Here is a 72,089-nt window from a genome sequence, read left to right as displayed (position 1 = left end):
AGCATGGATTTTATTAGGATTTTATAAAGGACTATCATAACCTTGGATTGCACACTAACTTATCAAGACATGTAAGATATTTTTAATGATCTATTTTCTGTAATAAAAGAAAAGGAAATCAAATTAAAAACCAAATTTTCATTGTTATTTGTTGCAGGTAAGTCTACTGGTCAGTGGAGATGTTACGGGGAGGGGGTGGAATATAGAAGAGACAATAGAAGAAGAACAGAATAGAGTAATACGAAAAGAGTCAGAAAAGGAAAACAGAAGAGGGAAGATGAACATAAAAGATATTTATACCATATAATGAAATGAGAATAATAACGTCACCTTTAGGTCGTTTTTGCAGCACCCCTTGCCCCTCTCCGAAATATCCCGCCACCAACCCCTTGATGGTGTGAATGGGGGGGGGGGGTGGAGGAGGCTTTATTCTGCCCCATTTGTCCCAAATTTTTGGACAATTAGTACGTTTTAACCTGCAATGCCCCCTCGTCATGCTCTATTTGAAAGTCGAGATGCAGTATGACGTTTAAGCGGAGGCTTTCTCCCCCTTCCTTCTCGATTGTTTGAGAGGGAATTTGGCCATTATTTTGGCGAGGGGTGATCAAGTTTGGATTGAAGTTTAAAAAAGTGGACACGGTTTACTCTTTCATCTTAAAAGCGGCATTAGGACCAATTCATAATTACGTATTGACAAGAAAGCAAACTTCAGTACCTTGCCAATTGGTACATAATGGTAAAGGGACACACACACATACACAGAACTGCACCTGGGGTGTTTCATGAATAGTAAAGTGCGGCTTACAAACATGCGTAGATGCCGACGTACATGGAAATGTATCGTGCAATCTTATTCAGTAATACCGCAGTAGCACGGGCCATCGTACTATATATGATTTGACCAATGCGGTGATGTCTTTTGTACCGCATGCAACAGGGAATTTGAGTGTGATTCAAACTCACACTTAAATAGTTGTGAACACCCCCCCCCCCCGGTCTGAATGGAACGGATTGCATTGAAAAGTAAATGAAATGAAAAAAAAGATGAACATTGTAATAAACAAATAACTCACAATGTCGAGGACCTCATCGGAGAGCTCGGCAGCAAAACCGTGAAGAACGTTTCGGAAAAGGTTACCTACTTTTCCACCAGAGAGACGAACGGTAGAAGCAATTTCATCGATGTTGAAATCGTCCTGTAACGAAGTAGTACGTTAAAAGTTCGAATGGATTCTTGTGTTAACTGTACATGTAATCCACTGCCCAAGGAAGCAGAGGCGCTGAAGCACTCCAAAATTCTCTTTGCACCCCCCCCCCACCTCCAGAAGGAGATTAGGTCGATATGCTATAATGTAGAATTTTCACACAAAGCAACATCATTTGGGAGCGAAAACCATTTCTTAAAATCAAAACTCCTCTTTTTGCTAGTCAAGTTAGTTTGGCTAAAACTGTCTTAATCTAAAAGTGAAAACTTTTCTATTTTGCCTGTCAAATTATCTAACAAACCAGAAACCAGAACCATGTTAAGAAAAAAAAGGAGAACTACTTTTTATCCTCAGGAGCAGAACAGTTGTAGGAGACAGTTGCGTTTAAAAGCAACAGAAGAATTCAAATCCAAACCAAATATTTTTCGATTACAATGCTCAATTGGCCTCTGATTATTACTTATTATAACTGGCTACGGAAAACGTTATACTTACACGGAGCTTGATGATGTACTTTCCTGGGATGGGCTCAGAGTTCTTGAGCAGAGGAGCAAGCTCGGCCGTGGCAGCAGCCACAAACATGAGGGCTAGGAAGACATGCATTGTGTCTGAAACAAACACAAATTTTTCTTTAGTGAACTGAGAATAGAGACAAATTTGATATGATATGACGCAAAATGGTAGTACAGATGCCTATTATCTAATTGATTAGATTCCATCATGTGACCAGCCCAAGCGTGCTAACAATGAAAATAACTTTCTAGCTATGCGCATGAATGGCATAGAGTAGTCAGAGAGCTTAAGTATAGCTATTGTACTGGTAAATAGGGCGATTTCGCCCCAGGAAGCACGACGGATTTAAGAACGTGGAAAAATGTATCGTCGGGTGCCCCTCATGACAAGGCACAACCATGAAGTCTTTGTCGAAAATTGGTGAATCAAAACAGAAGTTTCGTCCAATTAAAAAAAAATATTTGCCATTTTTTTGTAAGCTCCGACAGTCTTAGGACAAAATTGTTGTCCAGGTTCCCCAATTTTCGACAAAAGCCTCTCAGCTTGTTTCTAATTGGACGGTAATTTTTAATACATTTACTGTGTTGTTAAGTCTATCTCGGTTGCAGATGCAAAAAAAACCTCCCTAGTGCATCTTTTTCTAGAAATACATTTTTTAAATATTTTTGCTTGATGTCAAACGAGTTTCAATCAAGCAAAAGCACTTTATTAGATTTTCCCAGACAAAATGATAAGCATGATTTATTTCGAAGCACATGTAGCTTCGATAAGGTATGACGTGTTCTGGATTGAAAACATCTTCACACGTTAGACGAAGTGTGCAAGAAATGGCCTTTGTTTGAAAGTTGCAATTTATGTTTATTCTTTCTGCGCATTCTAGTAGTTTAAACGAAGCAAGGAGTTGGTGACCTTATCTAATGGGCCTTCTTATAAAACCAGAAGTATATATATGTATACATATATATAGAGAGAGAGTATATAACCGCAGTCGTGCATCAGTAAATCATACGCACTAACCCAAAGTTACCGTTGGACACATAATTATACCGACGCAACATTGAGAAATATCTTTAAAGCTCAATGCAAACAATATTCTTGATTTTTAGATTAGTGTTGAAAATAATACTAAGTTTGTTTTTTTTTAATTCAAACTGACAAAAACAGTTTCATTCGTGTCTGGACATCTACCCCGTCAAATTAAGTACATTGCAATCAAAGCGCTCAATTCTTGGTTTAAATACCTAAACCACGTTAACAGTGTTCCAGAAGGTCTTGACCTTTCCCAAGTCATCCATTACAGTTTGACGCAGACCATCAAACAGAAGAGATGCAATTGGGACTGACAATTGACGTCTCTAGACTAATGACAAGAATCCTTTCTGACTAAAAAATATACCTAAATGAAAATACTGTCCTTCTGAATGATCAGAAGCCTTCAACTCACCAGGTTCTGGACGTCAAAGCAATGTTGATCTGGAAGAGAGCTTTTGGAGGTCTTCAGAGTGATGATCTAGTTGAGCACTGATCAGATCTGATGATGAGCTAGGCTGGATGAGCTGTATTTAAGTTTTCCTGGAGCAACAGATGCAACTTTCTCAAGAAGCGCGTGATGCGTCAACGAGGGCAAAGGACGAAGAAACCTTGTGATAAAACAACTACGCACGTAAGCAAGATCTTTTATTTCTATTGTCATTCTTTTTGAGTTTTATCAAAATCTAAACTGCACCACAGGCAAGATCTTTTATTTTCAATAAACATTAACTCAACCTGATAAGCTCCTAAACTGCAGCACAAGCAAGATCTTTTAATTTTATCAAATATGAGTTTATATTTCATAACTTCCCAAATGCAAACAAAAGTAACGAGTTTCGAGTCGATGACCCGTAAGTGACTAAACTCCAGTACAAGAAAGATCTTTAATTCTTATTTCTAATTTTATATTTCATAACAATATAAGCAATAACTTTTGGGGTGTTACTCTGGCAGCTCCTGTTCTCCAGTACAGTCGAAATGTTTTATTTCTTTAGACTGTCTATGTCCTATTTGATCAGGACAATAACTGCATCAAAGCTATATATTTTGACTTTGTAATATATAAATGATAATAATAATAATAATATGTAAATATTTGAGTGACATATTATGTTATACTATAATTACAGATTCAAGTTCTAACCTATATGGCCCGTATTTTGTTAATAATCTGGTTACAGCTGTGGATTCACTACATTTATGGATGACCAATTACAATTATGGCAGGCGGTATCTCACTGAGAGAAAGGTGTAAATTCGTCAGTACATTTGGTGAATAATTCATTCTGAACTGTCTTGGAATAATATGCCAAACAGTTTCCTTCCCCTTTAAGCCCTTTAGAACAGAATACAGTAAAAAAATATGCAATGTAAACTAGGCTTTGGCGTTTGGGTTTCCCATAATTTCATCACAGATTTAGATCATAGTTGAAGCTAACTTCAGAAACCGGGCTTCTTTCTATAGTCTGCTTTACTTACTGCTAAAGTGCATATATACAGTAGAAAGCAAAATATGCAGGCTCTTGTAATATATTAGTACTTCTTGATAGAAGACCTGAATTAAACATGATTTGGCTTGAGATCGGCGGAAAAACAAAAACATTGATATTGTATATTTGTGCCATTTGAGACGTTGGTGTGAGGGCGCTCCATTATTGCTACGTGGTGGGAGAGAACAGACCAAAAAGTTCGGTGGCCCTACAACCTGTTAGGCGTCTACGGAACAAAAACGGATTTTTTTTCCTATCATGATTGTTGAGCAAGCGCACGGTGTCCTAGAAGTAAACAATATATATATATATAGGCGAGTGAGGAAAATTTTTATTAAAAAAATGAAATTTTGTGATAGATTTATACATAATATTCAGAAAATAATACCATACGTCAGCCCCCTCTCTTTCCTTTTTTTTCTTGGTCGTGGTTTAAATTGTTATTGTAATTATTTTATTATTATTATTATTATCATATATGTATATATAATTTTTTTGAGGGAAAGTGGATCTCCCATCTGTACGCTACGGCATCTGATTGTTGCTTTGCCCTACACGCACACACACATGAAGTTTGAAATGTAACCGTTTTGCGGCACCTAAAGATGATCACACTGCAAAAACTCCGGTGTCGATTTAACACCAGCCCGGAATCTATGTCCACACCAGAGAAGTATTGAATCAACACCAGTTTGGAATCAAACCAATGATGCTTTAATACTAATTGGTGTTGTATAAACGCATATCTGGTGTCAGACTAAAACAAAACTGGTGTTGTTTAACACTTCTCTGGTGTTGACATATATAGAGTCCGGGCTGGTGTTATATCAACACTAGAGTTTTTACAGTGCACCTAGTGTTAGATGGTTGTCAAAAAAGCTATTTTAGGTGGTTGTGTTTTGCTTTTAGTGGACCCCCCCCCCCCATTTCCATTTATATTCCATTTTATTCTTTTTTTTTTTATTTAAGAAGTACGAATGCATGTCTTGATTAATGTTACTTTGTATTATGTTTTGAATCGAAATGAGATGAATAATTGAATTGAATTGAATGCCTGGCATGTATTGGGAAATTAGATGTATTACCAGTAATCGAATCTATTGAAAATATGAAATTTCATATTGATTTAAACTCAAATAATAACCCTTGGCTAAATTTGAAAGCAAAGCGGAGTATGAAAGCGATGCAAATGATTAATTTGAATCGTGGGCTAATTCAAACAAGAAACCTGATAACGATGAATGGTGATAAACCGCTCGAACTTTTTGAGATGTCTGAAACGTGGCGGGCGTAATTGAACTATACTGCAACAGAGGCATGTTCCCCCCCCCCCCTGCATATCTTAACATGATAATTGTACAAGTCAAGCAAGCAGGATCCCGAAAATTTATTATAATGTCATATCTCCTACACTCTAAAATATGGTTTACCCAATGTAAGTGGGAGCATGCATATTGGTTGGGTACACTGCAAAAAACTCCGGTGTTGATTCAACACCAGCCCGGAATCTATATATATACGTCCACACCAGAGAAGTATTAAAACAACACCAGTTTGGAATCAAACCGATGCTGTTTTAATACTAATTAGTGTTGTATAAACACGTATCCGGTGTTAGACCAAAACGAAAGTGGTTTTCTTTAATACTTCTCTGGTGTGGACATATATGGAGTGATTAAAAAATACCCAGAAAACATGCATGTTCACTTTCTAACCAATATTGGGTAAAAGTTTTAGAGTGTAAATGAAAACACAACTTTTCGTTGTATTCTCCCCTAGTGTTAATATGCAGCATAGGCAAGAGTGTATTTTACAGGAATATGTTTTTAATTGCAGTGCAGACAATAGACTTTATTAGTCCTATAATATCGTTTGAATTGTTAAGATTTAGTACAAGAACCTTTTTAATTGAATATGAAAAAAAAATCGAAGAACGTAATTATGTGGACCAAAATAGCGATGGAAAATAATATTCAGAGTGAGAGAGTGCCTTTGAAACCCGTAGTTTTCTTGACAGTTGAGAAATCGAAACTTGTGAAAGCGGGGAAATTGCAATGGAGTCTATGTACAAGAGTGTGCTTGACTGTTTGTCCATTAATTCGTTCATGAACAAGAATTAGCTGATGAAGCTCAAACTATCCATGCGCCTGCGCACTTCAGGTTTTTAGATCAACTTATGAATAATTCATGTACCATAGCGTTTCCATGTACTGAAAATATATTCGATCCCGGTCGACGGTCGGCATGATAGCATGTGTGCTTTGTATGTCGCTATAAATGAATATTAATGAATGTGTATTAGATTTTATGTTCCGTTGGAATAATTTTATAATAATTTTATTTTTTTCTCTCTTTCTGTCTTGCACAGTATCGATTTAAGACCCATCGATATTTTACAGCCAGAGTGAAGGCTTAGCTTTTATTTTGTTTGTAGTTGAGCTAAGAGATATTCTTTTGAAAGTTTAAATGCAACATATGTATGTGTTTTTATACATACTAAAAGTACAAAATGAGTTTAACTGTTCTGGTTGGAAATAAAGGAAGACTGGGCTCCCCCGACCTTGCATAATGTCCTTGCCACCCCCCCATCTAAATCTCTGTTTAACATGTCTAATGGTCATTTTCTCTCTCCTTTTGTGCACCCCCCCCCCTTCTCTCGGCTACTTTATTTCCTTTCTCTTTAGTCTCTTAAGTTAAAACAAATTGGCATAGTTGTATTGTCTGTTAGAGAGCTAGAATCATTTTGGAGCGCCCCCCCCCCCCACTGAAATATATGTACATCCAGTCGAGTGTATATACGACCAATCTCTCGTCCAATGATAAGTGGTTGTACATCCACCCGACTGGGGGTCTCCAAAACGATTCTAGCTCTCTGATTGGATGAAGCTGTATAAAATCTCTCACTTTCCCAAGAGTTCCAAGGTAAATTTTTGCTTACCTTATAGCCGACAGAGTGTACTCTGCGGCATCTCTGATTGAAGTGGAGACATTGGCAGAGCGGGGATTCGAACTCACAACGTTTGACCACATAATATACATAATTATTTAAGATTAAATGTCATTTCCATTAAGAAGTTTAATCACCCCTTCATACCGTGAACAAAACGAACTTTGCGAATAGACCCATCTCAACCAGAGGAAATCGAAGCTACTTTTGAGCAAGCGACTATTCCCCGACATCTGTCGTTTCTCAAGATATGTCTGGGGTAACATTTATTTTTGAAAAGATAAATGTTACTCTACCCCTGATAAAAATAAGATATGTTAAACGCACAATGAAAAATAGATTGAGATATTAGGTTATGATGATAACATCGTTGAATAATATTTGCTGTTTTGAGATAGACCTGCATCAGCAGACGTAGTGATTACGTAAATGCTCAAAACCAATCGTCTATTTTCAAAAAATGGTTCGATTCTCTTTGCATCTCTGATTCGCTAATGGAATAGGTGGGTGTGGTTTATTACACTAGTCGGGAGCATGCGAAAAGTTCGATCGAAAAGTGATTATTCGGGGTAGGCAAGAGTGAAGAAATGTAACCACCCATGCGAATTTACAAATTTGTCCAAAGCTTATTAAATATCATCTCTTTCATTATTACTTAGGGCATGGACATTTGTAATCTATTATGATGATTATTATATACTTTGCCTTTTGATTTATCTGAATACAATCTACATAGACACATTTTACACTCTTCCTCACACACACACACTTTTGTCAGTATGTTTTTATTTAGGATTTCATTCAAATGGATTACATAGACTGAAGATAAATACAAAAAAAATCACAAATGTTCATTTTATATCAAAAAGTATACTTTAAAAAAAATTCACCCAAAACTAAAGCAAATAAGGATGGAATAAAATTCCTTTAAGAATACTTTCACATCTAAAAAAAAATACTAAACTGAGTTCCCAACCCTCTACATGTTTAATAATAATCAATATTGAATGACTGAATTGAGTGATTGAATGATTTGCAGGAAAACAGAAATCAACATACATGTATTATCATTGCATCCCATTTTACATCAAGCTTCAACATGACTTTACATAATTATAGACACATACAGTTATGAATGTTTTTGTTTATCTTATCATTGTATATATTTTAAAACAAAATATTCATGCCATATGAATTAAGTTTGTTAATAAATTCAGATTCACACATACACACACACAATATTTTATTTTCTTCCTCTTTCAAAACAATAAGTTGACAATCACAATTCATATAAATAAAGATTCTTTGCATGTATACAATTAATAAACAATCAAACAAATATATCAATATCAAGGAGATTACAAATATTTCTAAAATGATTACAAATGAAATTAAACTGCCAAATTTCTCTTCTATAGCAATGTGACACATTTTTTTTGTGAAAGAAAAAAAAATCTCAATATTCAGATGTTAATATCAAACTTATGTCTATTCAAATAAACTCCTTTTTTATGAAACTCTACAAACCTTTAAGAGGAAGAATACATATATATAATCTTTCACTCACCCACGCACCCCACACTCCCTCCCACACAATCATACCACCCCCAAAACACACACACCCTCACTCACACCCCCCTCCCAGGCAGCAAACACTCACATTCACACGCGAACACACACACTCACAGCACCAGCAGACGCTTCACACCTGTTTGCATTCACTGCCTGATTCACCTTCAGTTCTTCCCATTTCTTAACATGCAAACTCAATTTGCCCAATTTTATAGCTAAGAATTTTTTTCCTCCCTACGTTCCGCAATATATTTTTGTATTTTAAGGCAGGAAGGGACCTGACTTTTGGTTCTAGATTGGAAAATGGCATATTTGATGAAAAAGATAATACTGTTTACGCAATTATTTCTATTCGTACTTCCAGATAGTCCCAAATGTGTATCTCTCCATTCTAAATCTTTTAATTCAGACATACAGAAATATTTAATAAAAAAATTCCCTTAAAGGTTTAACCTTAGAACAATTTAGAAAAATATGCATGTATAATTCGGTTTCCCTGCCACAAAAATAGCATAAACTGTCTTTAACATACCCGAATCTCAATAAATGTTCTTTGGTATAAATCGCCCCGTGTAGAAGTAAGAACTGGAATTCTCTTTGTTTCCTAATCAACGTATAATGCTCCTGGTTTGGGCAAACCTATTACACATTTCAACATCTGTAAAATTCAAATTGATGTTTTATCTTTCATTGTTAAATTATACGTTTCCCGTGAACTTTCAACAAAATATATTTTTGATTTTATCACCTCAAAAGTAGTTTCCAGCTTACTGATATTCAAATTAACATTGAAGTTCTCATCGTCCATCTTTATAGAATTAATAGAGCTATAGGCATTTTTCCAAGTAGTAGGAAAAGCATGTACTATATCAATAATGTGGAGCAGTTCATCTGCAGTTACCCCAAGATTTTGAAAATAAGCCACAGGTCTCACAACCCCGTTATCAAAAATATGATCTACAGTGTAAATTCCCCTATTATAAAGATCAATGTCAAAAATCATTTTACCTCTTACACATATATTCTTATTATTAAATATAATCGGATTTACTTCCTCTTTTGTATATCTATATTTTCTCATATCTTGCCAAACCTTCAGCATTTCAGAATAAAATTGTGGCATTGTCTGTGTTAATTTGCAAAAATCAAAATCGCATAAAAATAACAATCTCCCACCAAGTGATCTAAAACAGAAATCAAAATACAATTTCCAACCAGCATTGCGTTCCCCGTATAATAGACGTTTCAGCCACATTAGACGTTGGGCCTTTATGAACAACTTAAAATTTATCATTCTTAACCCACCGTGTGAGTAATCTTGATACATAATTATTTATTTTGTTTGTAGTTGAGCTAAGAGATATTCTTTTGAAAGTTTAAATGCAACATATGTATAAATCATTTGTTTTTATACATACTAAAAGTACAAAATGAGTTTAACTGTTCTGGTTGGAAATAAAGGAAGACTGGGCTCCCCCGACCTTGCATAATGTCCTTGCCACCCCCCCATCTAAATCTCTGTTTAACATGTCTAATGGTCATTTTCTCTCTCCTTTTGTGCACCCCCCCCCCCTTCTCTCGGCTACTTTATTTCCTTTCTCTTTAGTCTCTTAAGTTAAAACAAATTGGCATAGTTGTATTGTCTGTTAGAGAGCTAGAATCATTTTGGAGCGCCCCCCCCCCACTGAAATATATGTACATCCAGTCGAGTGTATATACGACCAATCTCTCGTCCAATGATAAGTGGTTGTACATCCACCCGACTGGGGGTCTCCAAAACGATTCTAGCTCTCTGATTGGATGAAGCTGTATAAAATCTCTCACTTTCCCAAGAGTTCCAAGGTAAATTTTTGCTTACCTTATAGCCGACAGAGTGTACTCTGCGGCATCTCTGATTGAAGTGGAGACATTGGCAGAGCGGGGATTCGAACTCACAACGTTTGACCACATAATATACATAATTATTTAAGATTAAATGTCATTTCCATTAAGAAGTTTAATCACCCCTTCATACCGTGAACAAAACGAACTTTGCGAATAGACCCATCTCAACCAGAGGAAATCGAAGCTACTTTTGAGCAAGCGACTATTCCCCGACATCTGTCGTTTCTCAAGATATGTCTGGGGTAACATTTATTTTTGAAAAGATAAATGTTACTCTACCCCTGATAAAAATAAGATATGTTAAACGCACAATGAAAAATAGATTGAGATATTAGGTTATGATGATAACATCGTTGAATAATATTTGCTGTTTTGAGATAGACCTGCATCAGCAGACGTAGTGATTACGTAAATGCTCAAAACCAATCGTCTATTTTCAAAAAATGGTTCGATTCTCTTTGCATCTCTGATTCGCTAATGGAATAGGTGGGTGTGGCTTATTACACTAGTCGGGAGCATGCGAAAAGTTCGATCGAAAAGTGATTATTCGGGGTAGGCAAGAGTGAAGAAATGTAACCACCCATGCGAATTTACAAATTTGTCCAAAGCTTATTAAATATCATCTCTTTCATTATTACTTAGGGCATGGACATTTGTAATCTATTATGATGATTATTATATACTTTGCCTTTTGATTTATCTGAATACAATCTACATAGACACATTTTACACTCTTCCTCACACACACACACTTTTGTCAGTATGTTTTTATTTAGGATTTCATTCAAATGGATTACATAGACTGAAGATAAATACAAAAAAAATCACAAATGTTCATTTTATATCAAAAAGTATACTTTAAAAAAAATTCACCCAAAACTAAAGCAAATAAGGATGGAATAAAATTCCTTTAAGAATACTTTCACATCTAAAAAAAAATACTAAACTGAGTTCCCAACCCTCTACATGTTTAATAATAATCAATATTGAATGACTGAATTGAGTGATTGAATGATTTGCAGGAAAACAGAAATCAACATACATGTATTATCATTGCATCCCATTTTACATCAAGCTTCAACATGACTTTACATAATTATAGACACATACAGTTATGAATGTTTTTGTTTATCTTATCATTGTATATATTTTAAAACAAAATATTCATGCCATATGAATTAAGTTTGTTAATAAATTCAGATTCACACATACACACACACAATATTTTATTTTCTTCCTCTTTCAAAACAATAAGTTGACAATCACAATTCATATAAATAAAGATTCTTTGCATGTATACAATTAATAAACAATCAAACAAATATATCAATATCAAGGAGATTACAAATATTTCTAAAATGATTACAAATGAAATTAAACTGCCAAATTTCTCTTCTATAGCAATGTGACACATTTTTTTTGTGAAAGAAAAAAAAATCTCAATATTCAGATGTTAATATCAAACTTATGTCTATTCAAATAAACTCCTTTTTTATGAAACTCTACAAACCTTTAAGAGGAAGATTACATATATATAATCTTTCACTCACCCACGCACCCCACACTCCCTCCCACACAATCATACCACCCCCAAAACACACACACCCTCACTCACACCCCCCTCCCAGGCAGCAAACACTCACATTCACACGCGAACACACACACTCACAGCACCAGCAGACGCTTCACACCTGTTTGCATTCACTGCCTGATTCACCTTCAGTTCTTCCCATTTCTTAACATGCAAACTCAATTTGCCCAATTTTATAGCTAAGAATTTTTTTCCTCCCTACGTTCCGCAATATATTTTTGTATTTTAAGGCAGGAAGGGACCTGACTTTTGGTTCTAGATTGGAAAATGGCATATTTGATGAAAAAGATAATACTGTTTACGCAATTATTTCTATTCGTACTTCCAGATAGTCCCAAATGTGTATCTCTCCATTCTAAATCTTTTAATTCAGACATACAGAAATATTTAATAAAAAAATTCCCTTAAAGGTTTAACCTTAGAACAATTTAGAAAAATATGCATGTATAATTCGGTTTCCCTGCCACAAAAATAGCATAAACTGTCTTTAACATACCCGAATCTCAATAAATGTTCTTTGGTATAAATCGCCCCGTGTAGAAGTAAGAACTGGAATTCTCTTTGTTTCCTAATCAACGTATAATGCTCCTGGTTTGGGCAAACCTATTACACATTTCAACATCTGTAAAATTCAAATTGATGTTTTATCTTTCATTGTTAAATTATACGTTTCCCGTGAACTTTCAACAAAATATATTTTTGATTTTATCACCTCAAAAGTAGTTTCCAGCTTACTGATATTCAAATTAACATTGAAGTTCTCATCGTCCATCTTTATAGAATTAATAGAGCTATAGGCATTTTTCCAAGTAGTAGGAAAAGCATGTACTATATCAATAATGTGGAGCAGTTCATCTGCAGTTACCCCAAGATTTTGAAAATAAGCCACAGGTCTCACAACCCCGTTATCAAAAATATGATCTACAGTGTAAATTCCCCTATTATAAAGATCAATGTCAAAAATCATTTTACCTCTTACACATATATTCTTATTATTAAATATAATCGGATTTACTTCCTCTTTTGTATATCTATATTTTCTCATATCTTGCCAAACCTTCAGCATTTCAGAATAAAATTGTGGCATTGTCTGTGTTAATTTGCAAAAATCAAAATCGCATAAAAATAACAATCTCCCACCAAGTGATCTAAAACAGAAATCAAAATACAATTTCCACCCAGCATTGCGTTCCCCGTATAATAGACGTTTCAGCCACATTAGACGTTGGGCCTTTATGAACAACTTAAAATTTATCATTCTTAACCCACCGTGTGAGTAATCTTGATACATAATGTTTCTCTTTATACGGTGTTTACCCGACCATAAAAACTCAAAAGTGATCCGTTCCACCTCAACGAACAACCAGTTAGGAACAACTAAAAGTGACGAGACGTAATTTAATTTTGATAATGCATAACTTTTCAACAGATGTATTTTACCCATTAGGGTTAGATCCCTTTGTTTCCACCATCCCAAAAGTCTTTTTATTTTGCTTTGTATCTCTTTGAAGTTTAGATCTTCTTTTATTATTACATTGAGAGAGAAATAAACGCCTGAGATTTTAATTTGCTGAACCAAATTTCCAAAATAGCGGAGTTTGAGGTCTGTCTTGATCTTTTCCCATCCAAAAAAAGTTTTTTTTCCCTTTGTTTATCTTCAAACCGCTCACTTTTTCGAATTCTTCCAAAAGATATTTAAGCCGTTTAACAGAGTTGCTATTTTTAACAAAGAGAGTGATATCACCGGCATACAATATTTGCTTAATTTCATGAGATCCAAACTGAATTCCTTCAACTAGAGCGTCTCTTCTTATTGCCAAAGCTAATGTTTCTATGCACAGCAAAAACAGATGAGGGGAAAAGGGGTCCCCCTGTCTTACCCCTCGTTTTATATCAAAATAAACAGTGGAATAACCTCCATTCATAACACAACTATTTATATCTGTATATAAAACACGAACCCAAGAACAGAAAGACTGGCCGAGTCCAAATAATTTAAGAGTCTGAAAAAGAAAATCATGGGAAATAGAATCAAAAGCCTTTTCAAAGTCCACCGTGATCAAATATCCAATATTTCTAAAAGAGGACTGAAATAAAATACCATCGATTAATCTCACACCATCTCCAATGTTCCTATTTTCAACATAGCCTATTTGATCAATATGAATTATTTCATTCGGAACCCTTTTCAATCTTTTTGCTAATACCTTTTGTGATAAGATCTTGTAATCAACATTTAAAAGCGTGATCGGTCTATAGTTTTGAATGTATAAAGGGTTTTTGCCTTCCTTTTCTAATAGTGTAATCATGCCCTGCCTTTGTAAAGTTGCTAATAATCCCTATTATACACTTCATTAAACACTTCCACCAAAAGTCCACCAAATAAATTCCAAAAGGTATAGTAAAATTCAACAGTAAAACCGTCGTGTCCAGGGGTTTTATTATATTTCATTTCTTTCAAAACACTTAAACAATCCTGAATAGTAATTTTACCTTCACAAATATCTCGACTTTCTTTTGATAATTTAGGAATATCCTTAAAGAAAAGGAGTTTTGATTTACAATCACTTCATTCAATGAATATAATTTTTCGTAAAATGACTTTAGCTTCTTTAATATTTCACTCCCATCTTTTATAGTCTGTTCACCTTGATCATATATTTCTTTTATTACACTTTTCCGTTTATTTGACTTTAATAACTGTTCAAAATATTGTCTTTTTGTTGTCCGTCCTCAAACCAAAAAGCTCTTGATCGGATTTTTACACCTTGTCGGCCATAATCAAACAATTTGTTTAATTCAGACTTTTTCTCCTCTATTTCATTAAGTATTTTCATCGAAGGCTGAGTCGAAAGGTTGATTTCCAAACTTTTATCTTCCTCTAATTTTTCAATTACATGTTTCCTAAGCTTTGCTTTTTCTTTGTGTACTTATTAATAATCTCCTTCATTTTCATTTTTAAAAAATCCCACAACAATAATTTATCTTCTATTTTCGGGAGCCATTCTTTTTTTAATTCAACTACTTTATCTTTGAATAAATTCACGAATTCCTTATCTGCGCACAGACTATTGTTGAACTTTCAATATGAATTGCTACACTGCTTGTCAACATGGTCAACTGAAGCAGAACGCCCGAATGATCTGGCGTAATTGACGCTACAATTGGGACCTTTCGCAATCATCACGGACGCTAGTATTAGGGTCCCCTAACACAAAAGTTAACGCTTAATCATACACTTGATTTTTAAGATTGATTGTGCATTACAGTCAATAGAATCAAACGTAGAAAACTGCTCTACGATCAATGCTAAGCTTTGTGTAACAGGGGGATTACAGGCCCTACAAATCTGCTTTTCGTGTGCAAAATCCCTTTCCGCGACACCCGTACCGCATACATGAATGTATATTACGACTGATGGCTGGGGATATTCAAAATGCAGGACCTAAAATAGATTTATGACATGGAGAAGAAAGTGGTTTTTCAAACAAATCGAGAACATATTGAGTGAGGAAAAACTTACTGAATGAAGGCTTAAATATAGATCATTACAGTCCATCGAATCGATATTACATTTAATGTGGATTATTGGTGGATCACTGGCAATTGATTTCATGGATAAGATCAACCTCTCCAGCCGAACATTTCGCATGCGTTGATATGTACACATCATATGCGATACCTTTGAACTCGTTTCCTTTTGTTTCTTTTGTTTACTCCTTATACACAAACGATATGCCTCTCGCACACGATGTGAGGGGCATTATGTTTTACATTCCCCAGAAATGGGGATTAGATTCAAATTCCGGGGGGACCACTTCCATTGATGAGTGGGTACCAGGCACGACCATGGGTTTCGAAAAGTACCCTAAACATGCTAAACAAGGGAAGCAATTCTTTTCCAGATTATGAAAAGGCATCTCTTAACAAGTATTTGGCTTGTGAAACCCTACAAGTATTGAATATATATCCCTTATTTCAGCATTTTAAACATCGTTTTGACACCCTTATAACGTTACATAGGCCTATATACGTAACGTACCTGCCCACTCTGTCCCCCTTTACGGGTGGTCGCTACTGGTATCCATAAATCAATGGAAGTGGGCCCCCCGGGCGGCCTCTCGAGCTCTAGGAGGAGTCAAATGTGGCTTTGGAAAGTCGTCCTCAATCGGATAAATCGCTGTTACCATAGTAGCAACCAGAATTTTGCACACGAAACGCATATTGAATGTTTCCGTCGCAGATGCGAAACGAAAAAAAAATCTCATGTCACACAATTTGCATTGCAGGACTGAGTTTTACGACCATGATGACGGGCCCAAAAAGTCCCTTCCAAAGTCAACTACCGTTGTAAATAAGCGTCCGCGTCCTCAAACGAAAGGTCGGGAATATCACAACCATTAACTAAAGGTTGAAATAATCCAATCGACTTTGCATAATAGGACATTTTTGCCTGAATGTAAATTGTTTCTTTTCAGGATTTATCCTCCTCCATATATCTTCTAATCCGAATCTATCTAAACATCCATCTAATTTCTCGTTAAATCTGTTCTTATGTAAGATTCTTGGACCTTAATAATCAAAATCTCCATTCATTGTTGTATTAAAATCTCCCCAAATAATAATCATTTCTTCAGAGTTGTAAAGCTTTGAAATACATTTATCCAGTTCTTCAAAAATTCAATTTGCATCTTCTCCTTATCTCTTAATTGTGGGGAAGTAACAATTAACTAAAATTATTTTAGATTGTTGAAATTTTCATCAAAAACAACATTAACCATTTTTAGATTTAAATTTGGAGAAATGAGAACTGAAACACCTCTACTATGGTTCGTTCCATGACTAAACAATATAGGCCCATTCCACTCTAATTTCCACTTCTCTTCAACCTTTTCTGTACTGTAGGTTTCCTGTAGAAACACAATATTACTCCCTTTATTTTTGCAAAATTCAAAAATACTTTTTCATTTAGCCTTGTCTCTGAGACCCCTGACATTTAAAGTGAGTAAAGTAAAGTACAACCTATCCATACACATTTACCAAATCCGAAAAATACAAGATAACTTGAATGAATGAAAGACATGAAAGACTATTCATAAAATGCAAACAGGCAACACTAAACTCCATACAACCACGCCCTCTCATAGTATCACACTCCAAACACCCCCATTCATTCAACATCCAACACATCCAACACAATGATTCGCCAGTCACCCAATCACACTTCCCCATGCCATTAACGTGGTGATCGTGCATAATTATCTAATATGCCAACACAACCCAAACATATTATATCCAAAGAACTCCAGTCTATTTCCAACATTAAATTCTAGAGGAATTAATTCAAGGAATTAATTGTTTAACACTGCACCTGTCTGGTTTACCGTGGAAAAGAAAATACCTTTTAAATTACTTTCTAAATTACCCCCCCCCCCACACACACACATTAAACCCACTGCAATGAAACTTTTCCGATGTGCCTAAATTTGTTTGAGAATGAATATTCTCACCTTTACGTCATGTACCATAACAAGCATAAAAAAGTAGGGGTTTGGATTAAAAAAAAAAGAAATCTCATCTAGGTTTTACTCAGATGCAAACATGACATAAAAGAGAACGATCTACTAAATTATTCATCTTCATACTAAAAAAAAGAGGCTATACAGCGCTATCCGTCAAACTGCAACTAGCTAGAACATATCTTACATCATTGATGTAAGGATAATCAAACGATGTACAACTCCATATCTATATTTTTAAAGTGAGTGTATTATAGTAATACCAATTCATAAATCATCTATTTCAAAAATCACTGCGGTGACAAATATGATTGAAAACAAAACATCCCCCATTCCATTATCAACATTCCATGCTCCGACAGTAAAGAGTAAGCGAGTTTTAAAGCTGAAACCTCGTATTATTTAGTTTCATTAAGACGCATAACTAATCAAATCGCATTCTTTTTTTCCACAAAAAATTTCCAAAGACTGATAGCATTACCTTGCCAGGGTTATGCATCAGAGCCCTAATTAGAGCAGAGAGAGACAAAAAGCTAGAAAGACCTACGCTTTGCACGTACAAAGCAATTACATTCCATATACAATTAAAGGAAATGAATAAATAATGAAGGAATTATTTCTTGTTCCTGCTCTGAGCATAAACATGTTTTCAATAATATCAACATTCCAGTCCTTTTTTTTCCATTGATAATGAGGACTAAAGCCTTTTTTCACTCTAATCAAATTCATTCAACATCCAAACATATCCAACGCAACAATTCGCCATACACCCAACCACACTTTCCCATGCCATCAACGTGGTGGCCATGCATATCTAATATGCCAACCCCAAGTTAATAACCCAAACATATTACATCCAACTCATTAAGGCGCATTACTAATCAAATCGCATTCCTTTTTTTTCACAAGTATTTTCCAAAGACTGATAGCCCTGCCTTGCCGGAGTTATGCATCAGAGCCCTAATTAGAGCAGAGAGAGATGAAAAGCTAGAAAGACCTACACACGTGAATGCACTTTGCGCTTTGCACGTACAAAGCAATTACATTTCATACACAAGACAGGAAATGAATAAATTATTAATTAAGTCTTGTTCCTGCTCTGCGCACATACCCGTTTTCAATAATATCAATATTCCAGTCCCTTTTTTCTTGCTAATGAGGACTAAAGACCTATTTACTCTAATCAAATCTGAATGACAATGCCTCCCATTTACCTCGTATTTGCTAGCAATGAAAAATCACCCCTTATACATTTTTGTAACAATACATAAACTGTCTAGTGTACAATAATAGGTATATTATTTGGATCACATTCTTCTCCCTCTTTTGTATATGCAATTTACATGATCTAAGCTCACCACATCAATTCCATTCACGAAAAGAAAGAGAAAAAAAAGGTTTTGCTGTTACCTAGTATTGATTGGTGTATTGCCTACAATAGGCACCAAAATAAGCAAATCTGACCTATAACCCGTTCAAGATTGCATGAATCAAAGTAGAGCTAAACTACTGGAGACACAGACAAAAAAATGTGGCCCCACGACCCAACTATTACTACCGAAATGTGATCGGAATGCCATTATTATTCATCCCTATCTTCACACTTGTTCGGAGGCAACTGAAATTTGTATCATATAGGTGCACTTGAAACCTCCAAGTTAGACAATAATTGAAGGATTACAATCACAATCCCAATCCATTTTCGAGTTTTGGTATTTTTTTTATTCACACCTTGACCGACCCCCCCCCCCTCCCCCCCCCCCATGCCGTAGTCTGACTTTTTCTCACAAAATGAGAAATATATACAAACAAAGTAAATCTTTACCTAAAGTTGAGGGAACTACTCAAAAGCGATTAAATGATTTTTTAAAAATCAAAATAGTGAAGGACAAACATGAAAACAGCAACTGCACTTACTAAACTCATTGATGATTATCTGTCTCATCTCAGTTTCTTCAGGAGGAATTCGTGACCACAGGAGAAAGAGGAAAAAATGGGTTAATGTTCTTATTTAATGGTCTTGTCTTTACCATCAAAAGTTTTAAAAATTCCATTTCACTTTCTTTGGTGAATTCTTCTTCATTTATCTGTTTGTTTTGAAGGTTTTGTTTCCTTCTTTTTGAAAACACAAACCAGACAGTGTTTTTCAACTCTGAAAACAAAGCCCTGTACCTTTTACTACAGGTTTTTTTTCCTTCCCCTATAATGATCAAACATAATAAAAAAAAACAGTTTACGCATTCCTCCATAATGTAAAAGGATCAGAAGTCGTATATTCTCCTATACCTTCAAACATCATATCTGTTTAAACTTTCGAACACACACCCACCCACACACACACACAGTTCAAACCTTCCCAAAACCGTCCTTACCCTCGCAAAATATAGTGCATTAACTTGTGTACATAATACCTCTCTTAACCCAGCACCCAAACACTTATTCTGAGAGAGCGGTTGGGTGGAGGTGGTCCAGACTGAGCGAGTGACACACTAATTTGCACCCCAATCCGTCAAATACGAACAGTCCTCAAAACTACCTTAACACTTTCTTGCCAACCCCCACTGGCGTACCTAGGATTTTCGTAGGATATTTTGTCCGCGAAAGAAATCTGACAAGCAAAAAAAAAATGTCTTCAATAATAACTCAAGGTTTTCTTACCAGAAAAAAATTGACAAGCAAAAAAACCCCACAAAAACAAAAAAACGTCTTCAGGTTCTAAAGAGGGGGCACATTTCTATTTTCATTGCATTTCTTTAATGTTGCTTCTCAAGGGGGGGGGGGGGGGCGTCCCCTAGATCTGGGGTTAGTAGCAGAAAGAGTTGCGTTTAAACGCAAGTCAAAAAATCAATCGCAAGTCCCAATAGCGCCCTGTTGATTGGTTGAAAATCAAGTTGCGCATGATTTTTTGGAGTTCTGCAATGAGGGAGAGATATGTTCCCTGCACGAGTTGTGGCTCCCCCCTTAGGTACGCCAATTACTACCCCCCCCCCCACACACACACACACATACACCTCACATACACTGTACAAATACCCATGGACAAACATTCACACACACAAAAAAAACACATTGGCATACACACACACACACACACGTATATATTTATATATGCAGAGTTTTTGTCAACTGATTTTAGGATTTCATTCAAATGGTATACATAAACTCAAGATAAATACAAAAATCATACAAATCTTCATTTTATATCTACAAGGATATGCAAAAAAAATATTTACCAAAAACTGAAGCAAATAGGTATGGAATAAAATGCCTTAAAAAATACTTTTATATCTAAAAAAAAACAATCATACAAACTAACTAACTAAACTGAGCCCCCAACCCTCTAATCTCGGTTTCGTTTTTTTCTGGTACGCACTGTATAGAGGGAGCTCATTTTATTAAAAAAAAATTGTAAACGATTGAGTCTGTCCGAGAATGTTAGGCGTAGTAAGAGTGTTGGACTGGACAAAACAATATTATATCAACGGCATAATGTAAACCGTTTCGATGTCATGGTGGTTTGTGATACACACAAAACCGTATATTTGTTAATATGTTGCTTCAGCCAAGAAAGCGACACAGCGAGAGAGACAGAAAAAGACACAGATATGCTTTTCAGATTGTTTTGCCCGACATTTTGCCGGGCGCCCCGTTCATAGCATGGAACCTTCCTTTACCAGAATAAGTGGGGATCTTACCCCCACCAATTAGCACGGTAAATACTACGGTACTATCTTGCCTTGCCTGCAAAAAAGCAGGGTTGGCGGTGCTACTTGCGGTAATCGAAACCGAACTAAGGAAAAGTTGGGCTAAGCATTAGCCAATCAATTGCACGTTGATCACGCTCTGTGTGGCAAAATTATTAATATCCATGAGCAAATAGTATGGGGTTAAGAAAGACGGTGTGAAACCTAAAAAAGGTAGTATGGGCAAGGATAGTCCGGGGTTAAGGATAGTATGGGATTAAGGAAATGCAGTGTGAAAAGCATAAGAGAGGGAGGGAGAGAGAGAGAGAGAGAGGGAGAGAGACAGACAGACAGAGAGAGAAGGAGAAATGGGGGGGGGGGGGTCGCCTGTATTTTTAATTGAATAATGACTTGTGTAAACACAGTTCATTCTACACTCACGAAGCTTTCTTAAGATTGTTAGGCCTAATGTTTGCTTGAGTCTACTCTAAGAAAACACTATTCTTCTTGATTATACAAATAAGTTCGACATGTGATTCGTAGTATCGATCAAGGCGCACTTCCAGTTAATTAAAATCTGAGTTTATCCAAATGTTTCAGTTAGACCTTGTATTTTTAAAGTTTCGTGTACAATCGCGAATAAAAAGTAGTCTCGAAAGTCCAAGATTTGGGCCATGAACAATTTATGTGATTGTGTGGGTGCGCGCGCGCATTTGTGTGTGTGTGTGTCAGTGTGTCGGAGGGATGTCATGTGTGGGAGAGAATGGGTGGTTTGTGCATGTGTCTATGTGATGGGTAGGTGTGTCTGAGTGTGTGCTTGAGTACGGTGTATTATGTACATTAAGAGTGTGCAACTCGGTAATTACAGAAGAGAATGTGGCCAATTAAAAAAAACTATTATGCTTTACCTATATGAACTCATCAATCTTACGACTATTAACTGGCTCACAGTGAATCTATAAATTTTCTTTACATATATAGTTGAAAATATATATTGAGCAGCTGTTAATAAATAACTCTAACTGAACTGTGTTGACCATTATTTAGCGCTTCACATGGTATTATCTTTAGCAAAGTCTAAAGACCACATGCATATTGATACTCCAAGCCGAACGAGTTAAATCGTAAGCGAATTTATTTTCATAGTAGACATGGTAGATGAATTTACTTGGACAAGACTAACATGATAGCAGGTACAAGTGAATGACATTACAGGAAATATGAATGCCAAACTTGGTGTCAACTTATTGTCCAGTCGATTGTCGTCATGGTGACGAGACGCTGTCTCTGTTGTGAGGTGTGGGCGGAATTGAATGCATGCTCCTAGATACCCTAATGGGTGTGCCATGCGCGCCAATATTCATGAGCTAAAACGTTATTCAACTCTTCCTCAATCATCACAATTAACTGATCGGAGTAAGTCCACTACCAACGTATAAACTCAGCTTTGCTCTTTGCATGGACACACTGCAGAATGGTACGTAAATTGGAGTTCGAAATGCATATTAAATCGGTGAATTAAATTTGTTTTGATATGTCAGTAATTATGAGTTCATGATTATGATTTCATTATTGGGCTAACTTTGTATGTGCTAAATACTAAAATTGTGTGCATGGGAACGCTCACATCTGAGCCTCATAGAGATTTATTCATTCTAAAGCATGTTATTACAACGGTAAAAATGTCGCAGTGACGCACAGTGTCAAATTAACGCATAATGTAACAAAGTGTGATATTACGCGCTGACAGTCCTACGCATAATTTAATAGCACACGTGACAGTACGTCAATGGGTCCGTTAGTAGCTCCATGGGTACATCTTAGAAATTTATTTGACATTATGCATCAAGCCATGTTAAGTTATGTGCAAGAAAAATTGTGAAAAGTATGCGTTGGCTGCCACAATATCCGAAGGATGGCCAACGCATAATGTCACATTCTGCGACATTATGCGTTGGTGTCGCTGAGACCTTTGTACATTAATTCTACCCCATTGTACATGTAAAGGTACACTTTAGGAAGCTAGATATTTGTACATCTTTAAGATTCAATTGTGCAACATTCCTGTGAAACCGAGTGTAATACGGTGCAGGGTTGCATCTTACTTGCATTTAGTCTGGCTTAAAAAAAAACTAATTCAATATTTCAAGACGCAGAATAGAGTATGCTGAGTCGGGATGGCTATTGGATCAAGTCCACAGTCAAGTGGTTCAAAGGGCTTATCTGGTGGGTCCATGATCTTATTGATCCTTACTAAAAAAAAATAGGTCGATTGAATCATAATAATTCGGAGGGTTTCCAGAAATCTTTATACAAATATGGGTCTTAATAGGCAAACGTCAAACATTGAGAGGGCGCTGATCGACGGTTCCCATCCCCCATTCCACATTGACCACGATGTATACACAGTGAATATCCTTTTTTTTCATGGGGGTTCATGATTTTTGCTTTTCTATACTCCCTCTACATCCCCTCTTATTTTAGATTCTTCCCTGTGCGTAAAAAAAGTAAAATGAATACACAAGTTTTACCGGAGCCGAGATTTCTCTCGAATATTGATTTAACCCACTGACTTCTGAATTCTGTTCGGCATAGGTTTTGTAAAGGAATACCTCGGATTCCAGGAAGCAACGGGGCAAGAAGTGATGAAGATAAAGTTCTGTTACACAGAGATCTTGTTTTCAATTTCCTCTGAACAACGACGACACTTGCAATTATTCATGAGTGAATGTGAAAGTGAATGTTATCCCCTGAAGTCTGCTCTGCTGATATCAAAACCTCAATATTGCTTTTCACCCATCTTTAATTTTCTTTTACAGACAAGCTGGCTATGATGTCTACTTCCCTCGCGTCCCGGTCCTTCAAACGCTCATTCAACCCCCACAGGAACCATGGGACTACCGTCAGTAAGCTTCGACTTCTCATCGATGTCGACCCCACTTATGGCTTCAGGAGGCTTAAACTAGGAGGCAGAGAACTAGATGATCTTCCACGGGAACTTTTCGAACTAACCGACCTGGAATATCTAACGCTTAGTCCAGACCGGAAGTCTTGCTTATTCTTTCAGCTGTCGTCTGTCCCAAAAGATATTGGCCGACTTGTAAATCTGCGAGTACTGTGTCTTGATACAAATGAACTGACGGATCTCCATCCAGCGTTATGCCAACTAGGACAACTAGAGCGGTTGGTACTCAGCAACAATCTCCTAACGAAACTTCCTCAAGAGTTCGAAGGCCTCAAGCAACTGAAGAGCTTGCACATCGCCAATAACTACTTTGAAGAGGTGCCAGAACCTTTATTCGCTTTAAAACAGCTGACATTCCTGGATATGAGTGACAATAGGATCATGATACTTTCGTCTCGGATCGGCGAACTGAGAAATCTCGAAACGTTGTTACTTTTCTACAATCTGTTGGAGATGTTGCCCGAGTCCATTGGTCGTTGCACAAGACTCTCTAATCTTTGGTTAGGAATGAACAAACTGACAACATTACCACATAGTGTTGGAAGACTGTCTAGATTGGACTGGGGTGAGCACGACCATTCTTCAAACTTGGAAGGCAATCCTTTGATCTATCCACCCATTCAAGTGTGTCGCAGAGGGCCAGTCAGCATCTACGAGTATTTCAAGGAACGCGGCACTTCAAATAAGGTCAGACCTCATTAGGAATCACTACCGATTTTCATGTATTTGACTGTCTTGATCTGAGCATTCAATGATCAAATCCTTTTTTTTTCTTCATTCCTCTTTTTTTTAGTCCTTCATGATATTTTTGAGGAGGAATATCCGTACCTGAAATTTAGGGGGGCACGTCCCTCTGCCCCCCGCTTCCGCCGCCTATGGCCTCTGGTGATGCTAAAAACTTGTTTACACCCTTAACACGATATGAATTTCATTTTACAAGTGTGGAATATATTTAAAATCTCGTTAATTCTGATTTATTCAAAATTTATATATTTATTTATTCGTTCATTCGTTTATTAATACGTTATTGATTTGCTCGTTATTTTTTTTACTTTACCTACAGGTACATGAAGCAGTAGACTCTTTAAAAAACATGTGCTTTAACAATTTTTATGTTACTGTGAAATCAAAATAAATAGAAAAGAACTTGTTACAATACGGCTTACGTGACAGGGGCCGCGGAACGGTTTTGAAAGCGTGTGTGTGGGGGGGGGGAGCTGAGCATGCAAAAAAAAATCACGATGAAATTGCCATTTTATGATTATTATGATTATTATGAACATGATTATGCGTATACAAATTTACCAATAGTTATTTAGATCGCAAATGGGTATCGTAAACATAGTTATTACCAGTGATTACGTTTTTTATTCACGCTCGTTAAGATTGTGGAACGTAAAATCTTTTAACTTTTCATAAAAGATATAATTATACAGAAATTAGACTTAAAAATGCAAACGTGCTAAACGCATATTTGGAAAGAAACTCTAAGCTCATAAAGTATGTTTGTAATGCAATTTAGATGATAAAAATGAATAAATATGTGATAAAAAGTTCTTATGAAATAATTTATTGGGGGAATTGCCAATGATTATCTAACACTTTACATTCAAATTGGAAGGAGCCAAAGGAAAGCATAGTTTGTTGTTCCAAGGCCTTTGATAAATACTGGAAGAAAACCACAGATCTCGGAAAAATAGAACAGAAATGCAAATGAATGCTAAGGATGTAAATAAATTTTATTATAAAGACGGGGGAAACACAGGTTATCAAACAAGACAAAACATCAAAGAGACAGGTCCTTATTTGTTGTTCATGTCTTAACCGATGTTTCAAGTTGGAGTTGCACCCCCCCCCCCCAAGAAAAAAATAAATAGATAAGAGTTAAGAGTCTTAAAACTTTTATCCAGGAAGTTGTTTCATAAGCTGGTCGTAAAGCTACATGTATAATACATATGGCAGTTACAATAAGGATATCATTTAGCGTAGGAAAATGGTCACCAGTCTTAATTAAAAGTATGGTCCGGGCTGGAGATATTTATATCACATGTATCTCACTAAAAAAAGGGAAAATTCACAGAGCAAAAGGTGCTAAAAATCTAATCAAAATCGGATAACAAATAACGAAGTTATTGAACTTTAAAGATTTGCATTATTCCGGTGAAACAGTTCTAGGCATGTCTTCATGAATATTCATTAGGTGGGCTGATGATGTCATATCCCCACTTGTTCTTTTGTATTTTATTATATGAAATTAGGTTTATTCAAAAAATTTCTTCCAAGAACTAAAATTTGACAATTTGATTGAGTTGCTAAGTGCATTACTTAATAATCCAGCAACTTATTTCATCACAATGGAGACACATCATCTACACATGTATGAAAAAATGAAACAATTATTATTTCATGTAATAGCATAAGAAAAAGTAAAGTGGGGATGTGACATCATCAGCCCTACTTATGAATATTCATGACGATGTGCACAAAATTGTTTTACAAAATATGGATAAACTTTGAAATTCAATAACTTCGTTATTTGTTATCCGATTCTGATGTAATTTTCAGCATTTTGCTTTGTGAATTTTACTCTATTTTATAGATATAAATATTTTCAGCCTGTTCCATCCCTTTAATTCGCAAAGTCGGTCGTAACTTACCATCACCTATAATGAAACACACACCTGATAAATTCATATCTTTTTTTATTCTCTGTCTCACTTTTCGATGTTTAGTATGGAGCCGACATCGATGACGACGATGAGAACGATGATGATATTATGTCGGACGATTCGGGTAGCACTCTCGGTGACACGGCAGACTACAGAAATAAAATTACGTCACAATCATCACCATAAGCTAGGTAGATACTCTTCCTCATAAACCTTCAACATTTATTGAATTCAGTAATGAAGCAATCACTCTCAAAATTATTATAAGTAAGACAGTTTTTTTTTCTTTCAATCCGACCCAACGAGAAAGTGTGTGTAGTTCAATTAAAAAATATCCAACAAGCATAATGCTGAAAATTTCATTCAAATCGAATGTAAAAATGATCAAGTTATAAAACTTAATGGCTTCGCTTATTTTTTGAACCCTCCCAGATAATGTGCAGAGAATAGTGATATGCAAATGAGACAGTAGATGACGTCACCCAATAACCATTTCTTCTGCATTCTAGATGGCACATATGACAATGATGCGCTCATCACAGTTGGTAGCAACAATGGCAATCTTTCATATTCAAGGAGGATTCACCCAACAAAAATACATTTGTTTGATTCGACCCTTATTTCACATTATGGAATATGATAATATATTTCATTTATCATGTAATAAAATACAGTATAAACAGTAGGTGGATGATGTCATCGGTACCCTCATTTGCACACTAGGGGTGTGCATATAACCGTTTAAGCGAGCATATCAAACGTGGTGACAATCCTCCCTTTCACACGGTAAAAAAATCGTAATTTGACTGATGATTCTAGTAAAAAATGAAAAAACGAATTCTCCGGACGAAATTTTAGCACGTATGAAACCAAACTAGAATTCGCGAACGCTAATCACAATCACAAATTCAAATTCTACTCCGCAGGTGAATTCCAGTTAAGTTGCACTCATGTGAAAGGTCCGATGATTCTAAAGACGAATTGCAATCATCATTGTTCAAGATTCACGTGTGAAAAGGCCCTTCGTTATTATATATACAACCGATTTTGATGATTTTTTTTCTCTTTCTCCTGTCATTCACATAATTGATTTGCTCGTGTGGAAATGCCCTTGAAAGGTGTGTCTGCAGAAAGTACTGTTTATGGACAGGGGCCCGTTTCATAATACTTTTTATACTAACAAATTTGTAATGACAGTTAAAAGCTACTGAAATCCTTTAGTCTGATTGGTTGATCGTAATCTTGTTATATACATTTTATTGTAATGTGTCTTTATGAAACGGGATCCAGATTCATCTTACAAAATTTAGCTGTGTAATTTAGTCGTGCAGAGAAATGTATCTCCACATATACCCCTAGCATGTTAGCCAGTCGTCATCGGTTTTATATATCCACTGCCGTACAGATAGGGGGGGGCTTGGCGGCTCTTGCCCCCACTCCCCCCCCCAAAAAAAAGAAAAACAGCAAAGCAAAACCCAACCAAGAAAAATAAATGAGAAGCGGAAAGAAAGGGAAATGGAAAAGGGTGATTTTTTATATTATATCTTGATTATTAATATGTCAAAATCTCTGACAAACTTGGATTTTTGTAATAAACATGTTGTCGACCCCCCCCCAAAAAAAAATGAATGAACAGATTTGGCTCGATACGCCAATGTTTATCATAATTAAACGGCACCACCTTCCAATTGCCATTAGGAGTCAGTTTCCAATTTATTCACAATCATGATTATTGATTTAATCATGGAGCTAATGATACAACCATCAGGATAGTGAGTACACATGGTCATTCCATGGCCCGTCTCCACGTCATTGATTGATACGTTTACATTGATCTTTAATTAAAATGATTTTTTGCAAAGCCTTTCTTTTTCTATCGTTACTCTTTTCCTAGCTGATGTCTTTTTCTCATCTCTTTTAATCCATAATTATATGTCAACGCCTGTTTCATGATCGAGCTATTGTTAAGACGTATATGCAGTGTCTTAATTAATGATCTAAAAAAAAAACTTTCTGCAGTAATAGAAGAGACATCGACCTGTCTTAAAGGCTCAGCACGAGTGTTTCGTAGTGAAAAAAATAATTTAGCCAAAATCAGTTATTGTATCAAGATTAACTGTAAAATTTCAGCTGGTTTCATTGGGATTGCTCTTTTTTATTGATTTAGTTCACGCAATCACTATATATATCGGGAGCCAATGCAGAATTTTCGTGAGTGTGTGTCACTCATGAGACAAACAATGATCAGCGATGCGTTGGGATGGGAGGGTCATGAATGCATTAAAAAAAAAACAAATGCACACCTAGTTACCAATAATGTATATAGCATTCCATTTATTTGAAAGCAGGATAAAAGAGCATTGTAGAATGAATGCATGATGCATGAAAATGGTTGAACAAGAGCATCGCCCTCTACGACGTAAATCGAAGTTGTGATTGTGATGTTTCATTTCCACTGATGAGTTCACTAGTTAGATCAGTATTATTTTGGTTCAAAATCACATGTGACTAATTTCATATCAATATTTTATTCCACCCTATTCTTATGGCTGTCCCTGCACTCTGAGTATTTCTCTTGGATGTAGGCCTACTCCTGATTACCCAATGCACCAAACAGCTATTCATTTTCGGTGAGAATGACAACTGGATCATAATAGTGGTCACGGGGATTTGATATTCCATTATTTCACATTCAACATAACATTTTGATATGCAAGAAATTGGCAGGTGGCCTATACGCACATGCAGTACAATAAATAGAGTTACTATTCATTTTTCCGTTTTCCAGTAGTTTTATCAATGATGCATGACTGGTGGAATTAACGTGAAGTTGCAAGTACGCCTACATTAATTTTTTGTCCTTTAATTCCAAAAGAAGATGAATGAAAATGTCAAAGGGAGGTTAAATATAACCATTATTTTGCATTTAAGAACTGCGGTTCTAAATACAACAATCTTTAAAGCCTGTGTATAGCTTTGGTAAAGGGTCAATAATGTGATTGATAATCGAATATCATCTAACATGATAGTCTTACTGAAGCGTAAAGACCGTTAAATACTTTTCCAACTGCACTTCTCTGAGAAAATATTCAAATATTCAAATCTTGGATATATAGCGCCCTCTCTCGGCGATGCTTGTTTTAAATTAAAAAAATGGGCATTCAAGCACTTATCTTATAAATTTAGTGATTAGATATCCAAAAGTTACAGACAAAGAACATATCTTGAAAGTTTCAGCCCATTCCATGATTTGGAATAGAATTTAATTGAAAGACAAAAACACACAGACATTTTAATTTGATCGGGTGACCCGATCAAGTTAAAATTTCATGTAAAATCGCAAAATTTATCCTGTAAAACACATTTTCATTTCATATCCTCCACATCATACCTGTTATAGGGCATATCCATTCATATTAGCTAGCAATGAATTGGAATAGTGATAGGTGCATTTTGGTGGATTTACCAAAACTATACACAAGCTTTAAAAGTGTATATATAGATTTGAGATCGGGTGACCCGATCAAGTTAAAATTTCATGTAAAATCGCAAAATTTATCCTGTAAAACACATTTTCATTTCATATCCTCCACATCATACCTGTTATAGGGCATATCCATTCATATTAGCTAGCAATGAATTGGAATAGTGATAGGTGCATTTTGGTGGATTTACCAAAACTATACACAAGCTTTAAAAGTGTATATATAGATTTGAGATTTCATAACACAATAGATGCATGGTTTATGACTTCATCGTCTCTTTGGTTCACACAAAACCCACATTTTTCATGTAATTATGACATTTGCATGATTTATTAAAAACTTTAGAGTAAATGGATTCTTTATATATAACAAAATTATACAACCTGTATAAAATTTTATACAACCGCTGTTTACTATATGAACCTTACAACTGTTGTTTGAAAATTATACAACCCTCGGTTGTTCAAAATTTAAACAGCAGGTTGTATAAAATTTTTATACAAATTATGTTTAAAACTTGGTTTTATACAGCGGGTTGTAAAAAGATTTTTATGCAATACTGATTAAATTTTGTGCAACTGTATAAACTATGGTTGTATAAACTATGGTTGTATAAAAAAAAACTGTTCAAAAATGGTTGTATAAAAGAAGGAGGCAAAGAAGAAGGCAAAGGAGAAACTTTTATGGTTTCAGTTTCATTCAAGATATTTATTCTTGCATTTCACACCTGCACAGTAAAGTATGCATGTTTTACATTACATACATAGGAGGCAATACTCCCAAAACTTTTTTTTACAAGGTATCACTTAAAAACACTATGTAACACTGTGGAAGACTCTGACATACTATATCGGAACACGGACGAGTAGATTCAATCCTGCACGGGGAAAGGTAGAAAATTTTGAAATGTGTACAAAATATGAAGAAATGTCCATAACTTATCATTGACGTATTTGCTGCCCTCTTGTTATCAATATATATTTTTAAAAAGCAGAAATTTTCTTATTACTTGTTTCAGTAACAGTAATTTATTTTATTCCCCCCCCCCCGCTTTTTTTTACAAGAAAATCAGACACCTGTGTGCTTTCACAAATGCGAAAGATTAACATTATACTAAAAAGATGGGGATCCTTGTAGTGATCTTAAGTATGCAGAAAATCTCAATCCAGGCATTATATCTAAGAAGTACTCTGATAACTAACTTGCAACAGTGAAGAATTCACATTTTTTCATATTTCAAATAGCTATTTGATACATAAATAAATGAAAATAACATTGAATATTGGCATGATAACTTTAGACAAAAATGTCATTACAATTTCATGAAACATTGCAAATAACAAGACTCATAAATATTAAATCTATTTCAACCTATTTCGATGCCTAAGACTGGGGGGGGGGGGCTGATAGTCTGATACAGCCCCTCTTATGATCTCGATCGCAACAAAACTTGGCACGAGTGTTACCCGTCGCATAATCTACAAAACTACAAGATCATTTTCTGCGAACAAGCTCATTGCTAATTAATTATGCTAATTTATGCGTAGAATCAAAATTTTGCTTTAACTAACTAAATAATGCCCCTAAAATGCAAATTTGGGGTACACAGACACTTTATATGAATCTGATCAAATGTACAAAAAAAAATTCAAAATCACATTTAATTTTTTTATGTATTTTATTGTTTTCTAAATTTCTTATGTATTTCTCAATTTTTTATTGTTTTTCAATGGAAATTGTCGGGGACTTATTTGGACCATAAATAAGATGGAATTAATAAATTTCAATCAGTAAAAGGAAAAATAATGATAAATTTGCCTAAAAACTCTATTTGCATTGGATTTGTACACAAATTCACATTTTTGTTAAATTTTGGGTCTGCATGCACTTACGAAATGCGTTATTTCGGAACCGCGTATCCGGGGGTCGGAAATTTGGTCTCAAAAGTTGCGCGAGACTTGAATGTAAAGAGTCAGTGAGCGACGCGGTCAAAAAACTTTACACGGCGGCTTTATTACGAAAAAAATGTCGAGGGGGGGACCAATTCAGCTCCCCTCAAAATTTTTTGACCATGTCGCTCACTAACTTTTTACTTTCAAGTCTGGCGCAACTCTTGAGACCAAAATTGTGACCCCCGGGTACGCCGTTCCGAAATTACGCAACATTTCGTAAGTGCATGCAGACCCAAAATTAATCAAAAACGTGAATTTGTGTACAAATCCAATGCAAATAGTGTTTTTAGCCAAAATTCATAAATGTATCAATATTTTTCCTTTTACTGCTTAAAACCTATTAATTTTATCTTTTTTATGGTCAAAAGTCTCCAACAATTTCCATTGAAAAAAAGTAGATAAACAAAGAAAAACAAAAGAAATTTAGAAAACAATAGAACACATAAGAAAATAAATGTGATGTTGAAATTTTAAAAAAAATAAATTTGATCAGATGCCTATCTAGAGTATGTGGAACAAAAATTAGCAATTCAGGGGCATTATTTTATTAATTAGAGCAATCTATGATTTTACGCATAAATTAGCATAATTAATGAGACATGCAATTCTTTGCAGAATTTGACATTATAGTTTTGTGATAATGCCATGGGTAACACGTGTGCCAATTTTCGTCTCGATCGCGCCATCCACGGCGGAGATCGTAGGGGGGGGGGGCTGAATTAGCCCCCCCCCCCCGTCTTCTTAGGCGTCGAAATAGCCCAGTCTATTTAGGGTGTAGCCACTGAATACTATGTGAGCAAAGCAAATATGAAATATATGTCCTATTACAGACCCAAGCTCAGCATTACTGCAGGCCAAAGTGAAATAAGTGTGCAATGGATGAAAAATTAGAGGGTGGTATCCAATTATGGTACAAAAGATCCTTCGGTTTTAATGCATTGAGCAAATGTTCAGTTGCTGAATATTTAAAGGACAAGTCCACCCCAACAAAAACTTGATTTGAATAAAAAGAGAAAAATTCAAAAAGCATAACACTGAAAATTTCAACAAAATCTGATGTAAAATAAGAAAGTTATGGCATTTTAAAGTTTCAACAAAATAGTTATATGAACGAGCTAGTTGCATCCAAATGAGAGTTGATGACATCACTCACTCACTATTTCTTTTGTATTTTATCATATGAAATATTTCATTTTCTCATCATTGTCATGTGAAATGAAGTTTCATTCCTCCCTGAACACGTGGAATTCCATTATTTTAACATTTTGTGCTTCAGGCAAGGAGGTCCTAATAGCCAAATTCGTAAAAATTGACATATTGTATAATTCAAACAATAAAAACAAAAGAAAAAGTGAGTGACATCATCGACTCTCTCATTTGGATTTTACTGGCTCGTTCATATAACTATTTTGTTGAAAATAAGCGAAACTTTGAAGTGTCATAATTTTCCTATTTTACATCTGATTTTGATGAAATTTTCAGCATTGTGCTTGTCTGATTTTTCTTTATTGATTCAAATCAACATTTTTCTGAGGTGGACTTGACCTTTAAATAAATTCAACGATGGAACATTCATAATTAGCATTGAGAAAGTATCGAAATGAGTCAAATTTATCCTGGCACAACAAGTTGGAATAAAGATTGTCATCTAAATGTTTCAGACATGCCTTAGAAGATTCTTTCTTGTATCTGCATGAAATCTGGAAAGATGATGTGTACTGGACTTAAAGTTCTTACAACAAAGATAACAAGAACTGTTCTTCTGCACCAAAAGGTGAAATTATTCAAACAACTCTTTAAATTAGCCAACCGTCATAAAAAATGCCATTTGACCTAAAAATATTTACATGTGATCAATAGAATAAGAAACGAGCACTCCTCTTAACCCCAACTAGACCAGGCTTTTTTGGCTGCTCTGTGGGGGGGGGGTGCCCCGGGAGCCACTTACATTGACGAGAGGATACCATGCGCGACCTAAAAAACAGGTAAAAAGGATGTCTTTTTAATGACATGGCACGTTGCGTATGTAGCGTTATAATGGTGTAAAAAATACAAATATAATGAAAAAAGGGTATCTATTTCGCTAGGAAAATCACGTGTTCAGGGTCAAATTTGCGGGGACGATAAAACAAAATAAAAATGTTTCATACAAGATGTCCTTTTTGCCCTAACACTTCGTGTTTAGAGTCTGATTTGCACGTAGAGTAGAAGATGGGGTCGTACCAAACCAACTAAGGTAAAGCAGACAACCGAAGGACCCGTAACAATAAAACATTCCTGTACTTGTTTAGGGGTTCATTTCAGGGAATATTTGCCAAGAGTATTGTTTTGTTTCCAATAGTTGTTAAGGGTAGGGTTTCACACGCCGATACTTAAGGGGTGCATGTTCCGAATATGGAAATTACGTGTTTAGGGTGCTTTTCGAGACCCCATGGTCGCGCATGGTATCCACTCGTGAATGGAAGTGCCCCCCCCCCGCCGATCACGCGAGCAATTTGCACGCTGGTAGTGTGCGATGTAATCTACAAGGCTGTATGGTAAAATTTTCCAAATAATGATATTATTTTATATGAATTAATTTATGGGTAAATCATATTTTTTTGCTCTAATTCACTTCATATCATAAAGCTCCCAGAATGCTAATTTTTGGTAAAAATATTCTTTGTAGCATTCTTAACAATCGCAATTGAAAAAAACTTCGGTTTGGAAATCAATTTCTTATGTATTTTATTGTTTTAGGAATTTCTTTGTTTTTCAACCTTTTTTTCACCAGATTTATATTATAGCACAGCCTGTTTGAAGCATATAATTATGCTAAAATCAATTGACTTCTGCTGTTTAAAGTAAAAATCATAGCTTTATGAATAAGATGAGAAAACTCAATTTGCATTGACTTTGTGGACGAAATCACGTTTTGGAACAATTTTTGGTCAGACATGAACTTACGAAATGTTGCATAATTTCGGGACAACGTACCTGGGCATCGTAAATTTGGTCTCAAAAGATGCGCGAGACTTAGTATAAACTCTGAGAGTGGCAGGGTCAACAAATCTCCCGCGGAGGAATGATCGCAGAAAATGTTGGGGGAAGGTTGTTTTAACCCCCCCCCCCCCCCCCGGCCTGTTTAGGGTTAAGAAGGGGAAGTAGGTGTTAATTAGCACCTTTTTCATATACTTGCTCACAAAACCTAAAATACTGTATGTAAATGTCAATGAAATGCTGCCAATATAAGGTTTAAAGGCAAGGTTCATCCTGACATTGCATGTTAGTTGGTGAAAATCCACCAAGAATAAGAGTTATGAAGTTTTAAATTTGTGACTTCACATGCGAGCAGCTCCCCATATTTTATGTGATATCAATTCTATACAAGTGCCTTTTCTAGGGAAATTGGAAATGATTTTACCTGTGGATTCAATGTTATCAGAAACATTATTTCATACAAGCTTCTGATAAAAACCCATTTAATTATCATGAAAACCATTAAAAAATGGCAATTTATGGAATTTATATTACATGATTGACATATTGGGAGCTGCTCGCATGTCATGTCACAAATTTAAAACTTTGAAGCCTCATAACTCTTATTCTTTGATATTCGCCAAACTTTAATTTATTAATTTCTCTCATGGTTCTCCTTAAAACCAACTTGATGTCAGGGTGAAATTAGGTCCAAGGGTGCCACTGTGCAATCACTCCCAGTTATGGAACGCGCCATTGTCAATTCCTGTTCATCTTCTTTTTCTTCATGCTCCTTCCTAAATAAAGTGCAAAACAAAGAATCGAAGGGGGTAGAAGACCAATCACACAGACATCTAGTTGGATAATCTGTATTATACCTTACATACTAAGAGCAGGGTTGACAGGTAATACAGGAGTGGGAAATACTAGGTGGTAAATGATATTTTGAAAATCATAATGACAAGGGTTCACAAAACATGACAATTACATCATTCTACCAAAAAAAAAGAAATATCCAATACAATGACACTTTGGCTATATCACTGAAATTAAAGATCTAAATTGTTCTATTCTTTTTGGGCCATCATGTATAATGAAATGGGCAAGTGAATCTGGTCAACTTAAGATTTTCAGCATGGGAAATCATGCGGCTCAGATTTTTTAATTGTGGTATTGTTAGCCAATATCTTTAAAGGGATGGTCAAAAGCTGAAAATATTCATGTCTTAAATACATAGAGTAGAATTCACTGAACAAAATGGCGAAAATTTCATCAAAATCGGATAACAAATAATAAAGTTATTGAAGTTTAGCAATATTTTGCGAAAACAGTCATCATGAATATTCATTAGGTGGGCTGATGTCACATCTCCACTTTCCGTTTTCTTATGTTATTACATAAAACCATATTTTTTCATTATTTCATACTTGTGTGAATAATATGTCTCCTTTATAATGAAATAAGTTGCAGCAATCAATATCTAATGCACTAAATGAAATGTCAATCCAATTTTTCTAGTTCTTGGAGGAAAAAAATTGAATAAACCTATTTTCATACAATAAAATACAAAAGAACAAGTGGAGATGTGACGTCATTAGCCCACTTAATAAATATTCATGACGACTATTTTCACAAAATATTGCTAAACTTTTAAATTCAATAACTTTGTTATCCAATTTGATGAAATTGTTGGCAGTTTGCTCAGTGAATTCTACTCTATAAATATTTTCAGCCCGGACCATCCCTTTAAGGACTTCTATTGCTCCCCCCCAAAAATAAATAACATGAATCAGCGTTGATCTCATTACATTATTGAGGTAAAACCATAGGAGGTATTTTTCTGAGTTTAGAGAACTGCATTTAAGGAGATTTCAAGTCTTCGCAAGATGTGCAGTTTTGCATAGACATTCAACAACCATGACATACATGCAGAATAGGTATTGACTAAGTCATTGTGTGAACTTATTCCGTTGTTATGATTTGCGCTACAGAATTGAGATACTTAATTTAGTATCAGGATTATTAGATAGAACAAATACAGTCAGATAGCTGCCCTAAACAGATTTCAATGTTGGGGTCAAAATTTTACTTGCCCACATTAATTTTTTTTTTTTACCTTTTTGTGTAAGCAACTTAAGCACTTTGATATTTTCACTTGCCTTGGTCAAGTGAGCATGCGCTACAGTCAAACCTAAGTGCTCTCAAAGATTGCCAACAGTAACGTTCTAATATTGTTCAGGAAAATCAGAGCTTTAACCTAAATTGGCCAAAAAATAAATATATAAATAAATAAATAAAAACTTTGAAAAATTAGGATGATAATCAATACTTACTAATTGGAGATTGATGAAAGATTCAAGACTTTGAAGTACGGCACATTTAATTTGCCTCATTCCCCTTTCGTTCTGCTGATCGAAATCCCAGGAAGTACTGAAAGTCAAATTTTCTTCATTGTTGACCTGTATAAATGAAAATACGGTTTGAGCAAAGTGACCGGTGAAGGAAGGGAAAACAAAATAAGAATGGGAGCAAAGAAAATAGGAAAGAAAGATGAAGGTGAGGAGATATCAGCATTTTCAAACTAAATGTGTTTGCCTGCAAGTGAGATTCAATCTTACAAGTGGAATGGGTACAAGTATATAATTGAGATATTATAAGGATTGAAGGTAATGAAGGGATTCACCATGGTGATTTCAGCCAAAATGTGTATCACCCATTAATATACAACAAAATCATTTTATATTCAAAAGGCTTGTTGACCCCTGCCTGTGACCTTAAGATTGGAACTGGAGGTGACCTTCAAATCTCTGAAGAACATCAGATGTCTCTCTTAGATTGGTAACAATTTATGAGTGATGATAGAAATTTAAACAAACAAACAAAAATCCTAACAATGAGCTCCAAAAGTTCTTCAACCCCTGCTGTAACATTTGACCTGGAGGTGACCTTCAATCCCCCACTCCCCGGGGACATCTACCATCCAAGTTTGGTAAAAAAAAATGGGCATACACTATACATGGATCAAACGTTATGAGCTGTAATACAAAACTTGCCCTAATAGGCTTAACTTTGACCCATGCTCATCATCAGCCTGACCCATGAGGTGACCCTCATGTTTGTTAAAATTGAAATAAATTTGCATATAACCATGCTTCTCTCCAAGTTTGATTAAAAGCCTTGAGTACAAAGTTATTCGAGTTTTGTCAGTGTTCCCATTTGAAATTCCTGCAATGCATTACTGCTACACAATCAATCGGGGGGGGGGGGGGGGGGGGGCACTCGACCCCAAAATTGGTGGGGGTGTGCTGCGGGCGAGACAAAAAACAAGGGCTTTGGAGTGGGCTAATTGCAAAAAGGAGGGTCCTCGGAACGGGCTTCAGAACTACAAATGTTTGTGAAAACTGGGGTCCTTGGAACGAGTCGCCTGCATGTGAGTGCCTTCATGCATCCCTATGGAACGGGCATACGTGCATGCAGCTAGACCGGCAGCATGGGCGGCGGGTGCGCTAGCACAGAGGCAATGGTCAGACAGCGTTCATTGCAGCGGCTGCTTTTTCAAAATTACTACTCATTGTAGCAGATCGATCGGAACGGCATTATAACAGAAAATATGCGAAGCTTTGGAGCGGATTTCTTTCTTCCTTTTTCACGAGAAGAAAATATGCCTTGGAGTGGCTTTCTTTGTTCTTTTTCTTAATAGGCTAAAAATGCTATGCCTTGGAACGGAAATTTGAGTGTAAAAATGGGGGTCCCCTCCGCTGCACATACCCACTATGCATTATATACTGAGTGCCCCCCCCCCTACACAATAATGCTGATAATGCTGTGCGCAGTGTTCAGCTGGTATTATGTTGAGAGTCAATTATCTCTCTTTAATGGCTTGTGCAACACGATAGTAAAAAAAGGGTCTGTGTTACTTCCTCTTCAGAAATCATTACTCTGAATTGGTGTATGTTACTGTAGAACATCATTTGCTTGTTTCGATGAGGTCCATTAACTATACTAATTATGTTAGACAGGATTCGGTATTCATAAGAACACTGATTTCACTTTAAATTGTAAGCATTGTTATTCTTACACACCTGGAGAGGAAATATCCTCTTTTGCAGTTTAAATGCTAATTGATGCAGCTTTGTAAAAGTCTTCGCACTGCTACTGTAAGTTTGAATTGAGTATAACTATAAGACTAAAACTTACTCTGCGTCATTTTCTGGTCCACTCCAGCCCCTAGGATCTTTCTATACCCTTGATTAATCTTCTCCGCAAATTCCAAAGTCTGCCTGGACAACTTTGGCCACATTGTGAAAAGGGCACCAGGAGCTGCATCAATTGTTAAATCAAAGTCTTGATCAATCTGAAAATGAAATAAGTATTTATATATAAGCTGTATAACACATAATACAATTACCAGCAATACCATGTTTTCATACATTACCGGTACATTGTAATTAAAGTCATGCTAAATATTGCTCATTAAATAAAAAATAAAACTTATCAATGTTTGTAACAAAAACCCTAGGTCACATGCACACACTGCACAAATCAAGTAAAGTCTAGTGAGCTTTGACATTGACCTTTCTATTTCTAACCATTTATCACATTTTTTAAAATATTGATCACTATTGGAGTAATTAACCACTGGAGAAAAATACTTAGTATTTGCAAAATGGGGGGGGAGTTAGGTGGGGAAATTAATACCCCCCCCCCCCCGCCAGAGATGGACATTCATGGGAAGAAGACATAATTTAATCTTTCCAATCGGATTTCAGAACAACTTTTCCACTAATCATAGAATTGTGACAACTAAGATGCAACTGAATTTTTAACACTGAGACAGAGTAAGTGATCCTATGATCTTGCACTATATTCTCAAGCAAGAAAGAGAATAATTTTGGAAATTCATAACCAAAAATGCTTTGTTCAACTTCGAACAATTAAATTATTTTTTTTTCATAATGCGAATCCACTGCACTAAGTAATCAAGTTATTTTACCATTCCCAAAAGCTGTAGATATTTGTCAAGAATTTCTGCTGTGCTTGGTCGCGGGTTTCCTCTAGTCAACTCATATCTCGGTACAGAGGTTCGTCACATTAACAACAATGTTGTCAGGTGATGAGTAATATTGCATCCAGTAGGTGTCTTCTTCGTGCTCATCTTCTGCAACATTTAACTGTGATAAACATGAATCAAAGATCAAGAATAGTAACATTAATTATTACACAAGTTATCTGACTATTCTATAGAGAACTGATGGAATAAGTGGATAAATTGTAGAAATTCTCAATAAAAAATTCCCCTGTGCACAGTGGGGAATTTACATGAAGTCAACCTAAATGTAATTCCTGTATCTCAGATTCAAAATTAGTTTCTGATCATTCACAAACTGTACATACATCTGCAATTACAATGTAACATTTAGATCTGTTGCTATTTGCATGTAGGCCTGTCCTCGCTAGGCTGGCCAATAAGGGACTATTGGCCAAGCTAGGCCAGGATTTAGATCTAGGTTTGGACCTATAGTATAGACCTAGATTTTAATGGGGTTTAACATACACATATGTAGACGTACAAAATTGAATAAAGTTGACTAGAAATAGATCTAGCCAGGCCTACATTACACGTAGGCTATGTGCTTGAGGACGGCCCGGTCCGAGCTTGTACCGGACCCGGTACCTCGCGCATATCGCATCCGCATGCGATCATCGGCAGTGAATTATTTTATGTGTGAGGATCTTCATCACAGTTCATGTAGGCTATAATTCAAATCACCAATTTTGAGACTAATACTAATAGAAGCATGGAAAGAAGTGAAACTTTGTGTAAAGATCGTGATGTTGCATGAATTTCATATTTCACCCCCATAAAATCCCACCTTTTGTCACTCAGAATATCAGATCGAGTTCATGGTCTCGAAGTTCGTGTAAGTGGAGCATGGTGTAGGCCCTAGTGGTAATTAAGTGGAGTGGATCGATCCTGCACGAACTTCGCTCAAGGTACCATAGTCTGCGCACATGCGTATCTGCGCAATTCTAGTAGAATCTATAAGATACGCAATGCAAACTTTACACATCTAATGCATAGACAGATATTTATTGCAAAATCCGACTCACAAAGGTGGAAAAATAATGAAATTTGGGTATTTCTTATGACAGCCTCAAAATGCAGCCTTTCTCATCAAAATCTCCAAATCACGTGCAATATACTGCAAAAGTGAATGGGTGCGCAGATGGGGCACCATTTTTTTTTCAATCTCAAAATGACTGCCGGCCGAGCCGAGGTTTTTCCAATAAAATCATAGGCCTATATTTCTGACTTGGCGACCATCATATAGAGTTACACACGTACATGCACACACAATAAAAGCACTGCAACAACGGTAACAATGCATTGACTTTTGAGATTATTCATGAACATTCACTCGAAATCAATCACTGAATTTACCTCTAAAGACTGGAACTAAATGTGGGAAGTCCCACTCCTGAAGCAGGTTTGTCACCCCCAAATCTTTCATTTTCTAAAACGGAGATTAAACACGATTTTTCCAGTGCACTGCAGCAGTCTCCGAGTCGAACATACTCGAAGCCATCTTCCGACCACTAGCATAGCACTGCGCACGCGTACGCATGCGCTTTACATGTGCCGGTATCTTGTACAACCCCCTGTTCAAGCCTTATGTCTACGGACCTTAAACAGGTCCATTCGCCGTGTTTTATACCGATATTTATCAAAGCTTAAACATGTGTTGTTCAAAAAATTATACAGCACCTCTTATACAGCGATATTTTGTACAGCGTTTTTACTGTAAACTTGGATAATACGCCAAGATTGTCATTGGATTGTCATTTTTTTTCAAGCAATCTGCTTATGATGACAATCCTTCTCCTGCAAATTGTGAACATCATATAGTTAATCATTTTTGTCTGGAATTATCTTTTTAGTAATCTTTATTTACAATTTATGCCAAAAAATGCTAACATATTATGTTTATTATGTTATGAAAAATGTATTATACAAATGTTATGGATGCAGAAGAAAACAATAAATCAAATCAAATCAAAAGATAGAATTATCCTATTCGTTGAAACTGGAGCAGAATTTGCCTTCTCTGCAGAAAATATATATGAACGGAAATTTTGACCTATTGCTCTTTCTTAAACATTTTGAATATGATTTTATTCCTATCATAAGAAGTAACCTTCTCATCTTGATATGTGTATTGAAATGTGTAATCAGTCATTCACCCATTAATAGAAATAATATGTGCCTGATGTGACTAAAAGAATCTACATTAATTTAATATTTCAGTTGACGAGTCTCAATGAGTAAATCGTATTAGTGTGTAATGATGATTATAATGTCTTTTTAATTCACTAGCGAGCAAATGTTCTGTCATTTTTTAATACGATAAGCTAGTTTTGTGATAGATTTCCAAAGTATGTTTAGAATTATCATATTTCACCCATTTACCTTTCCATTTCTTACTTTTCTCTATTTTAATAATTGTCTTGGTCAATGAGTTTTTTGGGGGAGGGGAGGCATTGTCAACCCCCCCCCCCCCATCTATAAGCCAATGCAATATGACAAATTATAAGGGCTATAGATAACCTATCAAAATCAAATTATATTACACATCTGGTATCAACCGGCCGCAGAAATCCTAATTGCATAGTTTATTCACACGACAGACGAAATTACAAGAGCGCCATCTCTCGTTAGACTCACCGACAGTCTCCGACCTCTGAACGTGTCCGACAGACCAGGGGCCCGTTGCAGTAGGAGTTGCGATCGATTGCAACTCTTTAAATCATGCGTAACTTCATTCTCAACCAATCAACAGTGCGCATTTGGGACTTGCGATTGATTTTTGGGCTTGCGTTTAAACGCAACTCTTTCTGCAACGGGCCCCAGGTGACGAAACTGCAAGAGAGATCTCTATCCAGCACACAGGAGGAGCCTAATAAAGTCCGTGCATGAGTGAGAGGGGGTGGATCGGCACAAATTAGAATAAAAAAGGAATAGAAAATATAGAGAGGATACGGCAAAGAAAGATAAAAATATAAGAAATAGATAGGAAAAGAGGGCTGAAGAAAACTATGGCATGTATGGGGTATGGTGTAAAGAAAAATCCCCCTTTTTACCACCTTCTTTAATTCTACAATGAGAATTCCAGATAGACAGATAGACAACAAAAGGAGTGATTGCAAAGGGGGAACTGTCGTACTTGGTTTACATCTGAAGTCGTTAACACTTTTCTACACCCCCCCCCCTGGCGGATAGCCTTGTTCAGTAGAGGTCCAATTAATTCGTCGGACTTTTACGAAGTCTGTTACCCCCGTAATCATGGTACTAGATGGAGATCACGATCAGCCCCTGTCTAGTACTAGATCTTGTGCAGACCCACAAGTGCCCACATCAGCCCACCTATAGTTCAAGACATGGATATATTGCTAGATTTTAGCTTTCCACAACTTTGACATTATTATTTTGTCATGAGATTGCGATGAAAATTATGTTTAGCCCAGGGTACCCCAGCCTTTAGCCCCCCCCCCCCCCCCCCCCATCGCGGAAGGTGAATTGCCGATTGGTATTGCCAACTCGTCCACTCATCGCATAGCCTACCTTCATTTGGTCCTTTGCCATTCCGTCCATCAACAGTTCGTCTATCATGTTTGGTCCATTAAACATTTTGTTTCAAACATCATTTCGTCTAATCACTAGTTCTTCTGTGACCATTTCGTCTGATAACTAGTTGGTCTAATTTCCATATTTCATTCATTTCGCCTAAACAACACTAAATCCAATTACACCAGATGGTATATGAACTAAATAGCTATTGGACCAACTAGTTATCAGACAAAATGCTGAGTGGACGAAGTGGCAATTTGACCATATGGATAGCGGTCAAACTGATGGCAGACCAAATAAAAGTAGACGAGTCAGTAATTGGACGAATTGGTATTAGACCATTCGAAAATAAACCTCGCGGAATTTGAGAAAAAAAATCGCTCTTTTACCCCAAGATAATTTTCTATAGACCATCATGTGTAGTATCATGTGAAAAGTATCCAAGTTGAATGAACATTTACGATTGGTAAACGAGGTCCTTCACCCCCAGTGGTATCTCCGCTGAGATACTCCTCAATTGTCATATTACATTGTCCCATTCAACATGTTTACACAAGATTCTTTTTTAAGAAAGTGGGTAGTATCCACCTCCTTTTTGTCGAAATTATGGACACGTTAATGATCCAAAACGTCGCAAAATCAAAGAACGTTCTTATCTAAAATGATTTATTCTCTTTTGTCATTAAACATATACAAAATAATTTCATCATCATGAGCTCAAAACATATCAAATTATTAAATTACACCGTAATTGCAAACGTTGGTTTGAATTACAGTAGTAGGAAATAACACATCCACACCTCTATATACAACTTATAAATTGACCAGATATCAGGGTTCATAAATGTTACTACGATATTAGTCTACAAATGTAGACCCACATCTGCAGTGTGTATCTCAGCTGATTCAACGAGTCTGCATAGCAGACTAGGCCTACTGAGGCTGCAATGGCTCGCTTCGCTCGCCCTTTCAGGCTGGTTTGCTTAGCAAACCAGCAGATCCCACCTCAAGAGCCATTCAGAGTCTGCATAGCAGACTACTACGATATCAAGGAGGGAAAAATCAAAATATTAAAAAAGCAGTGAATGAATTAAAAATCATACTGGTACAGTTCTTTATCTTATAAGATCAATTTAATAATTGCTATACAGAGGATTTTTCACTATTTAAATGAACATTGAGATTAAATTTAACAAATATCAAACATTTAACTAAGGCACACAGTTCCCGTAAATGGAACAAAATACATGATGCAAAGTATTCATGCAAAAATTATTCATTATGTATTAGCTTCTCCAATCCAATAGCCAACATGGCCAAGTGGTTGACATTTGGGGTGGGGTAATGGGTTTAACACCCCCCCCCCCTGATCTACCCTTTTTTGTTAAAGTATATTATGGCCTACATTTAGCTAACCCCAAATTACATTTATTTTCTGATGAACCTTTTTGTATTTGTAAAAAATAAATCGGTACCAAAATGACATTCATTAATTTGGTCATGTTGTAGTGATTTTTTTTTGTTTGCTTGTCATATTTCTCGGTAACAAAATGACCTTTGTTTTATCGTGAAACCCCTTTTTTTGCTTGTCATTTTTTTCGGTCAACCCCCCTCCCTGTAGTCCCACCACAATACACCAATGAGTCCTCCCAAGATTCTAAGCTTTGATTCTGAGTGAAGATCTGGGTCATGACACAAGACTAGGGCATACAAAACTTGCCGTTTCAATTTCTGTACACATTAGTCATTGTAGGCTGCGCATTCAGACCTCTTTACTCGATCGAGTACAGGGTTGCACAGCAGACTACGCGGAGACCATCACGCTCCTATCACTCAAAACATTACTTATCAAAGTATTGTTGAACAAACACCCCTGGGTAGGAATGTGTCACTTCGTATCTACATTGTTTATTACGGTTAACACTTCTGCCCCTCCTCCTCAGTTAGTAAAACAACATGAACGTTGGATGTTGCGTAACACAGTAGTAAATCACGGGTTGATTGACAAGCCGTCAACGTCCATTGGTGGCCGCGCGTTTCCTGATTATAATCACAGAGCGATATGCTTACGCTTGAATCTCTGGTATCTGGAAAATATTCCGTTAATAAATCTCCAATTTCCTCGACTGGTTAAAAAAACAAGGCATGTACATTTTCATCTTATTACCGAATGAACGGTAAGGATGAGTTTTGATCACATTGAAATATCTTCTATAATTTTTTTTCTTTATCCTTTATGGCATTTTTTATGTTGATGATAATGAGGAGGAGGATAACGATGATGATGATGATAATAATAATGATAATAACAATGATGACAATAATAATGATGATAACAATAATAAATACAATAATCATAATAATAACAACAGCAACAATAATAATGATGATGATGATGATAATAATAAGAATAATAATGATGATAGTAATAATGACAATAACTTGATATTTATAATGATGATAATAATGGTAATGATGATAATAATGTCCTGTAATGACGATAAATGATGATAAATGTAGAGATGTTGTGGTTCAGTGGATAAGTCTCAAGCTTTGAACCACAAGGTCGGAGGTTCAAATCCCACCACGGCACCCGCGTCATTTTGGTAATGCGTTCATTTACATTGATGTGCCGCTCTCCACACAGGGTTAGTAAATGGGTACCCGGTAGGAAGCAAGTACCTGATCAAGGCAGCCGTGCTGAAAAGCTGGCGTATAATAGCATACAGGGCTTCAAAACATTGTACTACTATAATGTACAAACACTGTTTAAAATTTAAAGCACCTTGTTTAAGCCCGTCTTTCTAACAAATTTTGATTAAACTTTTTAAACAACTGTTTTAACTTTTATAAAATTGTTTAAAAAGTTTAATCAATTACAAGACAAAGTTTAAACAACTTGTTGTTAGAGTAACGGACTTAAACAATGCGTTATTTTTTGGTTACTGAGTAATTAATATCTATGTTGAATATTAGGAGTTTTATCATAATACTGATATAAAAAAAAAACTATGAAGCGAATGTACGCCGTATAGAAAACAGGGGCCGATTGCACGAAAGGTTCTTTCCAAGGACCGTCCTTCGTGTCGCCCATCTTTTATGATACGCTATAAGCGGGGTGTTTCTGAAATTTATAATAAAAAATAAGATTCGTTAGCTTGCTCTTAAATCAAATTTTATACAATTTCATGATACATCATGTCATTTTTATTTTGTTAATTTTAACGGACGAATGAAATATGTTTGCAGATGATTTATTTAAAATGCGTTTCACATGGCGCATCATAAAAGATGGGCGACACGAAAGACCGTCCTTGCAAAGACCCTTTCGTGCAATCAGCCCCAGGTTGCTAGTAAAACCATGGGCCCTAAAACACCCTGATGAATTCGTATTGATGGTGCATGGTGGTTATGTTGATAGCGGGAATATGAGATCAGCAGGATTTAATTCCACGTGTTCAAGTGTTATAACAGGAAGATTTTATCAACTGTATTTCTCGATATCTGTGTGGGCAAATGACATTTTAAGTACCAAAGCTCCTCTAAACCTGTGTGCTAATACCACTGAGCAAATGCAATTTTCCGGGTCAAATACCCGTGAGAGACCTTTTTTGAAAAAAAAAACTTTATGAAACCATGGAGTTATTTGTGGTCCTGGGCCAACAACAAGCTATGTGAGTAAATAATGTTGTAAATGCATTGGGTCTCTTTTTCTCAAATAACTGGAAAGATCAAAACCTAAAAAAAAAAAACAGGATTTTTCTTTCTAAAACAGGACAGTCTGTCTGGGAACCAACAAGTCGCAGGCCTACTTATTTAAATTGAATTGAAGTTATTCTCACATATTCGTTAAAGACCTTAGGCCTTTATCCAAAGTATGATAGAAAATATTTCAAGATGTAATGAAAATATGTGAGATCATGAAGGTTGTAAAAACATTGTGCATGATTATGATCCAAATTAAAGGTCAAGTTCACCTCAGAAAAATGTTGGTTTGAATAAATAGAGAAAAATCAAATTAGCAGAGTACTGAAAATTTCATCAAAATCGGATGTAGAATAACAAAGTTATGACATTTTAAAGTTTCCCTTATTTTTCACAAAAGTGTGATATGCACAACTCAGTGACATGCAGATGGGTCGGTCGATGATGTCCATCACTCACTATTTCTTTTGTTTTTTATTGTTTTAATTATACAATATTTCATTTTTTACAGATTTGACAATAGGGACTAACTGGACTAAACCAGATTAAATAATGCTAATTCCACATGTTCAGGGAGGAATAAATAGTTATTTCACTTGACAATGATTGGAAAATTAGAATACTTCATATTTCATATAATAAAATACAAAAGAAATAGTGAGTGGGTGACGTCATCAATCTCCTCATTTGCATACCGACCAGGATGTGCATAACTGTTTTGGGAAAAGGTCAAGTCCACCTCAGAAAAATGTTGATTTGAATCAATAGAGAAAAATCAGACAAGCACAATGCTGAAAATGTCATCAAAATCGGATGTAAAATAAGAAAGTTATGATATTTCAAAGTTTCGCTTATTTTCAACAAAATAGTTATATGAACGAGCCAGTTACATCCAAATGAGAGAGTTGATGACATCACTCACTCACTATTTCTTTTGTATTTTATTATATGAAATATGAAATATTTTTATTTTCTCGTCATTGTCATGTGAAATGAAGTTTCATTCCTCCCTGAACACGTGGAATTCCATTATTTTAACATTTTGTGCTTCAGGCAATGAGGTCCTAATCATCAAATTCGTAAAACTTGAAATATTGTATAATTCAAACAATAAAAAACAAAAGAAATAGTGAGTGAGTGACGTCATCGACTCTCTCATTTGGATGTAACTGGCTCGTTCATATAACTATTTTGTTGAAAATAAGCGAAACTTTAAAATGTCGTAACTTTCTTATTTTACATCCGATTTTGATGAAATTTTCAGTGTTCTGTTTGTTGGATTTTTCTCTTCTAATTCAAATCAACTTTGTGTCGGGGTGGGCTTGTCCTTTAACAAAAATATCTAAATAATACATACAAATAAACTGAAAGACTTTCAAATTGGTTAGAATTCAATTTAAAACAATCAGGAAAAGGGAAATAATGCATGCACAGAAAGTACATACCTATTTCATATAGCAATAATTAAATAGAGTTTGATGAGCTCAGTTTTATTATTTGTATAATCACCGTTGCATAAAACTTTTTACCTGAGAAAACTCAGGTTATTTTTACCAGAGTATTTGCCCTGTGTTAAAGTTAATGGCAGAAATCAGACTAACCTTAGTTTTCACTTTTTACCAGAGTTTTCTCAGGTAAAAAGTTTTATGCAACAGGCCCCTGGTGTGTTATTCCACCAAAAGGGGCTTTTCCATGTTACAGTTCAAGTGATCTAGAATAGAAAAAGAAGGTGTTACTATGATCAACCCAATAATATGATCTAAAAACCTATAATAAAATAATGTGATCAGTATACTATCCAAATCTGAATCTTATAAATTAACATTGTGATCAATTATCAATTCTTAAGTTTGACAGTAAAAAGAAAATAAAAACTAAAAATGATAATTTAATGAATGACATGAAAACTGCAATTGTTGAAATATCTTATTACAAAGATTCAATCTAATTACTTTATATTCTATGCTTTGCTTCACAATGTTGTGTCTAAAACAATATCACCTTCCCCTCGATATCTTTGTTGTGTGAGCTGCATTATACCAGATCTCGACACGTAGTTACAAGATCTCAGATTATAACAGCTCAGCAAAAAATAGCAATAAGAATTTCATTTTTAATCCGAGACCACTGTCTAATGCGTAATCATAGCTTATTAACGATAATTAAAGGTAAGTGCACTTGACCCATTATCGAGAGGCCCAATTGCTTCCGTACAATGAACTCCGTGAAAGCATGGACCTAAAATATAATCGGTCCATTGTGAAAGTCACTCACTGTAAAGACCACTGCACATCTTTTACGTCGACTGTTCCATCTGCTAGCCCCATGCTATACGATTCGATTTGGAACAAATCGCATCGTACATTGCTAATTTTCTGAAAATGTGAATAAAAAATGTCTTTCATTTCAGGTTCAAATTAACTGAAAGAATACTAAAAAGATAATTTTTGGATGATTGCAAGCCGGTTGCACGCCTTATTTTTGAGTAAAGGCCAAATTAGTAAAGGGAGTACTTCAATTACAGGAAAATACCCCCCCTTCCCCTCTGAACCTGCACTCTTTAAGATTTAAAATTTGTCATTGTTTCTCTCTCTGCCATGAATTGCCCAGTCATCACTTCGTCCAGTCATCTCTTCGTCCATCAGCCGTCAATCACTGCCCACTGCCCCCTTTCAAAGGTGAATGAGTTATGCACGATTATTTCTGGCACGCTGGTTTAGAGGGTAACCAAATCATACACACTTTTATCACTCTTATCTTTTGGTATAGGATGTGCATTAAAAAAAACGGCTAGCGTCTCATCGCTTCGATTTCTGAAGAAAAAGTATGAGGAACTATAACGCAAAAGAGTGCATTATATACATGTTTTCCCTCTTATTTGTAATGTTCACAACACGCCCTGTCCATTACCTTTATCGGACGGGTTTTCCGTGGAGCTATTGCAATAGATTCATCCAAGGAGCTTCTATTCAAAAGCAATTATGACTTTTAATAATTGAATGCGTTTCATTGTCGTTGATATCGTCATTACCAATCTCTTTTTTGCACTTAAAGGAAAAGTCCACCCCAACAAAAACTTGATTTGAATAAAAAGAGAAAAATTCAACAAGCATAATACTGAAAATTTCATCAAAATCGGATGTAAAATAAGAAAGTTGTGACATTTCAAAGTTTCGCTTATTTTTAACAAAACAGTTATATGAACGAGCCAGTTACATCCAAATGAGAGAGTCGATGATGTCACTCACTCACTATTTCTTTTGCTTTTTATTGTTTGAAATATGAAATATTTTGATTTTCTCTTCATTGTCATGTGAAATGAAGTTTCATTCCTCCCTGAACAGGTGGAATTCCATTATTTTAACATTTTGCGCTTCAAGCAAGGAGGTCCTAATCGTCAAATTCGTAAAAATTGAAATGTTGTATAATTCAAACAATAAAAAAAACAAAAGAAATAGTGAGTGAGTGACATCATCAACTCTCTCATTTGGATGTAACTGGCTCGTTCATATAACTATTTTGTTAGAAATAAGCGAAACTTTGAAATGTCACAACTTTCTTATTTTACATCCGATTTTGATGAAATCTTCAGCATTGTGCTTGTCTGATTTTTCTATATTGATTCAAATCAACATTTTTCTGAGGTGGACTTGACCTTTAATCTTCTGGCATGACCAGAGAGAAAATATGCCACAATTTTTGTATATTCATAAGCAGTGCTTGATAGGGTAGAGATTCACAGCATTAACAGTATCGATAACTAAAAACCTGCACCGTCAAATGGACAATAAAAATGCACCTATGATTTAAAAAATGGGCTAGCACCTTTTGATGGGTTAACCCCTGGAGCTATCTCCACGGCTTTACTGGAACACCTTGTACTCGGCATGTACTACATGAAGGGTTGTTCACTGCCCTATGACTTCTGGAACCCCCTCCCTCAGTACTGCCCTCCCCACCATCTCTGGTGTTTACTTGGACACCCTGTAGTACATGACAAGTTATCGTTCTCGCTGCGGAACCCCTTTCCACTCACCATCTGGCCCGCCTCATTCGGACAGGAAAGATGCTGGCTTAGCGGTATGATGGCAGCCGGGTTGAGAAGAAAAAGTTTACTCATCTGCATTTCCTCGTGATCTCAGCTCACGGACTGGCCATACCTCTCGAAGAACATCATCATCGCTGTTGTATCCCTCTGTTCGGGTGTTTCATCTCGATATAAAGGTTCAATGGACTTTACAGGACTTTAAAACAGTACATGGATCTATTTATTTGCTAATTATTTATTGGTCTGATTCTAGAGACAGATGAGCCACATCTCTCACTGAGTGATAGCCCTTTTTTCTTTGGAGCAACTGAATTCATTTCAGAATTTATCAACGGAAAGAGATCTTGGATGAAATTAGGTTTCCTGGATTTCTGTTTCGAGAATATAGGTCCAAATCTAAATACTATGGTATCTTTTCATTCTCGAGGATGGTTCGATAAATAAAAATAGTTCGTTACTTTCTTCGTTCGGAGAGATAACATCATTTGCTTTGGGATTATCAAGAAATAGCAACATGTTACCAGGGTTTGAGTTCATCCCTATCATCACTGAAGACTCCCAGTTCAACGAAACCGACTTCGACCAGGGTACGATGTCGATAAACAACAACGAATCTGGTCCACATCAAGACTCGTGTAGTAGCGGAGGCCACGGCGTCGATTCCGAGAGCGTCTCGGGTGAAAGCATCGCGTCAGACAGGAGTCCGCCGTCGTCATCGCGCGGGGCTAAGCACCACGATACTGAAAAGCCAGCAGCGGGAAATGGAAGCGGACGCCGCCGAAGAGGCGGCGGAAAGGGAGCTGGAGGCGATGGTCGTGGTAGTTCACGAGGTCCCATCAAACCTGTACAACGGAACGCTGCCAATGCTCGTGAACGAGCTCGTATGAGGGTATTGAGCAAAGCTTTCTCGAAACTGAAGACGAGCCTTCCTTGGGTTCCCCCCGATACGAAGCTTTCTAAACTAGATACTCTGAGATTAGCTTCTAGTTATATCTCGCATCTCAAGAAGATATTAGATGATGACTCTTTAGATGGCCGAATGATGCACCCAATTAGCTTGGTAAGATTTCATCATTTTTTTTTTGTTTCACCTTTCTCCTTTTCATAATCTTTTCCTTCTTGATTTACGACCTTCTTACATTGTGTCTCACCGTGGACCTATACTACAGGATTAGGTCCATGATCTTAGTTACCATAGAGAATTTGAGATAAACTTTTACCTCAATGGTCACCATGCCCATGGCTCATTGAATTTATCACCCAATCATAATCATGCCAATATCTTTATTCGTTTCTTTTAATATTAATTTCATCCGGCATTTCATTTACAACGATACATTCAAGCGTGTGCCCATTGCTGCAAACAGCTACAGGTTTATTTCAGTTCAATATCGTGGCAATTTTCTTGATCGTGAAGTTTATCTCAAACCGAACACTTCATCAAACATTCCAGATGGCCAAAATTACATAATGTAACGATTTCGGCGAAGATACCGTGATTTTTAATGGTAAGTTTTAGGCTATGAATTCCTGCTGGAGATTTAATATATATTTATCACAATGGTGGTCTCATGAATTCCTTTGAATTATGTTATTTGTTTTTCAAGTGAACAATGAATCTTGTTAATATGAATTTTTATTGATTATAAATTACGACTATTTATTACTGTTTTGCTATATTTTACATTTGTATATGTTATGTTGCGTAATCGTACCGCCGTCGCACTTTAAAGCTTACCCCCCCCCATACACATGATACACAGCCATGTATATAGAAATCTTTTCTTTGTAACGAAAGTTAGTAAAACAATGAGAAATAGTCTTGCATGAACCGTTTCTCCGAAATCAAAGGCGTGTGGGGGGGGGCACAAATATTTTTTTGTCAACGAGCAAAGAGAGCGAACAGATATCAATTCAAACCAATTATAACTTTTGATGTAAACATACATGTATGTGCCTTAGAAGGCGTGTACATTGTCAAATCATTCATCTATGATGTTGAAAGCCCCCCCCCCCCAAAAAAAAAGGGGGGGGGAATCGTGAAGCATCGGATTCTCTCTACTTCGTAATTACCAGTATAATTATACACCTGCCCAGTTACCGAATTATGCAAGGCTTTCAACTTCATAATTCTTTTGCCAATTGTTTTATCATAATGAACCGGGTCGATCATCTCTCGCGGGCTCTGCAGATATTTCATTTTCTTTGTATATGGTTTTCTTTAAAAAAATGAATTTTATGTTTTAAATTGTATATTGTGTTTTATTGCTTAGAATAAATTATATGAATATCAATTCATTACCGTTTTATCACGTAAATGATTTGTCAAAGGCAAATTAAGCAATGTGGCAAGAATTCCAAAAACTCCCTAAGCAATATTTCAATATTATGACTCATGAGTTCTTTGCTATGGGTTCTTTGCTAATCTTTATGCGCTTACAATGTTTGGCAAGCAAAAGTTAAATCCGACGTTCATGTACTTCGGTAGTAATATATAATATAAATACCAGATGAGTAGTGATTTGGTCAAGCATTTTCTGAACGGTCTTGTTTCTTTGGACGTTGACAAGAGGCTCGCAGGTGATTTATCAAGTATTTGTTTTCTTACATCCCAACTTGAAAGCATAAAGTGGACGGAACGCGAGCGACGTAAATTAGATCGAGAGATAAAAGACAAGAACCCCTTTCCACGTCTGACACAACACACTAACAAATAGTAGCATGTCCGTTAGAAAGGGGGGAACAAACCAGGAATTCTCTTGGCAAACTGCAAGAGGAGCATACCATGGAAAAGGGGGGAATGCAGTCATCTTTATATTTTTTTTATTATTTATATACATATATTTTTTTAAACAAGTGCACACGAAGTTACCAACAATGCATACAGCATTTTCAGTTATTTGAAAGCAGGATAAAAGAGCATTGTACATTAAATGTTTTGTTCACGGGCATTGGCGGCCGGGGATCGAACCCCGGACTTTCTATGTAGCCAGGCCCCTTAGACCGCTCGACCACGGTACCTCCATCTCCTTTTTTTGAATGAATGTTTTCGATATATCGCAGTTTTAATCAATTTTTGCAATGTTCCTTATAGTAGCAACAACCCTACTTGATTTTGTCATCATGGTGCCAACAAAAGTCAACAACATCGTGATCAGATGACAACAAAACCGTGGGCATATCCATCCAACATCTTAAACTAAAATATTAAGATAATTATTGATCAATATAAATTGGCGAATCCTTTAGGTTTTTGTTTCTTCATATCTAAGTCGCTTATCTGACAACACTGTAAAAATTGCGGTGTTGAAACTGACAGCAATTGGTGTTAATAGAGGACCACACCCTGAGGTGTTAAAATTACACCCTAGAGATTAAATATAACACCAAAGAGTGTAAATGTAACAACAAAAGGTGTTGTAATAACACCTATAGGTGTAAAACTAACACCACCAATTCAACACTGGTGTAAAATAACTGGTGTGGTCCTCTATGTACATCGATTAACACCACATTTTTTGCTGTGAAAACATCACAGGAACCATAGGCGGCGGAAGCGGGGGGGGGACGTGTCCCCCCCCCCTAAATTTTAGTTGTGGGGGGACGGTCCCCCCTAAATTTGTTTTGATATTTTTTTTTTCTTTTTTTGGTTTTTAGGTTCAAAACCTTTTTTGGGAGCGCTTGTCAATTTTTTTACCAGTGTCTATCCCAAAATTTCAGGTGGACACCCCCTAAATTTTCTGGCTTCCGCCGCCAATGACAGGAATACCTCTATTTCCTTTCATTTGATTTTGAATATAGTTTTTAAAAGAGCTATAAAAAACCCATCTTTTTCTGTGATAATTTTAAAAAGTAAACGCTTTTGATTTGATTAGTATCATAATTCAGCTTGCCTATTTTATGCAATATCGCGAATTATTGAAGGAAAGATATATCTGCCTGATCTGCCTAATATATTTTTTGCATAGCAACAAGAAGGAATTGTCCATTGAAACTCTTTCTCTGCAACTTGGTTGATGTAATCTCGATATTTCATTTGTTGTAACATAAAATTCCCATATTCCTCTTTAACATTGATGTTACATTGCTTTTATTTGTAATGATCGTAACATTTTGTTATCTTATAGTTAGAAATACATTTATAACTGATTGCCATTTTTTTCACTCGATTTTCTATTGTGCCAGAATTATTTCATTGTTCATTGTTTTTATCAGCGAATAAATTATACAATTAGTAGTATTAAAATTAGTTACTGTTCCCTTTTAATAATTCAAAATATTTTAGTTTGATTCATATTATCATTTAAGTAACAACATTTGTTTATTTATGTTACTAAGTATTGTTACCTTTGATTTTAGTTTTAGACTTTATTTTCATGTATGATGTGATGATTTATGTTGTTCTTGATGTTTTTATCAGGTCATTGATGAAAAACAGTTTTATACTGATCTTTTGTACCTGATTAAATATGTTCTAATAAATAAATAAATAAATGATGATATTATGTTGACCCTTTTTATATTGTTGATTCATATCGTTATCCAGTGGCAAGGATATGATATGCTGTATAGCAATTTGTAGTCAATTGTGATCGTGGCTAAAGTCGTATTCTCATGAAATGTGGTATGAAATGACTGCACTGCTAACGAATGTCAAAATGCCAAGTTGAAGTCCAAAATTATTTAAGGGTTCGTTTATTTTCGGTTCAACATAAAACGGCATCTCAAAGGGGGCCAGTAGGTAGGTTATAACCGACGCGGTTTGTTTATTCGCGTGTAGTGGAGTACACCAACCTTAGGTATTCCCAGGCCGACACGCGCCCGGTATTAACGACCAAGGAGATGGTCGTAAAACTTGGGGACTTTCATCGTAACCTGTGCTATATAAGTCGATGTTTCCCTTTGCATATTTTTTTACATTTTTATACATAACTCTTATTTTGTGATAGACGGCATAATAATATAATTGACGCCCCTTTTACTTACCTTGCATTTCCTTTTCTCCTCTTTTTTCTTGGTATTAACCATTTTTAAAAATTTCTTAATTGTATTTTTTATTTATGTATTCATTAGTAGTATTTATTTATTTATTATTTATGTTTTGTATTCTTTTTTTTTGTGGGGGGGGGCATCATCCATGCCCCAAGTCTGTACGTCAGTGCTGGTTTGGATGGCATGGTGTCCGTCGTTAGTACAACATACTTGTGAGCCAAGACGCAATCAAGAAAAAAAGAATATAAGTGAAATAATAATGACAAGGAAACTACGTTGTCTTAATTATCTTCTTTGTAAACGTTAACTGTTCGAAAAAAAGTAGAGATATATAGGCCCTATGGCTATTTCAATTACGTTCATAAACAAAAGCACAAATGCAAATCTGACTGATAAAAACTTGACAACAAGGCCTATAGTATATGTGTAAAGCAGAGGTATAATCGAATTTCCTGAACGAACAGATTGCTAAAATAGTTACATGAGATATACGATTATTCATGGGAAGGTATGCATACATAAACCTGGATTACCAACAGCAACCAAAAAATCATTTTGGGGGGTATTCTTCCATTCTCACTTTACTTTCACGAAATGTATCGGAATGCTCTCCCTTGGCTAACATAAACTCTTGAAATTGTTGGGAAACATACTGTCCGCCGGCACAAAAAAATAGTTAAAACTTTATTCATTCCTTGGTAGTTTTAAACCAATAATGCTTTGAGTGAAAACTACAAGCATTTGTTGAAAACTACCCAGAGTTGGATAAATTTTTGAACCAATCGTTGTGTGGACAGTATGTTGCCCAACATTTTAAGAGTGTATAGTTTCGGAATGTACCTGCCAATATAACAAAAAAGTGACCCCACCTGCTTCCGCAACCGATAGTGGAGTTCATAGTCCCCCTCCCCCTTTTATATATTTTTTAGGGGTGTATTTTTCTGGAGAAGATGTACATGACATAATAACATTCACTGAGCCAAAAGCTGAAAATTATTTTCACCGAAATTTGATAACAGATAACGAAGTTACTGAATTTGTAAAATAATGACGTTTTGTAAAAACGGTTATATGATAAACACGCCATCGTGAAATGCAATAGGCTGGCTGATGACCACGTTTACACTTTCCTTTTTCTTATGTTGTAATTACGTCATTTTCATACATATGTGTGTATGTCTCCCTTGTAACAATATATGTTGCAGCAGTAGGTATCCTGCACGTTAATCAGTGGTCAATTCAATTTCTATTATTTTGGGAGGACAATATTTGAATAAAAACATTTTCATAAAAAAAATAGGTAGGGACATTTCTTCGTCAGCCCACCTATCGCATTTCGTGAAGACATAGAATCGTTTCACCAAAAGGTCAAAATGAGGCAAAATGTCGTTACTAACTTACTTTCATGTGCCTTGAGCAATTTGATAAAATTTTCAGTGAATGATGGGGGGGGGGGGGTTCCATGACATTTTCTCCAGCGACAACTGCTCCGCGGTGACACATTAAATATCGCAAACTTTAACCCTGGATTTGTATATCCCCAACCTAACACTTTAACCCTAAAAAGACTGGGGGGGCTGATTCAGCCCCCCCTCAACATTTTTCGCGATAAATCCGCCGTGCAAATTTTTTTGACCGCGTCGCTCGCTGACTTTTTACTTTCAAGTCTCGCGCAACTTTTGAGACCAAAATTGTGACCCCCGGGTACGCGGTTCAGAAATTACGCAACATTTCGTAAGTGCATGCAGACCCAAAATTACTCAAAAACGTGAATTTGTGTACAAATCCAATGCAAATAGTGTTTTTAGCAAAAATTCATAAATGTATCATTATTTTTCCTTTTACTGCTTAAAATCAATTGATTTTCTCTTTTTTGTGGTCAAAATAAAGTCCCCGACAATTTCCATTGAAAAAACAATAAAAAACAAAAAGTCGAAAAACAAAGAAATACATAAGAAATTTAGAAAACAATAGAATACATAAGAAAATAAATGTAATGTTGAATTTTTTTAAAAATAAATTTGATCAGATGCCTATCTAGAGTATGCGAAACAAAAATTAGCATTTCAGGGGCATTATTTTATTAATTAGAGCAAACTTATGATTTTACGCATAAATTAGCATAATTAATGAAACATGAGATTTTTGCAGAATTTGATGTTACAGTTTTGTAGATAATGCCATGGGTAACGCGTGTGCCAATTTTCGTTGCGATCGCGCGATCGACGGCCGAGATCATAAGGGGGGGGGGGCTGAATCAGCCCCCCCCCCCCAGTCTTCTTAGGCGTTGAAATAGCCCAGTCTATTTAGGGTTAAACCTAAAGTAAAACCCGCAATCCTCCTTGCCCTAAGCCTAACTGTATATCGTTGACGATATAAAGCCCGGAGAAATTGTCGCAGGTGCAAATGTCGTGTCACCGAATGTTAGTTGAATGAATGTTTTGTCATTGCCTTTATATTTTTACTCTATAATTATTCATGAGCCATGACGTCATCATGAGCAATAATGTCAAAGGTTGTTGGGTTCAATAAACTGTATGGCATCAAAACAAGACCCGGTATCAGGGGTAACAGATAGGTAGGGTAACCCAATCATAATAACTGTCATGAATGTTTTCTCCCGGGAAAACTTCATGGAAATGGATGTGAAACAAACACCAGAAAGTTCCACTGTGACATTTTCTTTTCTTTTTTTTTGGTCGCAAACTTGTCGGAACAATATCACAGAGAAGTTAGTTTCTGCAAGGAGTTACCAGTAAATCCTTGGTTTCTGAAACTTTCTGTGCCCTTTTCATACTATTTTTAAGAAACCATTCCCCTGTATCATTGGTAAATCGCCAATTCGTCCACTGCCAACTCGTCCATTCACCACATGGTCTACCTTCATTTATTACAATGCCATTCCGTCCATCAACATTTCGTATAACAACCATTTGGTCCAATAACCCTTTAATCCAATCATCACTTCGTCTAATCACCAGTTCGTCTATTACCATTTCGTCTAATAACCAATTGGTCTAATGCCTATTTTCTTTTCAGTCATTTTGCACAATACACTTTAGTCCAATTAGACCAAATGGTATATGGACTAAATGGCTATTGAACCAACTGGCTATTAGACGGAATGGCAGTAGACTAAACGAAAGTAGACCGTGTGGTGAGTGGACGAACTGATGGTAGACCAAATGATAGTAGACGAGTTGGCAATTGGACGAATTGGCATTAGACGAATTGGAATTAAACCGTCTCCTTTGGAAGTTGCCATTTTCCATAACGTTCCATTTATTTTCATGTCAACAGTGAATCTTTTCCATCTGGGGCCCGTTGCAGAAAGAGTTGCGTTTAACATGTTTAAACGCAAGTCAAAAAATCAATCGCAAGTCCAAAATACACGCTGCTGATTGGTTAAAAATCAAGTTGCGCATGATTTTTAGAGTTGCATTTGATTGGAACTCTTTCTGCAACGGGCCCCTGATATTATTCATTCATTTATTTTATTTATTTATTTATCAACTTATTTATTCGTTTATTTGGGTTTGTTTACCCACGGTAACTCCGTCAGTGGACTGACACTGTTCTTCTTGGGGGCCCTGCAAACAAGTAAAAAAAAGTACATACATAGAGGAGTTACAAACAATGAAGAAAATAAACAGAGAAGAATATATTCATAATGCCAACCGACCTGCAGGGTATATACACACAGACATATATGTGTGTATGTAGAACAAAAAATGTTCACATATTGTTCACATAATTGATGTTTTTTATATACAGATCATAATGATCCTTATCAAACTCATCATCGCAAAAAAAACATCAGTTCTTACTTCTTCTAATTATTTATATGATTATGTAACATGATAATGACATGAATTCTACTTGGTTGTAAATAGTATTCACGTTTTTTTTTCATCCTGAAACACTTAAATTTCGTTACCATGCTTCCTGTGATTGCTGGATGAATAGACATAATTATTACCCAATGATATTTGGTGGACTATCTGCTCAGTTTTTTTTTTAGTAGGAACATCAATCCATGGAGGGCTCCGCTGTGAAGCAGTTTTTATTACTTAACCAGATTGCCCACACCTTATTTTAGCATTTGTAATGAATAAAACAAATAAATATATGAATAAATAAATTTTAAAAAGAAATGAACAAGTATAGATAAACAAATGAATAATTGCATAGATAAATAAGAAGTTCAATTAATTAATCGGTTAATCTTTTTCGGTCTTTTTCTAATTTGTCTTTTTTTCTATTACTGATTAATTCCTTAGACGTGGCCATTTGCGATCACCAATAAGCCAACAGAGAGTGATGACCAGGATAATGGTCATTGTGACGTCATGGATACCTGTGGCTCATCACCCAATCAGAAGACAGATGACGACGGAGGATGGTGCACGTAATATCCCATATTCATTGGACTTTTCAGCATATTTTGTTACAAGAAAGAACAAATTTACAAAACCAAAGATGGAACAATACAAACCACTTTCAGCGGTTTACTGATTCAAAAATTGTCGGTCTTTACGCGATTAAGAAACTGAGGAAGAAACTGTTCTCCCGAATTCAGTTTTTATTCAGAGGACAGTTCCTCACTCCGTCCTAGTCTGCAGGCAAAGACCCTGATTGGACTTTGATCAACAGTTGGGTCTCCACGCAAAGACTAGCGCATGAGCCTTCACTACACAAGACATTATAGACTGAACATTCTGATCCTTCATTCGAGTGAAGGGTTTGCACTTTGCACAGCAGACTAACTCCGTACGGCAATTTTACTTCATCTCAAAATGCAATTCTCCATCTTCACTAAAGTGATCTTTTACGTCATTTAGTCGAGGGGGACACCTGTAATTATAGTATGTAACAAGTGCTTTCTGATGACGTTGCGAAATTAAGTCATATTATCACATCTTTGCCATGTTTGTACATAAAAATAAAGTATAATGTACATAAACGTTTTGATCCAGCCATTTGAAAAGAAAACCAAGGAAGGAATAAACCATGTGTATCTTTGATGTATACTAGTAATTTATTATTGTTCGAAACTGCTATCATTCCACTTTCTCGTTGATTTTTATTTCATTTTATTTGAAATAGACTTTAGAGAAAAATTAAGAAATTGGGAAGACGAATTTGGAAAGGAAAAATATTTCATCATAAAATAACATTATGTTTGTGATGAACGAATGCGCAATGTACTTTATTTATTTGTTTGTTGAACCAAGATTGATCCAAACAGTGCATTGTTAGTGAGATCCCTATTTCCACTGTTAGCTGAGACTCAACAACACTCTGCATGAATAACATTTATTACTTACATGATAATAGTATGAAAACTGGAATTGAAGAACAGAAAGAGCAAATTAGACATTTAATGACAAGAGACTGTGTCGTTCTTGTTAGAAATGTTGTAATCAAAGGAAAACTCCCCGAAGATAATCATTTCAAATATTAAGAAAAATTCGATTAGATTACTGACCCAAAAATTTCTTAATTGAAGTAACAACTATTATTACGTTTAAAGAGTGAAGTGTACTTTAATTCTGATCTCGTGTTGTGTTATAGTCTCTTCAAAAACTTTATTCAATATTGGTTATTTTGTGTACGTAAACCTGAAACTTGATAATATCTTCTTTCTCTCGTTCGTTTGTCTTAGGCCTAGAACATGCGCAACGTGTTTATTGATAGTATTTCAATCGAGTAATGTTCATTATTATGCTGTACCGTTCTAAACTCTCTTCCGTTCTATTCATCTCTTACCCCACCGCCTCTCCCCCTCCCCATCTCTCTTTCTATCTACCCCAATCCCCCTTCCTCAAGGAGGGGGGGGGGGTTGTTATAATCATCATTGCAATACTTAACTGTCTGCTCTTTCTATCGTTAATGCATTGTACATATTGTAAATAAATAAATTGACTTTCTATTCCATTTTGTCCAAGCCGTTACTACATGTGTACTGTATGTGCAAGTGACGTGTGTGAAATTTTGGGATTTTTTTTTTTTTTGGGGGGGGGGATAAATTGAATTAATGATCGATCTATTGTTTATTGTGATGTGTGCAATGCAAGGTAATTGTTTGTTCGTTTGTCTGTTGGATGAAGACTGATTGAATGATTACTTGATTTATTTATTGATTGGTTGTTGGTTGATTTGTTTTTTTGTTGTTGAATGATTTATCTATTGGGTAAAAAAGAGGCTTTAATCGGAGGAAAATATAATTTTTAAACAAATTTTCGGCATCATCCCTACATGTATGTAATGAAAATCATAAGTCAGAAAGAAAATGGAACCAGTTGGTTTTGAACCTGCCATCTACTGCTTTCCGGTCAGTAGATGGCAGGTTCGAATCCCACTGGTTCAACAATTTGTTTACAGATTTGTTTATTGGTTGGTCGATAGACTGGATGACCGATCGATTGATTGATTGATTTAGGGATTTATTGACTTATTGATAGATAGATTGGTTGGTTGATTGATTGATTAATTGATAGATAAGTAGATTGATTGATTGGTTGATTGAATGATTGATTGATTTATTGATTGATTGATTAGTTGGCGTATTGATTGATAGATAGATAGATAGATTGATTGATTGAATGAGTGATTGATAGATTGATTGATTGATAGATTGAGTGAGTGAGTGAGTGATTGATTGGCTGACTGACTGATTGATTGACTTGTTGGTTAATTGATCGACTGGATTGATTGGATCGAATGGTTGAATGATCGTTTGATTAATTGATTTGATTGATTGATTAGGTTAATTAAATGATTGACTCTTTGGTCATTAAATGTATCGTATAACCTAATGGTTAATTTGTCGTTTGGTTGATTTGTTTATATACGCTTGCCCCCTTCCCCCAAAATATCATCCCCCTTGATCTCCGCCCTCTAGAACCACTACCGATAAAGAATGGCACCATGGACCCTTCCTTGAGGGACACCAAGAAAGAACAGGTTAACCATTCATTCATAGTTAATCTAAATATGGCCATCAACTTACGGGGGTTTTTTTGTACAATATTCCTTTACATTTAACTATGGATGTTATTATCAATGCAAAGAAGAACCCTGAAATCAAACACTCAATGTTTATTACATTACTTCTTCTTTAATCTAGTGGGTTATTTGCCATGTAGGATGGTTGTAATTTAAGGTCATTTTTTATTATTCATTAACATGTAGCTGTTTATTTATTCATCTATTTACTTATTCATTTTATTGTCATCATTATTATGATCATTTTGTGTGTGTGGGGGGGGGGATTGTCCGAAAGGCATACCCAGGAAGACAGTTGTCGTAGGGGTCTATTGCCATTGATTGTTTGGTTGCTTTATTCGCGGTACAAACAATAAATAGAACAACAGTGAAAAATATAGGAGCTCTATAATTTACAGTCGAAATAAGCTATAATTAGACAATTTTGCTGAATTTTTATAAAGTTAAAAAATATACGTACACTCAGAAAGGAAGGTGTCATAGATATAAGGGTAAAGTTTAGAGTAATTTGGCTAACATAACATTGAATCATTTGTCTTCATATAATCATGAGTCATTAAGGATGTGAAGTCAAGAAGTGTGATAGAGGATTACCATATGTCATTATGATATAAAAGACAAAAGAAGTCATATTCTTTTCATCCCGCTCTGTGTTAACGCCGGTACCAATTCGTCTACTGGCAACTCGCCCACTCAATACATGGTCTACTTTCATTGTAATCTTATGTCATTCCGTCCATCAACATATCGTCTAAAAACCATTTGGTCTAATGATCACTTCGTCTTATCACCATTTCGTCTTTGGTCATTTTGTCTCATTACCAGTTGGTCTAATACTCAACTCATTTTCATTCATTTTGCACAATTAACAATTAGACCAAATGGTATATGAACTAAATTGATATTGGACCGACCGGTTATTAGACGAAATAGTGAATTAATGAATTTGCAGTTAGACCATGTGAATAGTGGACGAATTGATGGTAGACGAGTTGGCAATTGGACGAATTGGCATACGAATTGGAATAAACCTGAACAATCACCCTCCCCAAACACACGTCCAACAACCCCCTTCCGCGCTCTCGCTCTCTCTCTCTCTTCTCCCCCCCCCTCCCATTCTGTTCTTTCTCCACCCCTCTCACCGCCCCTCCCCCTCTCTGTTATAGTGTAATGATAGCGAAACAAAATCTCTTTTCCTCTCAGACAGACCGCCTCAGGCATAATGCCTTCGACCAAACGATGGAAGATGATAGATAGGTAACATAAGAACTATTCATTTTCATAATATAACATGGGACCTCTCTGTATATAAACAGGCCTGAAAGCTTTTACATAACCTTGCAAGTAGAATCTTCTGACACAGTCATGTTTGAGGCGGACTTGGAAAATAACTGCATTGATGATTGTTTTATACTCCATAAAAACACGGAGTAAAAATCTATCCAATATTGAGAAGAAAGGGGACGTGCACGTTTGCTTGGTATTTATTTTTTTACCCCATATTGGGCTATTTCCACGTAACATTGAGTAAATTTTACAAAATATTGGGATATCTTTTTACCCAACCAACATGCATGTTCCCATTTTACCCATATTGGGTAAACCTTTTTTTTAGAGTGTAACAACCGAGTAAAGATGTTTTTCAGCGAGATTTTTTTTCTTAAAGATGTTTTGTAAATGGCGTCCTCCCCTCCTCCATAGTTTACCTGTTTTCAAGTTGTTTCATGTAGGGGAAGGCGGGGTAAGTTGTGACAGTTTTTGCTTTTTGCATTTTAGAATTGATATGATTAATAATCTTGTCGAAATAAGTACCTTGCCTTGAAATTTTATTCTTCTGAAATATTTTCCACCTATATATAACTTTCTATCCCCACACTGAAAGTCATTGTGACCTTTGAAAAAAACGATGTCAAATGGCTCAACTTGCCCCATATATGGGGTAAGTTTGAGCCACAAAACTATGTACAAAATGTATGAGGGGAGAACCAGCATGTCAATTTTTTGTTTAAAGTCTTTTCACTTGCTAATTCTCTATAAATACTAACATCCTTTAAAAGGAAAAGAGCAGTCATGTAAATTTGCTCCTTTCAGCCAGCATTTCAATCGATTTTATGGTTTGTTTGTTTTTCAAGATACATTACCATAGGAATTACCATGGCTCAACTTGCCCCATGCTGTTTGGCTCAACTTACCCCAGTCCGAACTTAGTGCGATAATTTTGTATCCACACATTTATTATGCATCCATCATATAAAAGACTATGACAAGAATGAAGATCCATACCTGGACTAATAATGTTGTTATCATGTCTTTATTATATTCAAAGACGTGTGTGTATATAAAGCACTTATCTATTTCACACTCTTTTTTACTTTTTTGGCTGAAATTCATATTTTTCCCTCTAAAAAACTACTTTTTGTTTCAAAGTTGAAAACAATGTGGTGGGGTTAGGTATTATGCTATGGGTCTTCAATACATGACACCACCACAATGTCTGACTCATTCATTATTGGCCTGGGGCTGGTGGCTCAACTTGCCATTATGCTCAACTTACCCCGCCTTCCCCTACTCTTCATTTTCATTGGCCACGCCCCTTCTTTCACAGGGGGACTTCCCCGGTCAGTCACGTGACAGATTGGAATCAGCCAATGATAAATGGCCGTAAATCTCTTGAGATAGTAGGCAACAGGCTTTCTGAAGCGTTTGAACCTCGTGGACAAAGCTAACAGGTTTTAAATTTAAATTCGTTCAGATTTGAAGAAAAATCCTTATGATTCAAAAGAAATCGAAAGTTCGACTGGTCTCCAGTCACTGTGGATTTATTTCGAAGTCCTCGAAATTTATGATGCAGTTTTAGCCTTTTATATCAATAATTATTGGATTAAACATGCAATTAAGGGTGGTAATCCGTATGAGATGATCAGGCTGACAGGATAGTTAGTGATCAAAATCCACATGGTCATGGGGGTGATATGCACTTTACAATTCAGTGATGACGTAACAATGGATACCTCACCATGCCCTTGGTTTGGAGGCATTTCATACGTGTTAATTTGATTTGTGGCAAGAGGAAACAATGAAAGTTCCTTTGAGAATCCACAACCTGTGATTGAAAAGTGACAGACGGATTAATCTTGTATTTAGTCCGTTTTAACTTTTTTGAATTCCCTCGTCTGATCCACTTGCTAACTGATTATCTCAATATTTGTTTAAATCTAATGGGTTTATTTAAATCTTCCGTAATTTGTTGTTAAAGGATTCAATGAGCAACACGCTGAAAACTTTTTCATCGCAATCTAATGAAAATAAATCCGAATTTATCGAATTTTTAAGTTATCATTTTTGTATGTTAACCGGGCATGGTGGCTCAGCCATGTCAGTGGTAGAGCGTCCGCCACACTAACAGGAGGTCGTGGGTTCTATCCTCGGCCGAGTCATACCATTGTTTTTTTTTGTTAAATGGAACTTCCAATTTTAGTATAATTGGAAGACGCAATTTTAATAAGCATAATTGCATATAACATAATGAAAAAGATGAATAAATAAAGCGGAGTCAACAGATTGCTCTTTGGATATACTCAAGGACATGACAGATCTTTCCCCTTTTTGTTTATTTATGTAATTTTCAGCGTGAGGTACGACTTTGAATTTAAGGGACACTTTAATGAGTAAATAAAGCTGCATCATTGGACATGGAAGAAACCAGAGGCGCAAAATGTCAGGAGAGCCTGACGTACAGGGGACATTTCTAAATAGTTGAGAGCGAGCGAAGAGAACTTGTAATAAATTTCCTTTTAAAAGTGAAAATCAAATTTCGTGACAGATTCAACATTAAATCAAGAAATTAATCACATGTTTTACAATTTTTCCTTTATTTTTCTTCTTTTGTTATCGTTCTTGGACTTTTAATCTTGTTTTATTTTTCAGTATTTATTTATTCATCTATTGATTTTTTTTGGGGGGGCAATATATGGGGATCGGCCTATCGACAAATTGGTTTTCTTTTCGGTAAAACAATGGAAAAAATTAAAAGATGATAACCTTATCTCATTTCGATATTTACACTTAATAATTACAAGTTGGCAGTAAGTAACGACTTAAATCACACCTGAAATATATATATTTTTAATTTGAATGTCGTATGTAACGAAAAAATTCGACTGAAACTTGTAATATTCATTATCTGTGCATGTTGATATCAGAGTGAACTTGTATCTTCATGGATGGCAACTTCACAACTCACAAGAATATTATTTCTCTACCTTTTTCTTCTCTATAATTCTACGCCAGTAATCCAAATAACCACAAGATGTGAGGAAATATTTTATTCACCGTTTAGCTCACAGGGGGAGTGACGAGGAAATTGAATTTGTAAACAGGGAATAATTAATTTTGTGAGTAATGTTTGATTGACACCTTGGTGTTCAGCCACAGGCGATTCATGTTAGTTTGTTTGTTGTTCTTTTTGATAAACCTTTTTACAGGAACTCAGGTGATAGGAATATGTTGATAAGCATGTCATAAACATTCATAATAATTACTTATTATTATTTCCCTGAATTTTCTCATTTGCCCAGACATTTCTTCATTGGTTATGGAGCTTCTCTTTCGACACATTTCAAGACACGGTAAAATCATAACTATTGACATTCTTATTCTAGCATGAGTTGAACTATAATATTCATGATACTATTTGACTACTACAGCTGCTGCTGCTGCTGCTGTTACTACTACTACTACTACTACTACTACTACTGCTACTACTACTACTACTACTACTACTACTACTACTACTACTACTACTACTACTACTACTACTACTACTACTACTACTACTACTACTACTACTACTACTACTACTACTACTACTACTACTACTACTACTACTACTACTACTACTACTACTACTACTACTACTACTACTACTACTACTACTACTACTACTACTACTACTACTACTACTACTACTACTACTACTACTACTACTACTACTACTACTACTACTATTACTACTACTACTACTACTACTATAACTATTACTACTACTACTACTACTATTACTACTACTACTACTACTACTACTACTACTGCTGCTGCTGCTGCTGCTACTACTACTACTAATGCTGCTAGTAATCCTACATCTTCTTCTTTTTTTTCTTTTTCTTCTTCTTCAACTTCTTCTTCGTCTTCATTTTCTTCCTCGTTTTTTTCTTCCTATTATTTTTATCATCATCCTAATTATTATAATCTTATTCTTCATCATCATAATCATTATCACCATCACCACCGCCACCACCATCCTCATAATAATAACATTAAAAATCGATATAACACATTTTTATTTGGAATATTTGTTATTTAATGAGACAGTTGGAAATGCATCCGATTGTTACGTCACAATATCCCGTTTCGTCAATACCTATATAAAGTAAACTATGATGGTATTATTAAAGTCAAGTCTGAGAGTGCTCTTTCATCTACCTTTTCCTGTCTTTTTGCTCTCTCAACAGGTAATGAGACAACAAGGCGCCACTACAGAAGGAAATTGAGACTAATTAAGAGAGGAGATTGAAGTTTAACATATTTCACTTAATCATCACACCAACAAGTAATGACAGATATTAGACAAACCTGATTACCAACATTGGTTAAATAGAATTGTGGATTGCAGAACACTTGCAATGGCATGGGGCATGATACCGTGGTAGCCCCACGCTACAAACGGGGAAAAAATCTCGGAAAAAAAGTAATAAATGACTTCGGAATTAATGCTCGTAATATCAAATGAATTCACGGGTCAATTGAATTTTAAGACAGTGGGCGCGTCGTGGTCTAGTGGTTCTGACTCTCGCCTTTCAAACAGAGGGTCGTGGGTTCGAATCCTAGCCATGGCGTGTTTTCCTTCAGCAAGAAATTTATCCACACTGTGCTGCACTCGACCCAGGTGAGGTGAATGGGTACCCGACAGGATTATTTCCTTGAATGCACTGAGCGCCGGTGATGGTAGCTCGAGCTAAAGCCGGGGTAATAATAGTAGCGTTTTGTATCCTCAGGCAAAATCAGCTATTATCATTATCATTATTAATTAAGAATCTTCCACCAAGGTGATTCAACGGTGAAATCATAGTAAAATTACAGATCCCCCTCCTCTTGTTTGGATCACATTTTGTAAAGCGAGTGGAACCTGTCTTTCTTTGGAACCTGTCTTTCTTTGCAGTTTCAGCTGCTTTTGCAGTGTTGTGACCATCTTACCACTTCCTAACGAAAGTCTTAGAAAGGGGCAAAAATATATCATTATACGGCAATGTGTGTCAGAGTATTTAGGTTACCTCTTTTCGGTTGGTTTCGATATTGAGATGAAAAACAGGGAAGACACTCATACACATACAAAAGAAATTGATGTCTCTCGCTTTGCTCGTATAGAAGCACAACAGAATCTACTTTTGACCACATACTTTCTCGGTGAGCAATTGTCAGTTTTTAATACAACCATTGGCAGGGTTTTAAATTTAGAGACAATCATGACATTAACTTGCTCAACATTAATAATGTTAGTTTTCGCAGACAAGGTAGAATTACAGCTGGCATAGATATTTTCTTTTTAATCGCCAAACTATGCCAATGGCCTTAAGGTTTGGTGAAGCGAAGAGACAAGAGAGCGCCTTATTAATTGGCTATTAATTATTAAATGTCTCAAAAAATAAAATAAAACTTTTAAATTTAAAAGAAGACGAGGTATGTTAGACAACCTTCATTAAAGAGGTGAGACACTGATGTGAATTCATTGTATTAGTAATCAGAAATCTAATAGTACAATGGACTCCAAATGTCTATACTATAATAGAAACACTGCTGGATACACCTGATTGCACTTTTCTGTAATTAAAAAAAGGATGAAGATGAGAGACGCATTAGTCATTCTAGCTTTGGATTTCTCCAAGTTCCGATAACGTAATGCTGACGAAGATATAAAATGTATCTATTTGTTTATTTATTTATCTATTTATTTATGTATATCAATACTAATTAATCGTTTATTCATTATTTATTTATTCATTCATTCATTTATTTATTTATTTATTTATTCATTTATTCCTTTATGTATTTATTCATGTAATTATTTACTAGTATTTATTCATTAATTAGGTAATTAATTAGTTTATATATTTTTTTTCATTTATTTACTTATCTATTCTTTTATTTATTTATTACTTAGTTAATTAATTCATTTATTTATTTATTTTTCTTTTATTTGTTTATTTATCTATTTTATTCTTTTTTATTCATTTATTTATTATTCATTCGGTAAGGCTTGGGGTTATTAAGACTCTATATTCATGACGTCACTCTGACAATGTTTCCCACATTCCACGTTGTTTGTTCTAAACCGATGAATTGTGAAGATATCAAAGAAGCTTGTGTGAACTTTCTTTTTTTTTCGGGGGGGGGGGGAGACGCAGGTCTGGCCTTTGGCCCTCATCAAGATGAATACCCCCCCCCCATCCATGGAAGTGACACTAATATGCGAGGGGGTAATTAGTCTTAAACATGTTAAAGGCTACGTAGATGTAAATAAACCGAATTGTTTATTTCAATCAATTTCTTTAGCTAATTTGTCTAAATAGGAAAAAAAATCGCAAATTTCTCAACAATTCTTCCATATATTTTCTTATATTTCATAAAAACTAAGAAAGGATACCCCCATATCCACCTCCATCCATCAAGCCTTTCGGAATAACCCCCAAACCATCAACCCTTGACTGGTAGTTAACCTCACGTGACCTTCGACACAATTGGGTCACGTGATACCTTATTCTGGCGATGAAAGTAAAAATGGCCCCGAGGAAGGTTATAACAAATTCTTTGCAATTTCTTTCACGCATCATTAGATGTCAATGAAACGAGAGATGGTGAGTTATTTATCATGTTTATGAGAAGTTCAAATCAAAGTTTATTCAATACGAACTTTCATAACACTTTATTTCAGATTTCGGTGTCGTTCGTGATTATTGTTTCTTGAAAACCGAACAAAGATGATAGTACGACGGGCCTCTCTGCCACTGACCATGCTGACCGGTCGGCAGTTAGTGGTCAGTAGGCTATGTTATTCAATATATGGTACTCATACGAAAAAAAAATCCTTTCATGTTTTCTAAGAACAGAAAATGGCTTTTTAAAAATTAGGTAAATACATCAAAAAATACGAATAATGATATTCAAAACACACCTCGAATTCCTGATAACA

At 35.8% G+C, this 72,089-nt stretch overlaps 3 protein-coding genes and 1 long non-coding RNA gene across 6 annotated transcripts in view; 2 read left to right on the top strand and 2 right to left on the bottom strand.

Moving 5' to 3' along the window:
- LOC121430444 (aqualysin-1-like) overlaps positions 1 to 3,331 on the bottom strand; it is a 14,652-nt gene extending 11,321 nt beyond the window's left edge. The window contains exons 1-3 of the mRNA XM_041627711.1: positions 3,163 to 3,331; positions 1,701 to 1,813; positions 1,074 to 1,196 (exon numbers count right to left, since the gene is read on the bottom strand). Of these exons, the coding sequence (XP_041483645.1) occupies positions 1,074 to 1,196; positions 1,701 to 1,808 (231 nt within the window). The 5' untranslated portion in view covers positions 1,809 to 1,813; positions 3,163 to 3,331. The remainder of the gene's footprint in view (positions 1 to 1,073; positions 1,197 to 1,700; positions 1,814 to 3,162) is intronic.
- Positions 3,332 to 22,604: 19,273 nt separating this feature from the next.
- LOC121431003 (leucine-rich repeat protein SHOC-2-like) lies at positions 22,605 to 27,992 on the top strand. 2 transcript variants are annotated; one of them, XM_041628455.1, is made up of 4 exons: positions 22,605 to 22,913; positions 24,256 to 25,088; positions 27,134 to 27,261; positions 27,503 to 27,992. In XM_041628455.1, exons 1-3 carry the CDS (start codon positions 22,895 to 22,897, stop codon positions 27,254 to 27,256), a joined length of 975 nt encoding a protein of 324 aa, XP_041484389.1. In that variant the 5' UTR covers positions 22,605 to 22,894; the 3' UTR covers positions 27,257 to 27,261; positions 27,503 to 27,992. The 2 variants fall into 2 exon arrangements, with proteins under 2 accessions (XP_041484389.1, XP_041484388.1); XM_041628454.1 differs by having other exon boundaries at positions 27,134 to 27,992.
- Positions 27,993 to 35,610: 7,618 nt separating this feature from the next.
- On the bottom strand, positions 35,611 to 42,169 carry LOC121431220. Of its 2 annotated transcripts, XR_005972107.1 has the most exons (5): positions 41,908 to 42,169; positions 40,459 to 40,636; positions 39,663 to 39,819; positions 37,799 to 37,924; positions 35,611 to 36,262 (listed from the first exon to the last, which is right to left on the bottom strand). It is a non-coding gene; the product is annotated as an uncharacterized LOC121431220 (long non-coding RNA). The 2 variants fall into 2 exon arrangements; XR_005972106.1 differs by lacking the exon at positions 41,908 to 42,169 and having other exon boundaries at positions 40,459 to 41,654.
- Positions 42,170 to 51,860: 9,691 nt separating this feature from the next.
- On the top strand, positions 51,861 to 62,759 carry LOC121430479 (transcription factor 21-like). Its single transcript, XM_041627748.1, has 2 exons — positions 51,861 to 52,904; positions 61,117 to 62,759. Exons 1-2 carry the CDS (start codon positions 52,359 to 52,361, stop codon positions 61,246 to 61,248), a joined length of 678 nt encoding a protein of 225 aa, XP_041483682.1. The 5' UTR covers positions 51,861 to 52,358; the 3' UTR covers positions 61,249 to 62,759.
- The last annotated feature ends 9,330 nt before the right edge of the window (positions 62,760 to 72,089 follow it).

The sequence above is a fragment of the Lytechinus variegatus genome, chromosome 17, assembly GCF_018143015.1.
Source record: "Lytechinus variegatus isolate NC3 chromosome 17, Lvar_3.0, whole genome shotgun sequence".
Lineage (NCBI taxonomy): Eukaryota > Metazoa > Echinodermata > Echinoidea > Temnopleuroida > Toxopneustidae > Lytechinus > Lytechinus variegatus.
Note: the sequence above shows the minus strand (reverse complement) of the source record. Positions and strands in the feature narration are given on the sequence as shown.

Bases quoted from the DNA above. Each gene is read 5' to 3' on its own strand.
- LOC121431003 (XM_041628455.1), top strand. The intron at 25,089-27,133 runs GTCAGACCTCAT...TTCGATGTTTAG, and splicing joins AACGCGGCACTTCAAATAAG to TATGGAGCCGACATCGATGA.
- LOC121430479 (XM_041627748.1), top strand. From the start codon at position 52,359: ATGTTACCAGGGTTTGAGTTCATCCCTATCATCACTGAAGACTCCCAG. The intron at 52,905-61,116 runs GTAAGATTTCAT...TTAATTCCTTAG, and splicing joins TGATGCACCCAATTAGCTTG to ACGTGGCCATTTGCGATCAC.